The following is a 72,089-nucleotide window of genomic DNA, read 5'->3' on the forward strand; positions in this document are numbered from 1 at the left end:
ATACAGAGCATACTAGGTAACCATGCTGACACATGTCAATCACAGTTGCTACCTAGGACATACACCCATATATCAGTCTTCACATGTTTATCTGGAATTGCTGTAGGCATGTGTCAAGACAGAAGATTTGTGTGATACTCCCTATGTGCATCTTAAGTACATAGGGAGTGCAACACACTATGCCTACATTTCACCCAGACAATAATTTGGTGGTGCATTGTCTCATTTAATTCTTAGATCCTAACCATGGGTCTTATGTTTGGATAGTGATTATGCACCCAAAGCTGCTTCATTTGTCTGGCAACCCATAGCGCACTCCAGGCCCAATGTGTGTGTGACATAAGTGAGGTACAGCCCACCATGTGGCAGGGTTATGCCCAATGGCAGTGCCAGATCATAATCCCCTGGATACACAATGAAGGCTCTGCCCCTAACATTGGTTACAAACCCTGTACATTTACTCAAGGTCCATAGTTACCAATGATGTCACCCCCTTTTCACACATGTGCTGTGCATGCAAAGCAGCAATCACCCTGAGATACGACAGTGTTCAGTTCCTACATTACTTAAAAAACATTTGATCACAGCCCCTACCTTATGTATGCCCTTCTTGCATATATCGTGGTAGGTGTGATGATGATGTGGGTAAAGAGCTAGGAATTAGCACTTTGCCCACTTGACGGCACGTTATATGTCGTGGTGCATTGATCTAGGCCTTCAAGAGTCACATGCCCGTGAATTTTGTGCCACTGATATGTGAAATGGAGGCAGTAGACCCTCTTACATCACAAATGATGTTGCTACCATACATGTAACTATTGTGTTTCTTACCTGCTCTCTGAGGTTTGAGTTACATTCCAATCGTATATGTAGTGGAGAATGAGTAGACCAAGGAGATTCAGGTGCACAGTATTTTATTGGTGCTATTTGCAATGTGATGATGAAAGTACAGTCTCTATGTTTAAAAGTTCTGTACTATGTATAGTCTCCTGCGAACTCCTGCAGCAGTGTTCTGTTGTTCCCCCTCCAAATGTATTTGCTGCACCATTATCATCCTCCTCCTCGTTGGAGACTACAGCCTGTTCATCCCAGGGAACTTTTGTTCTTCTACATATGCTATGGAGGATTGCACATGCCAGTATGATTTTACATACCAGTGGTGGAGCATACAAAAAGGCTTCCCCCTGTCAGGGCCAGGCACCTGAACCTTGAATTCAGAAGCCCAAATGTCCTCTCAACCACATTGCGTGTTCTTCTGTGCCCTTCTTTATATGCACGCTCTTCCATCATTGTGGGATTGGAAAATGGAGTCATAACCCATGGCTGTATGCTGTAACCTTGATCGGCTGCAAAGGAATGAGAGAAGATGTGTTTGTAAGGCTTGATAGTGGTTTGGAATATAGCATGATAGCTGATAGTTGTAGGTGGAGTGGTGACTCAGACTTGCTTCTGATATAGTGCATGTCCCTGTTGTTGTGAAATGTTTTAATAGGTCTGTGTTGATGGAAGTGACAATCTTGGGTTGTGGCTCAGGAACCCGGGAATTGTCATATTAAATCTAAACTGATGGTTAAACCATTGCAAGACACTTTCAACACATGCACAGTGCAGGCTTTTGGAAGGGCAAACCTATTCTTCACATGGGTCTCTATGTATGGTGCTTGAAAGGTCTGGTATGTCCTCTATATTCCTACTGAGTCCTACTTTGGCATTCATGATTTTTACAGTTTTGCACAAACTCTGCAACATGGTGGACCGTTTCTTGAATACGGAACACACATGGTGGTGTTAGGGGGCACCAAGGGGCGCATGTGAGGTAGCACTGGAGTAGGTGCTGCACCATTTCTCATGACTCTGCCCCATGGTCTTTCATGGCAGGTTAATTTGATTTCCTATGTGTGCAACACAATGCAGCAGACAGGTGTATGTGCACACTACAGGTATGTCAGGTATGTGTATATGATATGTAGTTGGTAATGGCACCACTTGGGTGGCATTTGATATAGGTGCTGACAGAGGCTTGCACACCATGATTAATGTGGGGCTGTGTCTATGTGTGACTTTCATTACATGACCATGGTCTATGTCATTTACATAGCTGAGCGATTCTTTGTTTGGTGTAATGTGTGTGGGATCTGCATTTAGTTGTCAACCAGTGGACACTTGTAGTAATTTGTGGGCAGCTTTGGATGCAAATAGGCCAGTCAGGTTGTGGCTGTGTTATGTACATGTGGGTGTATGTGTGTGAGATGTTCAATGATTGCAGTGTAGTGTGGCATGTTGAATATGTGTTGTTGCCTATACATCTGTGTTCCCCTGCCCATGTGTGTTTAGTGTGGTGTATGTCTTGTTATCCTACATGGTTGGTGTGTTGTGTTTGTACTGATTGGTATGGTGGCTTATCTATGAGTATCCCATTGCCATATTGCCCATCCTGGAACCGCTTGTTGATAGTGGAATGGCGGAATATGTAGGCATCATGGACGCTGCCAGGATATTTTGCTAGGATGTTAGTGAAGAGCCCACAGAGGTCCAAAATGGCCTGCACATTGATTGGATGGATAAGCTTGCTGTTCCTATATAGATTTTTGGTTGCTGCAGGTGGCACCAGTTGGACATGGGTGCAGTCCATTGCACCCAACACATGGGGAAACCCAGCAATTTGGTAGAAACCTTGCTTGGTCTCCTGCTGCAGTTGCTGGGTGTTTGGGAAGCAGATGTGCTGGGGTGTGAGGCGTATGATTGCGTCCAGAACCTTAGATAGGTAGACCGAGAAGGATGGCTGGGACATAGCAGCCACTTATGCGCCCGTTATTTGAAAAGATCCAGATGCCAGCATATGAAGGGCAGTGAGGAGTTTTGCCATGGGTGGAATAGTTGTAGGAGTTTCCACCCTTGCTGTGATATGTGGCACAATGTGGTGCAGCAGGCATACAATTAACTCCTGGTTCAGTCGGTACATCCTGATGACACCTTGTTCCCTGAGTCCAAGGATAGTTATCTGCTGTCTGAAGATCCTCTCCCACCTTCTGCGCTGCCTTTGTGGCTGCTGTGGTGGTGTTTGGGCTTGCTGTGGTGGAGGCACCTGCTGTCTTCGTTGACGTCTGTGGCGTGTGACAAGCTGGTACAGTACCATTTCCATGTTGTCCTGGAGGTTCCAAGTGCTCCTTCTGTGTGTTTTCCTTAAGTAGTGGTGCGTAGGCCTCTTTTTAACACCTGGTCTGACCAGGCATTACATTCTGACAGTAATCGGTCTTAGTGTCATTTTTTAGGTCTGCTTCCTTGGTGTGCGTCGTCTTTGCATTAGGAGGTAAATATGGCGCTAGAGGGCAAGCGTCCTTTTTTGCAAGGGAACACCTACCTTGCATTTCATTGTCGCAATGAGATGCAAGGTGGGTTGGCGCTTCCAGAAAATGATGCTAACTCATAAATTTTTACGATAGACTGGTCTAGCATCAAAATATACATATAGAGTTAAGTTAGCGCTGCTTTAGCGTAAAAACTAATTATGCTAAGGCAGCACTAACTTTCTATAAATATGGGCCAAAGTGTTCATCTTTACTGCACAGAGAAGTGAAAAAGAAACTAGGAAAAGGCAGAAGAGTGGTAGGTCGCTCCCCCTGCCGCTGCAGCTCCTCCAAGTTCCCGAGTTCCTGTGTTCCAAGTTCCCGAGTTCCTGTGTTCCTGAGACCCACCTAACTGTAAGTACCCCCCTCCTCCCAGCCCCTCGCCCTGCCCCGCGCCACTCACCTTCTCTCCTGCTCCTGCTTCTTTTCCTCCTCTCTGTCTCTTCCTCCTCGCCCCCCCTCTGCAATCTTCTTCTGTGTTCTTCTGTTCTTCTCTTCTGTTCTTCCCTTCTGTTCTTCTGTGTTCTTCCGGTCTTCTGTGTTCTTCTTCTCTGTTCTTCTCGGTGCTTCTGTGTTCTTCTTCTCGGTTCTTCTGTGTTCTTCTCTGTTCTTTTCTGTTCTTCTCTGTTCTTCTGCTCTTCCGATCTTCTGTGCTTCTGTTCTTCTGTTCTTCTGTTCTTCTGTTCTTCTGTTCTTCTGTTCTTCTGTTCTTCTGTTTTTCTGTCTTCTGCTCTTCCGGTCTTCTGTTCTTCTGTCTTCTGTTCTTCTGTCTTCTGTTCTCCTGTCTTCGGCTCTTCTACCTCCTCCGTCTTCTTCCCCCGAGCCTGCCCTCCTGCTCCTTCCTCATCCCCCTCCCTCACTCGCCTCCCCCTCTCTCACCCCTAGCTAACCCGTTCGCTATCTACCTCCCTCACTCCTCCTATCTTCCTATCTCTCTAGCTCCCTATCTCACTATCTAACTCCCCCACTCTCCACCTCCTCCCACCTACCTATCTGTCTATCTATCTATTTCCCTATCTATCGACTTCTCTATCTATTTTCTCTATCTATTTCTCTATCTCTCCCCCCCTCCCCGCCACCCCCTCTACTACCTATCTCCCTATCCTCTCACTCTACCTCTCTCCCTCACCCACCTCTACAACCCCCCCTCCCCTATCTTCACAACCCTTCTCCTATCTCTCTCCCTAATCTCCAAACCTCCTAACACTCACCCTCCTCCACCCTAAACCCCCTCCCCCAGCTCCTCTCACTCTACCTGTCCCCCCCCCTCCCTCGCGCTTTCCCGCCGCGACCTCCTGCACGCCCCCGCCCCCCAGCTCCCATTCGCCCCCAGCTGACCCCTCCCCCCCCTCCTACCTCTTATGGCGGCCGCTGCGCGACAGTGGTAGCGACCCTTGACCCAAGGGTAGGTCGCTCCCCCTGCCGCTGCAGCTCCTCCAAGTTCCCGAGTTCCTGTGTTCCTGAGACCCACCTAACTGTAAGTACCCCCCTCCTCCCAGCCCCTCGCCCTGCCCCGCGCCACTCACCTTCTCTCCTGCTCCTGCTTCTTTTCCTCCTCTCTGTCTCTTCCTCCTCGCCCCCCCTCTGCAATCTTCTTCTGTGTTCTTCTGTTCTTCTCTTCTGTTCTTCTGTTCTTCCCTTCTGTTCTTCTGTGTTCTTCCGGTCTTCTGTGTTCTTCTTCTCTGTTCTTCTCGGTGCTTCTGTGTTCTTCTTCTCGGTTCTTCTGTGTTCTTCTGTGTTCTTCTCTGTTCTTCTCTGTTCTTCTGCTCTTCCGATCTTCTGTGCTTCTGTCTTCTGTTCTTCTGTTCTTCTGTTCTTCTGTTTTTCTGTCTTCTGCTCTTCCGGTCTTCTGTTCTTCTGTCTTCTGTTCTTCTGTCTTCTGTTCTCCTGTCTTCGGCTCTTCTACCTCCTCTGTCTTCTTCCCCCGAGCCTGCCCTCCTGCTCCTTCCTCATCCCCCTCCCTCACTCGCCTCCCCCTCTCTCACCCCTAGCTAACCCGTTCGCTATCTACCTCCCTCACTCCTCCTATCTTCCTATCTCTCTAGCTCCCTATCTCATTATCTAACTCCCCCACTCTCCACCTCCTCCCACCTACCTATCTGTCTATCTATCTATTTCCCTATCTATCGACTTCTCTATCTATTTTCTCTATCTATTTCTCTATCTCTCCCCCCCTCCCCGCCACCCCCTCTACTACCTATCTCCCTATCCTCTCACTCTACCTCTCTCCCTCACCCACCTCTACAACCCCCCCTCCCCTATCTTCACAACCCTACTCCTATCTCTCTCCCTAATCTCCAAACCTCCTAACACTCACCCTCCTCCACCCTAAACCCCCTCCCCCAGCTCCTCTCACTCTACCTGTCCCCCCCCTCCCTCGCGCTTTCCCGCCGCGACCTCCTGCACGCCCCCGCCCCCCAGCTCCCATTCGCCCCCAGCTGACCCCTCCCCCCCCCTCCTACCTCTTATGGCGGCCGCTGCGCGACAGTGGTAGCGACCCTTGACCCAAGGGTAGGTCGCTCCCCCTGCCGCTGCAGCTCCTCCAAGTTCCCGAGTTCCTGTGTTCCTGAGACCCACCTAACTGTAAGTACCCCCCTCCTCCCAGCCCCTCGCCCTGCCCCGCGCCACTCACCTTCTCTCCTGCTCCTGCTTCTTTTCCTCCTCTCTGTCTCTTCCTCCTCGCCCCCCCTCTGCAATCTTCTTCTGTGTTCTTCTGTTCTTCTCTTCTGTTCTTCTGTTCTTCCCTTCTGTTCTTCTGTGTTCTTCCGGTCTTCTGTGTTCTTCTTCTCTGTTCTTCTCGGTGCTTCTGTGTTCTTCTTCTCGGTTCTTCTGTGTTCTTCTCTGTTCTTCTCTGTTCTTCTCTGTTCTTCTGCTCTTCCGATCTTCTGTGCTTCTGTCTTCTGTTCTTCTGTTCTTCTATTTTTCTGTCTTCTGCTCTTCCGGTCTTCTGTTCTTCTGTCTTCTGTTCTTCTGTCTTCTGTTCTCCTGTCTTCGGCTCTTCTACCTCCTCCGTCTTCTTCCCCCGAGCCTGCCCTCCTGCTCCTTCCTCATCCCCCTCCCTCACTCGCCTCCCCCTCTCTCACCCCTAGCTAACCCGTTCGCTATCTACCTCCCTCACTCCTCCTATCTTCCTATCTCTCTAGCTCCCTATCTCACTATCTAACTCCCCCACTCTCCACCTCCTCCCACCTACCTATCTGTCTATCTATCTATTTCCCTATCTATCGACTTCTCTATCTATTTTCTCTATCTATTTCTCTATCTCTCCCCCCCTCCCCGCCACCCCCTCTACTACCTATCTCCCTATCCTCTCACTCTACCTCTCTCCCTCACCCACCTCTACAACCCCCCCTCCCCTATCTTCACAACCCTACTCCTATCTCTCTCCCTAATCTCCAAACCTCCTAACACTCACCCTCCTCCACCCTAAACCCCCTCCCCCAGCTCCTCTCACTCTACCTGTCCCCCCCCTCCCTCGCGCTTTCCCGCCGCGACCTCCTGCACGCCCCCGCCCCCCAGCTCCCATTCGCCCCCAGCTGACCCCTCCCCCCCCTCATATGGCGGCCAGAGGCGCGCCAGAGGCAAGCCCGTCTGCGCCCGTCCGCGCCTGGCCCGCGCCCAGCGCCACGACCCCTGGTCCCCAGCTCCCCCAAGCCCCGCTGATCCGCTACGACCCCACCACCCTCCACGCCCTCAACCCAGGGCGCTCCAAAACCTGCTTCCTAGCTCACCCCAAACGCACCCATGGACCCTTCGCCTGCAACTCCTGCAAACGCATCTTCCACCACGCAACTACCACGACCACAAGCCCACGCGCCATCAACCACCTCAAGTGCATCCTGATCAACGCTCGTTCCGTCCACAAGCACGCCGTTGAACTTTGGGACCTCCTGGACTCCACAGCCCCGGACGTCGCCTTCATCACGGAGACATGGATGAACGCCTCCTCTGCTCCAGACATCGCTACCGCCATCCCCGAAGGCTACAAGATCTCCAGAAAAGACCGCACCAACCAAGTAGGAGGAGGTGTCGCCATCATCTTCAAAGACTCCATCAGCGTCACCACCTCCACCGAAGACCCCCCCCTCGCCGCTGAACACCTGCATTTTCAGATTCGCACCGACCCAAGGACCACCCTCAGAGGATCCCTCGTCTACCGTCCTCCCGGACCTCGCACCTCTTTCAGCGACGCCATCGCCGACTTCATCTCCCCGCACGCCCTCGCCTCACCGGACTACATCCTCCTAGGCGACCTCAACTTCCATCTGGAACAAAACAACGACCCCAACACCACCACCCTGCTCGACAACCTCGCCAACCTCGGCCTCAAACAACTGGTGAACACCGCCACCCACATCGCCGGACACACGCTCGACCCTATCTTCTCCGCCAGCAAACACGTCTTCTTCAGCCACACCTCTGCCCTACACTGGACCGACCACAGCTGCGTCCACTTCACATTCCGACGCGAGACCTCCCACCTCCGCACTCAACCCATCCCTCATCGACAGTGGAACAAGATCCCTGAAGAGCAACTCTTCTCCGCTCTCGCCGCCAACCAACCCACCCTCACCACCGACCCCAACGACGCAGCTCTCAACCTCACAAACTGGATCTCCAACTGCGCTGACAACCTTGCTCCCCTCAAACGCACGCATCGACAGACCAACACCAAAAAACCTCTCTGGTTCTCTGACACCCTCAAAGAATCAAAGAAAACTTGTCGTGCCCTTGAGAAGGCCTGGCGCAAGGACCACACCGCTGACAACATGACCGCCCTCAAGAACGCTACACGCGAACACCACCACCTGATCCGCACTGCCAAAAGGAACTTTTTCACCGACAGACTAGACAAAAACAGCCACAACAGCAGAGAACTCTTCAGCATCGTCAAAGAGTTCTCCAACCCCAGCGCCAGCGCCAACGCCGTCACGCCCTCACAGGATTTGTGCGAATCCCTCGCCACTTTCTTCCATCGCAAGATCAGCGACCTCCACGACAGCTTCGGACACCAGACCCAACCATACACCACTGAACCCGCTTCCCCGGACATCACCCTCAACAACTGGACCCACATCAACACGGAAGAAACCAAATCCATCATGAACTCTATCCACTCCGGCGCCCCTTCGGACCCCTGCCCGCACTTCATCTTTAACAAAGCCGACGACATCATCGCCCCGCACCTCCAGACCGTCATCAACTCTTCTTTTTCTTCTGCTACCTTCCCCGAATGCTGGAAGCACGCTGAAGTCAACGCCCTACTAAAGAAACCTACGGCTGACCCAAGCGACCTGAAAAACTTCCGCCCCATCTCTCTTCTACCTTTCCCAGCCAAGGTAATAGAAAAGACCGTCAACAAACAGCTGACCACCTTCCTGGAAGACAACAACCTGCTCGACCCTTCACAAACCGGATTCCGAACCAACCACAGCACGGAAACCGCCCTCATCTCAGTCACAGACGACATCAGAACCCTGATGGACAACGGTGAAACAGTCGCCCTCATTCTCCTCGACCTCTCGGCTGCCTTTGACACCGTCTGTCACCGCACCCTAATCACCCGCCTACGCTCCACCGGGATCCAAGGCCAGGCCCTGGACTGGATCGCCTCCTTCCTCGCTAACCGCTCCCAAAGAGTTTACCTCCCTCCGTTTCGCTCAGAACCCACCAAGATCATCTGCGGCGTACCTCAAGGCTCATCGCTCAGCCCGACACTCTTCAATGTCTACATGAGCCCCCTCGCCGACATCGTACGCAAGCACGACATCATCATCACCTCCTACGCCGACGACACCCAACTTGTACTCTCCCTCACCAAGGACCCCGCCAGCGCCAAGACCAACCTACAAGAGGGTATGAAGGACGTCGCAGATTGGATGAGGCTCAGCCGCCTAAAGCTGAACTCTGAAAAAACAGAAGTCCTCATCCTCGGCAACACCCCGTCCGCCTGGGACGACTCCTGGTGGCCCACGGCCCTCGGCACCGCACCGACCCCCGCAGACCACGCCCGCAACCTCGGCTTCATCTTGGACCCTCTTCTCACCATGACCAAGCAAGTCAACGCCGTGTCCTCCGCCTGCTTCCTCACTCTCCGCATGCTCCGTAAGATCTTCCGCTGGATCCCCGCCGACACCAGAAAAACCGTGACCCACGCCCTCGTCACGAGCCGCCTGGACTACGGCAACACCCTCTACGCCGGGACCACAGCCAAACTCCAAAACCGCCTGCAACGCATCCAAAATGCCTCGGCCCGCCTCATCCTCGACGTACCCCGCAACAGCCACATCTCCGCACACCTGAGACACCTGCATTGGCTCCCAGTCAGCAAAAGGATCACCTTCCGTCTTCTCACCCACGCACACAAAGCCCTCCACAACAAGGGACCGGAATACCTCAACAGACGCCTCAGCTTCTACGTCCCCACCCGCCCCCTCCGCTCCGCTGACCTCGCACTTGCTGCCGTCCCTCGCACCCGCCGCTCCACGGCGGGTGGGAGATCTTTCTCCTTCCTGGCGGCCAAGACCTGGAACTCCCTCCCCACCAGCCTCAGGACCACCCAGGACCACTCCGCTTTCCGGAGACTCCTAAAGACTTGGCTGTTCGAGCAGCGATAACCCCCCCTTCCCCCCCTAGCGCCTTGAGACCCGCACGGGTGAGTAGCGCGCTTTATAAATGTTAATGATTTGATTTGATTTGAAGAGTAGAGCAGTGCAAGTGGGACAGGGAGAGAACGAGAGTCGTCAAGCAGCCTACCACCTTGGGGGTAGAAAGATACAGAGATACCTCACCCCTCCTGTTTCTTGGCACTGTTTGCACACACCTCTTAGACTCAGGAAAAGTGTGAGAGGGAAGTCATGACAGAATACATTGGATTTAGACAGGGAGATTAGTAGGCAGTTTCCACAGTGTAGTGTAGGTAGAAATTTATGCATCCCATAGCCAAAGTTCAGCTAACACGAACCGTTAATCATATTGTGGCTTGGTCCTGGGCAGAATCGTCACCATAATATAGAAAGTACCATTTTGGGAGCACTCCTATCGCCCAACACAGACTAGCACTCCATTTGAGAACAACATCGAAAGCAAGTACAGCATTGGCTCTTAACTTTTAGTTTGTGACCCCTGACTGTCCATGACACTTACTTAGGGGGTCCATGACTGCTTAGAAAATTTTATCATTTCATAAAATTAATAAACTATACATATACAAAGTGTAAAATTGAAGGTGCTAAAATGCTCTGAAAACGTAAAGAAGTTTGGAATTGGAGGCTAAAAATGTAGTTAGTGTCCTTAGCTTGATTCACTGAGGTAACACAAGAACAACAAAGATAATCTGGTGTGGATGCTGAATTCAGCTCTGAGGAAGCACCAAAAAAGAAAGAATGCAGTGGGAGAAAAAATACAAAGTGATTTCCTAGAGTCTACTATGCTGCTGCGTCTTTTAGTGCTATGGTCCTGCCTTTCTAGTAAAATGAAAATTCCGATCTTTCTATAAATTTTCATTTATAAATCAAATAAAATGTGTCATAGTTTGTCTATTTATTTGAGGTATACTTGTATGTGTTTTTTGTGTACTGTTTGGAGGTTCAAACTAGAAATTGCCTAGGCATCGATCCACAGTTTCCATCAGTCATTCAGTGGAGGTTTGTAGTGTCCTGCTGGACACATTCTAGTGTTTATACCAGCCACTCGGCTGAGGGCTGGTCTCACATGCACACCCCACACCCACCCAACATAGGCGTCACCAGTCAGGTGACCCTGCCAATAAAAAGGGCCGGCGCACGTGCCTGTGGCCAGTTCTAACGACCATGCTACTGTGTCTGCGTCTCCTTATTTCAGTAGCATGAGGGTCTAGGGCCCCCAACACTACAATGGCGACGGGTGTGTCTGATCCCATATTAGTGCAAGTCGCAACTTTGACGTTGTGCTAGGAGGACGAGGAAGGCCGTTGCAGCCCCAGCCCCGGCAGAGCATGGGGAAGTGGTAGGTGCTGGCGAACTACCACAGGCTACAGAGCGGCCCGCAGCACTGCCAATACGGTTGCAGTCGCCGCAAAGAAGAAAGCGCTACAGCGGCCGCGAAAGCAGAAGCGCTATGGTGCAGACACACATTAAGAGTAACAGTGAGGCGCATGGCAGCCACAGCACTGCTTGGACAGCTGCGGTTGCCACAAAGATAAAGGTGGATGGTGCTGCACATGCACCAAACAATCAGAAACACAGTGCCCAGGGCCGCCCCCCCCCCTTCCAAATGATCAGGCCAGAAGCGCGGGCCGCAGCGTGAATGAAGGTGGCTGCAGCAGCGGGAGGAAAGGGTGCTGTCATGCACCGTACAGTGCTGGAAAATAAGAGCAACCAAACAATGGCCGGGGCCAGCCGACCCTGCCCCTATCCCCCAAGAAGGTAATGCAGCCGGCAGCGTGAGAAATGCTGCTGCTGCCGTGCATAAAAAAGTGCGGCTGTGCAGAGAGGTGCACGCCTGCACCAGAGCCAAGGAAGAAATGCCCAGGGCAGCTCCCCCCACCCCAGAAATGCCGGACACCGGCCAGCAGCATCAGGGAAGGCTGCTGCGGCTCCAAGAGAGGAGGAAAGTGGGAGGGTGCAGACACGCACCGAAGAATCACGAGAAAATTGCCCAGGGCTGCCCCCCCTTCCAAATGAGAAGCCAAAGAGCCCAGGGCCACCCCCTCTGTACAAGCGACCGGCCTGGAGATTAGCCCATGTGACTGCCGACCCACCGCACACCATGGTGCCTGCCTCTTCCCACAAGGCTGTGTGTGTTTGTGAAAAAATAGAGATCTAGTGTCCAAGGGGCCATAGGAAGGGGAGCAATAACAGTTCAAAGTGGGCAAGGTGACACAGTGGAACACAAGGGTGGCATTCAGGAGGGGCTAATTTCCCTGTGGTGGTCTTGGCAACTGTCTCGGGTGTCTGTCTGGGTCGCAAGATATGCTTGCGGGTGGTTCACCTTCTGCAGGGGGAGGGGTGCTAGTGGCCTGTGGGTCCTGTGGCAGGGCTTCCTGTCCACTAGCTGCAGCAGATGTGGAGGGCTGGTCAGTTGACTGGCTAGTGAAAGGGGCCCACTGGTGCGATGTGTACTCCCTCATGATGTTGGCCATATCACCCAGCACCCCTGCTATGGAGACCATGGTGGTGTTGAGAGCCTGTAATTCTTTCCTGATCTCCTGGTGGTGTTCCTCCTGCAGCTGCTGGTTCTGCTGCATGATGTCTATCACCTGACCCATCTTGTCCTGGGATTGTTGGTAAGCCCCCAGAACATCAGTGAGTGCCTCCTGGACAGTCGGTTCCATGGGCCTGTCCTCCCCTTGGCACACAGCTGTCCACTGAATGTCCCTGGCCCCGTGTGCCTGGGTCCCCTGAATGGTGTGCCCACTCCCACTGATCCCAGGACCCTCATTGTCTTACCTGTGAGGTGTTGACTGTGGTCTCTGTACAGGTGGGCACACTGCTGATTGGCATGTTCTGGGGACAGAGGTCTGGGGACTTTGGGTGACTGCGGTGGTGTTGGATACTGAGGAGGGAGGCTCTGTGGTGGACTGGGTGTGGGCTGGGGTAGCCGACTGACCAGTGGTCCCTGATGGGCCAGGGAGTTCATGCAGATCCAGAACTCCAGAGTTGCTGCCGTCACTGGGGGCATCTTCTGGTGGGGGACTGGGTAGCCGTTGCACCTCCTTGCTGCTGAGATTGGTTAGGGCACCCACAGGGATGTAAGAGGTGTGTTATGCTACGTCTGTGACATATTCTGCATCCCCAGCTTCCCCTATATTGTTGCTGTTGCCCTGCCACCTTTGTGTGTGTATGGTGATATATTGTGGGATTGTTAGTTCTCCATGCTGTGCAGGCATTGTTGGTAGGTGTACATGCAGGGCTGGAAGGGATGTGCATGCAGTGGGTATGGCATGCAGGGATTGGCATTTTGAATTGTTAATTGTGGTGGTGCACAGTGTGGGATGGAGTGGAGTGATGGGTGTCAGGGTGAGGGGTGGTGGGTGCATGCAGGTATGGGGGGATGATAGGTAGTAAATGTTGACTCACCAGTGTCCAGTCCTCTGGGTACTCCACTGAGTCCCTCAGGATGCAGTATTCCCAAGACTTGCTCCTCCCATGCTGTCAGCTGTGGGGAAGGAGGTGGGGGTCCACCGCCAGTCCTCTGGATAGCGAGTTGGTGCCATGCTGCTATGGAACACACCTTCCCCCGTAGGTCGATCCACCTCTCCCTGATGTCGTCCCTTGTTCATGGATGCTGTCCCACGGCGTTCATCCTGTCAACAATCCTCCGCCATAGCTCCATCTTCCTGGCAATGGATATCTGCTGCATCTTTGCTCCAAACAGCTATGGCCCTACCCTGACTATTTTCTGAACCATGAACTGCAACTCCTCATCAGTGAAACGGGGGTGCCTTTGTGAGGACATGTGTGTTGTGTGGTGTGAGTGTTGTGCAGAGAGTGTTGAGTAGTGTGGTGAGGTGTGGGGTGTGTGATGTGTGACGGATAAATGGGTGGTTGTGGTCTGTGTTTGAAGTTGTCTCTGTGATTTGCGTGGCTAGCTATTGCGGTCTTTTAGTGTTAGTAAAGGATTGTGAGTGATGTGTGTGTGTGTGTTCTATAGTGCTGTTGGTGGGTGTGTGGGTGGGTGTAATCGTATCAGGTGTGGGTTTTTGGTTCTGGCCAATGGTGTCTTGTTTTGTCTTTGGGAGACCTTATTCGCCGCTGCGGTGTTCACCACCATTGGTTTACCATGGTTGAATGTCCACTCTGGTGATTAGTGGGTCATTATTTGGAGGGCGTAGTATTGGTGGCATTACAGTTTGGGTGGTAGTACCAACTGTTTATCAGGTTTAGTGGGTCTGGCGGATTTGTGGTTGTGGCTGTTTTCTGTCAATTTTGTATGTATTTGTCATAATGTGGCAGACGGATTTCCGCCTTTGCGGCGGTATGCTGGCAGCACTCAACACGGCGGTATTTGGTATTTACCGCTAAGGTCATAAGGAGGGCCATAGTTTGGTTTCTCTGTAGAAACTGAATTAAACTTTGCTATTTCTCCTCTAAACTTATCAGTACTAATATTTGTGTTTTGTCCCTCTACGCTTAAACATACCAACTCCTCATTTTGCCCAGATTGCCCTTCAGGTCCAAAAAAAGGTAAATAAAAGTCTTCACAAACATTTTTAACCTCTGATACTGTACCATACAGAACTGCTTTGTTCATTTCTCCTAAACACAATACAGGACTCTTTACCAAGTAAATTTCATATTTTTGAATGATGGAAAGTCATCATTTGAAAATTATGAAAGGTGCCTGTGCACTCTTTCCTGGATAGATACGCCAGTGCGAGCTATCACAAATTAGAATATTTCCTGACTTTGCATGGATCTAACGCTTGAAACATTGCAAATTTCCGCTTCACACTTCTATCTGGAATTTGATGTAGAACATTTCTTAATATATCAATTGATTCCTGGCTAATACTACAAATACTACTGCAGCCCATTTACACACAGGTGCTTGTCTCTGCTTTACTTCTACCTCTTCACCTAGCTTTTTCTCTACATTTCTTTTATCTCATGGCGTCAGCAAGTTGTTGGAACTGCATGCACTATGAGTTCAATTGTAAGTAGCTTTGTTCATTAAAAAAAGCCTCAGTACTGGACATATGCTTCCATCCCCCTTGGAATATTTCGCAAAAATTACTTTAAGTAATAAGCCTTCTTTAACTTTTTTCTTAATAGACAACACTGTTTTTTTTAGTGTTCTCATTCTGTTTAGTATCAAAATAAATAATTTGTGCTGCAGGACAAACATTTTATTTACACATGCTCAAAATACTGCCCTCTTCCTCTTATATTGCTTCATGTTTCATACCAAATTCTGCGTTACCCTACTTTTGTTTGCCTCTTTGTCAAAGTAGGTGTTTTCTTATAAGAGTTTTCACTTTCAGTCTGACTTACTCCTTCTCCTTCGTGAGTTCATTTTAAATCTCGCCTTTAAAAAAAAACTTTTTCCACATTTTGAATTCTTCTACATATTGCTTCAACACAAACCTTAGCTCTCTAGCCAGCAGTTTTTTTTCTGCTGTGACTGGGTTTGTAAGTGGTTGAGTCCATATGAGAATGATTGAATCAATGCCCCTGCAGGTGTGTCACTGGATTTGTAAGTACTTGTGTAGGTGTGTGACTGGGTATGTTAGTGACTGAATAACTGAATAGGTGTCTAAATGGGTATGAAAGTGGCTGTATGGATTGATAACCGGTGTGTTAGTTGGTGTTTGTGTGTGTAAATGTATGCAAATGGCTCTGTTAGTAGTTGATACATATGTGCTTTGTAGGTGTGTTAGTGGATGTGTAGGTGCCTTTGTTGCTGGATGACTGGGTGTGTGAGTGGGTCTATGGTATTGTAAATATATTTGTGAATGGCTGCATGGATGGGTGACTGGGTGTCTAACTAGGTGTAGGCGTGTGTAAATGCATGTGTAACTGAGTGCTGGTGGGGTGGATGTAATTTTAATTCCACCAACGTAATTGGAGGAATTTAATAATTCTTCATTACTCATGTAATGCGTAATTACTAACAAAGTCCACCTTCTCTGCCAGCAGAATTAATTAATCAGCACTAATGATTAATGCCATACCCTGCCATCTGAGTTTGTAATCTTGTCACTTACTTTCATGTATTTTTCATGTTCATAGGTAATGGAGCTCCACAACTTTGAAAATCAGAACTGGCTCACTTCTGGTTACTCTCCTATGTTAAAAGCATGTGTGCTGCTGCAGCAGTCTGTTGGTCGGTTCACAAAATGAAAACTGCGCCTTAAAGTGCAGCACTTTTAGAATGTGCTGTATCATAAAAAATCATCAAAGAATGTATGGTACAAAATTGTCCCTTTTGGTGTCCTGTCGCCTGGAGGGTTTATGCAACAGATGCAGCCTCATGTAAGCTGATCAATGTCTCTGCTCTCCCCAGAGGCTTCTGTGTGGTTGAACAAGCGGGCACCTCCCTTCTCTCTGTAATTTGTTTGCTGTTCAAGATGATAGTTTCTTCCACCAGATTTCGCTTTCCTCTGGGAGCCATGAAAGTGCCACTTGCAATTACTCCCCGTTTATTCATCACTGGGCCATTGATGTTGCAAGCATTATTTTGACATTCAGCAGCCTGAAAACTGAAGGCTTTATTTGGAAACAAAAATCACACAACCAGATGCACAAGAGGAAAGACCTTTCTAACATTCACAGATTTTGGAGAAAAAAAATGTGAAGCTAAACAAATTAAAGACATTGGGCACTTAAAGTATTTTATTGAAGATTGCTTTGGTATGTAGCCTTTTAAATGGTTACATAAAGGGGGTAAGCATCTTTGCTTTTAATATCTGGGTATGCCATTATTGCCTTTGAGGGAAGTAGATAGATACATTTTGTCAACATTGATGGATAGGGTTCATAAAAATAAAATAATGACAAGGATTACACATATATGTAGGTTTTTTTTTCTTTTGAAATTTACAGACATTGAATGCAAAAATAGTACTTGAAAGCCTGTCAGAAAAGGTGGAGAGGGTATTGTCCTTTTTAGGTTGAGTGAAAGAGTACAGCCTCTTGTATACTTTTAATATACTTCTTCCGTGGGCTTAAAGCCATTTCATTCTTTTCAGTGTCATATAAAATCCTTGCTTGGGAGTGGTCAGTCATGCCTCTTTGTCCCTCCTTTTTCTTTTTGGGAGCAGGGGCCAACTACTTTATAATTATGCTTTGTCATTTTCATCTGTTCTTTGGGGGACTTTTTTTTCTTTGCTTCCTACTCATGTTAGACGAAGGTTCCCTTTTTATTTGTGGAGCATTCTTGCTCTGAACTTAGCTTCGCTACAATGCTGTTTCAGGAAACTGCTATAAATCAGCCTGTTATCTTGGTCACATTTGCTTGGCCATCTCTGGACATCTGTTGCCTCCACCCCATACCCCCGGCCGCCAGTCACTGCTGCCATCCTTTCTGTGTTGTTGCTTGTTTTCACTGCAGCTTGTGGTAACAGCAGCGTGTGTGCCCCTCCTTTCCTTCTTCAGGATGTCCTGAAAAGCTGGCATAGTTTAGGCCAGGAGAAGTGGCATAGAGAGCCTCTTACCAGGGGTAGTTTTGTTGTATGATCTAACGTCCATCCTTTAAAGGTGGCAGGGACCAACCAGCTTCTCTCCAGCCCCACAGCTAGAAATCCTAATGAAGGATACCTTTGCTAAATTAATGTCACCTTTCCCATACTGCCTTGCTGTTTTTAAACATTTGCTGAAGAGAGAAGTGGCAGGGGTCAGCTCCTAACCAGAGGCACCTTGTTTATTTGAGAGGAGTGGATGGTTCTACTGAGGTGGCACACACTTGGCTCCTTCGTGTGTGCAGCATGAACAGCACCAGAAAGCAATTTCATAGCAGGTCATTTATAGCTGAGAAAGGCAGCACAGCCCATTTTTTTCAGTTCCATCCGTAAGTGAACAGAGAACACAAGCTTACAGTGGCTTTCTGTTGTGCGAATGCTCGCCTATTGTGAATAAAAGGGAACAATAGTGGTCTGTGGATTTGGAAGCCGCTCCTGCACTTAAGAGTTTCACTGTTTCTGAAGACCACCTGCCTGTGTGCTATGTATTTGCATCTCGTTATACAAGCCATTGCTTTATTCTATTCACTGCAGAGGGTGCTAAACCCCACTGTGCTATCTCATGGCTCACAGGATGACTAAGTCAGAAATAAGCTCATTCTTGATAAGACTGCCTTCAACTAGTTGCAGTATGTAGCAATCCAGGTGGATGCTCAGGTGACTAAACATGGTCTGCACATTATATAAAACACACAGTTTGGAAAAATGCAAGATACTACCTTGTCCAAGATGTGCATTTGTTTGCAGCAATGATCAGACCTTTTATATTTAGTAAGTTACATAGGTAAGAAGATCTACTGCCGGGGGAGGCTTCATTTCCATTTTATGACCAGCACGCCACCCGCTTGAGGTGCTTCTCCCTCCTTGTTTCCTTTTCCTATGATCTGCAAAGTGCTTCAGTTCTTTGTGGAAAGTCTTTACATACATTCATGTTATCTGGTTCTCCAGCGCGGCAAGATCATACAAATAGCAATATCGCTATGCAAGTATCAGCATTCCATTGCATAGTAAAAAAAAGGTTTTAAAAATGCTTTTTTCAACACCAATACCTCTAATTTTCGCAAATGTGAGTCCTAATGCATTTCAAATGCATGTTCTATTACTATTGTGTATTGTGTGATGCTGTTTCAATCTGGTTGCTGCTTTTAGGGATAACAGTAGGGAACAACCATGTTGCGGGTCAGAGGGGTGGTTAAAATAAACATCATGAGATGTGGAAAAACAAGCTTGCAGTCATTTTAAAATGACACTTGTGCAGTGATGTCAAAGAAATGAATTTATCACGGAAGTTATAGTGTACTGCTCTAGAATCACACTTACCCTACCTGGTCTGTTCCATTACACTATAATATCAGTCAGGGTGCACTGTTCCACACTAGTGAAAGAATATATAAGGCAACCTATGTTTGTACTGAGTATTCTCAGGAGAGCCCTCAAGCACCCACTTGGGTGACTGATATCATCATCGGGCTTACTCCTCGCCAGACTGGTGCTGCAATGCCTGGCGGGCAACCCAGCAATCTGGGTAGCACTCAACCATAGTGAAGTTATTAACAACACGGGTCTGAAAAAACTGAATAAAGTAAGGAGAGTGTAGAAAACAAGACAGAGTACTTAAAATTAGCTCTGACCCTAAGCTATTATTTTTAATGCGATAGAGGAAGGGTTCAGGCCAAGATTAAAAACAAAGATTTCAGAATGTTAACTGGAAATAATGTACCAGAACATTCTATAATAAGGGAAGGTAGTTTACCTCATCCTACATGGTCAACATGTTTCGCGTCTATGGTTGGTCACAAAGTGATCCCGTGACGCTTCTTCAGGACCCACGAAAAAACAGTCTTTAATCATTAAACTACTTCTCCTATGTGTCAGAAATTAATTAAGTGCATTTATAGTCACTTACAGAGTAGGAGACAAAGTATGTCTATATCAGTTGGTCAGTACAGTCGCCCATCCCTTATTAGTGATTGGGCTCCTTAGGTCTGCGCTAGCATCAACCAAGGAGGGTCAATTTTGAAACTCCCTTGGCTTGTCCGGGGACCTACCCCTGCCGCGCGCCTGTAGACGGCTATTGACCCTCCTTGGTTGATGCTAGCGCAGACCTAAGGAGCCCAATCACTAATAAGGGATGGGCGACTGTACTGACCAACTGATATAGACATACTTTGTCTCCTACTCTGTAAGTGACTATAAATGCACTTAATTAATTTCTGACACATAGGAGAAGTAGTTTAATTATTAAAGACTGTTTTTTCGTGGGTCCTGAAGAAGCGTCACGGGATCACTTTGTGACCAACCATAGACGCGAAACATGTTGACCATGTAGGATGAGGTAAGCTACCTTCCCTTATTATAGAATGTTCTGGTACATTATTTCCAGTTAACATTCTGAAATCTTTGTTTTTAATCTTGGCCTGAACCCTTCCTCTATCGCATTAAAAATAATAGCTTAGGGTCAGAGCTAATTTTAAGTACTCTGTCTTGTTTTCTACACTCTCCTTACTTTATTCAGTTTTTTCAGACCCGTGTTGTTAATAACTTCACTATGGTTGAGTGCTACCCAGATTGCTGGGTTGCCCGCCAGGCATTGCAGCACCAGTCTGGCGAGGAGTAAGCCCGATGATGATATCAGTCACCCAAGTGGGTGCTTGAGGGCTCTCCTGAGAATACTCAGTACAAACATAGGTTGCCTTATATATTCTTTCACTAGTGTGGAACAGTGCACCCTGACTGATATTATAGGTTTATCCTAGGGAGACCGTGCACTGGACCAGATAATCTCCCAGTCCCTACTTCATTTATACTGTTCCATTACACACCTCTCCCCTCCAGGGCATTAGTGGCACTTACCTAGCAAGCAACCAGCTTGCGTCTTGTGCCCAGCAATGGGAGGGAGCAGGCACTGAATGCAGCTAAGTTTTCCACACAACTTTCTCACCAATGGGAGCAACGGAAGAGTAGTGAGCAGAACTGTGATCTGGAGAACCCAACGATACCCTCTCCAATGAACGTGTCCTAGAAGTGGACACTGGGGTGTGTACCCTATAACAGTACTTTGATTTTGGTGAATTTCTAATGCATCACTTTATAGAGAGCTGGGAGGAGTTTATTCCAAGGAATCTCATGGAATTTTAATGTAATTTCACAGAATTCCGCAGAATAAAACTCCACCCATCCGTCACGCTGGGTACATGAATGGATACATTGGTGTGTGAGTGGGTGTGTCAGGGCCTGTATGGGAGTGTGAATGACAATATAAGTGATTAGGTGAGTAAATGGAGGTGTGAATGCTTTTATGGGTGGTTTTATGGTCATGACTGAGTGTGTTAGTCACTGTCTCGCTATAAATGTGGTGGGAACATATCCATATTTAAGTGCTTTTGTGGAAGTGTAAATGGATGTGTAATTACCTGCATGACTGTCAGTGGATACAAATTACATATTATTAAATTACATACTACAAGCAAGCACCCACATCTAATTTCAAACACATTCATACTGGCTTAATATTTTCAGTATAGCAATGCATCTTCCTTCTTTGCTGCTAACTATATTTTTAGTTAATGATCTCATCTATCCTCCCTTCTATTTTGCCTTTTACTATAGTGTCTAGATTCTACGCATATTCCTTCAGCTTATATACACTTGTAGGTTTTTAAATATACTTTGTATACTACAACCAAATTAACATACCCCTAAAATCTCTTTGCTCTTTTATTTTAATATATGTTAATATTGTTTTTCCACTGCAGATCTCAAGTCAGAAATATGACAAATCTCCACTCTCAGTACAAAAGTACCAATAATGGCTGCCCTTCGCAATGTAATTTCGCCCATACTACTGTACTTAGCAAAGCCCTGACTTCCTTTAACCTTTTATTTTTCTTATAACACTTCTAAACGGTCACTATTTTTTAACCCTTTCTATGTTTCCTGTAAAGAAGCCTGATTTTATAGGTTTTTTTTGCAGATCCGCGATCCACCATGAGCTCAATGCTTTCCTTAAAAGCAATCAAGAATCTGCTTTCAATGCTTTTCATTTATATTTTATATTGTAAATTATTGTCAATTACATGACATACCCTCCCTACTGAGCAATTTTTGTTCGCCAATATGCTTTTATGTTTCACACTGAAGTCTCTTGTGTTCCCTTTCCACCACACTCTTTGAGCTCCCTTTCCATGAAAACCATGTTTTCAATAGTCTCTGACTACCAGTAGGCCAAAAGTTCACACATTTTTCTCTCAATAGCATAGTAGCTTCCCATTAACTGTAGCAGATGTGGTTGAGTGTTTGCAGTTCCAAGCATATCCAAAACAACATAACTTGTTTTTTATTTTTCCAAAGCCAATCACAGAGATAGTTACTTATTTAAAGTCACTATCTAATTTTAGTTCCCTATACAGCTCCACCACCCAATCAAATATGTTATTTTCTATTCTACTTACTGTCCTCCATTTTAACTGACTTCCACCTTTAAAACTGCCTCATTCTGCTGTAGCTTTTTCCTGTGTGCTACTCTTGCTTGTCTCCAAAATGGTCAGAGTCTGAGAGAGCGCTACAAAGAGTGGCATTGACAGAGACCTAGGTTTACCTAGTGCAGACATTACTTGGGTTGGGCCGTGAGTGTTCAAGTGGAATCAATTGCTGTCTTTGGTAAAAGCATTACGTCTTGCCAGCATCCAGACCTCATACCGTGGTGGCAATGACCTAGCCACAATTACTCGGGTAGGACTAGAAATCGTAATGAAGGATACCTTTGCTAAATTAATGTCACTTTTCCCATACTGCCTTGCTGTTTTCAAACATTTGCTGAAGACAGAAGTGGCAGGGGTCAGCACAATTTTGTGCACAGATAAAAAAGGTCCAGGAAACATGTTAATAAAGCTGTTTGTGCATTTCTTCAAGTCCAGAACATGTGCTGTATTTATCATGACAACTAACACTTTGACATGGACAGAATATATAAAAAGAAAAAGAGCCCATTTCACAGACGCTGGCAACAGGGTGTTCCTTAACAACTGAAAAGACTGCATCCTGTTCTATGTGTAATTATCATCTACACATCAGAAAAACAGGGGCTATTTGTAGAGCAAGTCCTTTTCCGAAACACTGGTTCCTTTTGTTTAAAAAATGTTTTTTTGATTTATCATTCAGATCTACGGATCCGCTGTGGTTCCCAGGACAAATAAGGGTTCTGACTGTTGTATTGTGGGAGGATCCACAAAGGATCTGCAAATCTGTTCCCAACTAAAAGCACACATTCAGTACAAAACAACAACACATTTAATACAAACATATCCTATTGCAATTTACAAACTGTGCCACTGCTTGTGTGTTTGCAGCTGTGTCAGTAACCATGTGGGTGTGTGAGTAGCTGTCTAGTGCCTGTGTGGGTATGCACATGATTTTATTGATCTGTGAGTGGGTGTGTAAGTGGCTACATAAATGTGGAGTTTGTGTCTAAGTAATTGTGTGGATATGTAAGTGTTCTTTGAGTCTGTGAGTGAGTGTGTGAAAAGTTCTCTGGGTTTGTAAGTGGGTATGTGAGTGTCTGTATGGATGTGTGAATTGGGTGTCCAAGTGGGTTTCTGGATGCCTGCGTGTGTGTGACTGATTGTGTGGGTGTGTGAGTGACTGTGTAAGTTGGTGTGTGAGTGTGCAAGTGGGTGTCTGAGTGCCTGTGTGGGTCTGTGAGTGGGTGTGTGGGTGGTTCTCTGTTTCTCTGAATTAATGTATCATAGACTGTATAGGTGTGTGAGTCATTGGTTTTCTGGGTCTCTGAGTGGGTGTATGAGTGGTTGTGTGGGTCTTTAAGTGGATCTGTGAGTGTGCAGTGGGGGTTTAAGTGGCTGTTTCGGTCTGTGAGAGGTGTGTCAATGGCTGCATGAGTGTGTAAGTGTCAGGAATCCCAAGGTGCCTCCTGGGTTTTCTGTCAGCATCCCCAGGGATTAGGGTTAAATCATATCTCTGTCTTGGTTAAACCTTCATGTTTCTAAGTAAACATAATGTGCTGTGTTACACAATTGTTTTTATCAATGCTTGTTTTACCAATGCTTGTTTGCTAATGTGAGCAGGTGCAGACATGTGCTTCTAATTGGGTGTTGTAGACATGTGCTTATAATTAGGTGTGGTGACTCAGCCACATGTGGAAACTCAACTGCTTTCCTGATTGACTAGAAATAGGAGAGTAAAGCATGCCTTTCTGCTTGGCTTTGTTTTGCTCACTGATCTCAGCATCTGACTTGGCAGTCCAGCTCCTGCTGTCATCCTCGTATTCAGGACTTTTGAGGCAATTCTTTTCTTCGTTCCTGTACCAGCTGACACCAGGCATTCCTCCAGCACTCCGGAAAAAGACTGCAGCTAAGTGACTAGTATTCTCTAGGGAGTTTGTTCTTTGAGCGCCATGCTTTCCTAGAACAGCTGGTGTAGTTCAGACCTCGTATGTTTGGCAGAGTGCTTATCTTGAAGAGATAAATGCATTTCTGAACATTTTACATTATTATTGTAGTTACTTGCCTAAATGTGCTTCAGGAAATATGCTTGAGCTCAAGTACTACAAAAAGTGACAGTGCAATTCTAAAAGAGCATTTACGTGACTTTTCTTTCTCTAATAGCATAGCTCTTGGATTTAAATTGTGTCATTCATGCCTGTGTTTTAGGTTTGAGGAATTTGCTTTTTGAAGGGTTTTTCACACACACAGTGAAACCAAACCAAACTGTGCCACCCTAACTGTGTGAACCCAGAGTGGACATTTGTATTTTTTGGATTGTTTTTGTTCCTTTTAGTTTAACCTATGCATGCATATTTGCGTGAAGAGAAACAGATGAAAACTCTGCTTTCTGCAAGCAGGAGCTGTTTGACAGCTTCCGCTTGCAGAAAGCAGAGTTATGTTTGCTTTTGCTTGGTGGGAGCTATCATCTGGTGATGGTCCCTGTGGCTATGGGTGGGGAGGGGGGCAGTGCATCCCTCGCACACAATTTAATATTTGCCCCAGGGAGGTGGTGGTCCCCGGGGCTCTGGGAGAGGCTATCGGGCCTCCCCCACATTAAATCATTGTTTTGCCTTGGGAAGGTGATGGTCTCCAGTGCGCGGGGTCAGGAGATATGTAAGCCCTGTATAAGAAATATAACTGCACCGCATGAAGCCTCGCAGACACCGCCAATGTTCTAGGCGCCATCAGCGCTTCCACCCAGTCAGTCTCTTCAATTGGTCCCAACCACTCTTCCCACTTGTTCCTAATTTGGTTTAAGTTGCCCGGGGAATTGTTAATTAACATTTTATAAATTTAGGATACACCTTTTTTCCCCAAATTCCGCATGAACAGCTTACCCTCTAGTGGGCTGAATTCCGGTATTGAGTCGGTGCGGGCTAAGTGCACGCTCAGGGCATGCCGGAGTTGGAGACATCTAAAGAACTTCGTACAGGACAGTTGAAAGTCAGCCTGTAACTCCTGAAAGTATTTCATAGCATCCCCCCTCCATATATCTCCAATGTGTGAAATGCCCATGAGGTCCCATTCCGTGAACCCCGCTAGTGCCGCTGACTCACTCAGCCATCTGGCGTGCCACAGTGGGGTCTGCTGGGTGATAACAGTGTTACATCGGGTATACCGCAGTGGCGCTTGCCAAGCGAGGAAGACCACTCTAGTTACCGGCTCCATGTCTCAGGTGTGCGGTGAGCCATAAAGAAAGTCCAGAATACGAGGAAATCTCAGTGACTCTGACTCTATCTGATAGGCTGGGTCTGCCCATCCCCCGTTAAACCAATCATGCACAACCAGAAGTTGGGTCGCCAAGTAGTACAGATATGGATTAGCGATACCCAGTCCTCTGTCATAAACCCCCCTCTGACAGTATTGTACGGCCACCCGGTGTCTCGCTCCACACCAAAGGAGTGAGGTGGTGGCTCTCTCCAGTGCCTGGAACCAGGGACGTGGGATCAAAAAAGGAAAGTTTCGGAGCACATTATAATAGTCATGGCAGTACCCTCATTTTGTATAGGGCTACACTGCCCAGGACATTCAACTGCAGTGTTTGCCATCTTTGCAGATCCGCCTTGGTTCGGGATGGTAGTGGGGCCAGGTTTAGGGCCCATGTGAGTTCCGGAAGATGAGCTACCCATATACCAAGGTACTTAAAACTCAGCCGGCGTATGGGCACCACTTCTTGCTAGTCAAAACAGTCTTGTGACATCACTAGGGGCACCAACACTGATTTGGCGGGATTCATTTTGAGCCCTGATGCCTCTTCATAGCAGCGCAGAAGATGAAAGCTCCTTGCACCAGTCATGCTGGGTTGTTCCATATGAAGCAGAACATCATCAGCATATAGGGCCACTCGGTCCTCAGAGGAGGGCCCCTAATTCCAATCGCGATATAGCGGATCTATCCTGATCAGTTGCGCCAAAGGATTGATGGCCAGGGCAAAAAGAAGAGGGGCCAGGGGGCAGCCCTGGCGTGTTCCCTGGTGGATAGAAAAAGCAGAGGACAAAGTACCATTGACCTGCACGCGGGCCGTGGGGTTGCATACTAGGCCTGGACCAGTCAGCGAAATCTCATCCCAAAGCCTGCACGCTGGAGCACCAGTAAGAGAAACCACCAGCTAACAGTGTTGAAGGCCTTTTCAAAGTCAATAAATAGGAGGGCAAGATTCCGGGGCAACTGGTGGCGTTTAGCGAGGGCCACGGACAGCCAACATATACAGTGTCACGTGCTTCGGTTGGCCATGAATCCACATTGGTCTGGGTATATCAGCAGTGGTAGCACCCTCTTATGACGGGAGGCAAGAATCGTGGCATAAATATTCACTTCGATATTAATCAGATTTATTGGCCTGTAATCAGCAACATTGCTGCAACAGGGGCTGGGTTTTGAGGAGCACCAAAATAGTGGCTACATCCAGCCCCTCTGGGAAGGAGCTCTGACGGTCCACCTCCGCATGCAAAGCCGAGAGGTCGTCCCGGAACACCTTATAGCACTCTGGGAAAACCCATCGGGCCCAGGAGTCCTACCCGTCCTCAGTGCAGAGATGGCCTCTCTGATCTCCTCCTCTGTGAGAGGTTCATCAAGCATTTGTACCTCCATCGGAGGCAAATCTGGGAGGGGAATGTCAGACAAGAACTGACGGGCATGACCCGGATCAATCGTTGCTGATGCTTGGTATAGTACTTTGTAGTATGGTGCAAATGTGTCTGCCACTTCTTGGAGCTTGGAGACAGGGTCCCCCTGAGCGTTAAACATTTCGGGAATGATTCTATAGGCTTGCTGATGGGAAGCCAGCCAGTATAGCAGTTTCTCAGTTTTGTCCCCTTAGCCATACACCCTAGCATTAGTTGCTCACCAAAGGTGCTTAGCCGCTTCCAGCGAGTGGTCGCGGACCTCCTCTTGGATCAGTAGGAGTTGTCTAGCCACACTCTCATAGGGTTGTGCACTCTGTTCCACCTACAACCGCAAGGCCCACTCCTCCAGCTGAACAATGTGGGATGTCTAGGAATGCTCCTGGGAGCGGACAAGGCTCCTGGCGGTCCCTCTTAGTACCGCCTTACCCGTGGCCCATAGGACCCAGTACGATGTCACTGAATCCCTGTTGAGGGTGAAGTACTCTCAAAGCGCCTGTTGCAACTGTTTAACATAAGGCTTGTTCTGCAGGTAACATGCATTCAGTCACCACATAGGACGGGTCAACACCTGAGCGGGTCCCATAATTAGACGGCGGGGCGCATGGTCAGAGATCCCACGCGGCACAATTTCAATTTGTGTGAGGTGGCAGCAATTTGTGGCCGGTAGGAACACAAGGTCAATTCTAGATTGTGCACGGTGGGCCGCCGAGGTGTGCATAAAGTGTCGACGGTGTGGGTGCCATACCCACCAAGCATCGCATAGCCCCACGGATACCAGCCACCCAGATAGTCCAGCGACCATTGCCTGTCTATGGGCCGATGGCGACCCAGTTGCTCCCAGCCCAGGGTCAGGAACTGCATTGAAGTCTCCCGCAACATCGGGATTCCCAGAGACAGGTCCAGAAGCAAGTTGGTCAGATCATTAAGAGTCCCACGTAAAGCTGGGGTGTGGCGTAGACACTAACAACATTGATCGTGAGGCCCTCCATTTTCCCGGTGATAGCTACATATCGCCCCTGTTGATCTCTTCACACTTGGATAACCGCCATGGGAAATGAGCGGTGGAGCAGTATCGCTACACCCCATGAGCCACGCACAAACCCCACATGATATACTCTGTCAATATCCTTGCAGGCCCGAAAGGGGCAACTGTCCCCTAGGAGATGAGTTTCTTGCAGCAGAAGCACGTCAGGTCGGTTTCGGTGGACATATGCAAGTACAGCTGCGTGCTTGAACTTATCTAGAAGACCATTAATGTTCCATGAAATAATCTGTGTTGGTTCCATCTGTTTGTCGGCGTATGTCCACCACAGCTCTGTTTCCTAAGTCTACCTGGGTACCCCCTGGATCCTCCCCCCTTGGTGTAGGTGTAGTGCCTTGGTGAGTAGCATACTCTCTGCCCTGTAGCATCATTGACCCGCATTCCTGTGCAGTCGCAAATAACAGCAAACAAACAATGAATTTGAATAACAGTAACAAGTGCCTTCTTACAAGGTCTGAACACTCATATCCCCTGTAGGAAAATGGCTCCCTATTGCAGTTACCCCCCCACTTTTTGCCTGATATTGATGCTGACTTGACTGAGAAGTGTGCTGGGACGCTGCTAACCAGGCCCCAGCACCAATGTTCTTTCACTTACAAATGTACAATTTTTCCACAATTGGCACATCCCTGGTGTAGGAGGCTGGACTGGCTTGTAGTGAGTACCAAGGGGTACTTGCACCTTGCACCAGGCCCAGTTATCCCTTATTAGTGTATAGGGTGTCTAGCAGCTTAGGCTGATAGATAATGGTAGCTTAGCAAAGCAGCTCAGGCTGAACTAGGAGACGTGTGAAGCTACTACAGTACCACTTAGTGTCATATGCACAATATCATAAGAAAACACAATACACAGTTATACTAAAAATAAAGGTACTTTATTTTTATGACAATATGCCAAAGTATCTTAGAGTGTACCCTCAGTGAGAGGATAGGAAATATACACAAGATATATATACACAATAGCAAAAATATGCAGTATAGTCTTAGAAAACAGTGCAAACAATGTATAGTTACAATAGGATGCAATGGGGAAACATAGGGATAGGGGCAACACAAACCATATACTCCAGAAGTGGAATGCGAACCACGAATGGACCCCAAACCTATGTGACCTTGTAGAGGGTCGCTGGGACTATTAGAAAATAGTGAGAGTTAGAACAATAACCCTCCCCAAGACCCTGAAAAGTGAGTGCAAAGTGCACCAAAGTTCCCCTAAGGACAAAATAGTCGTGTTAGAGGGAGAATGCAAGGAAAACACAAATCAGCAATGCAACAACGATGGATTCCTGTCTGAGGGTACCTGTGGAACAAGGGGACCAAGTCCAAAAGTCACAAGCAGCTCGGAGAGGGGCAGATGCCCAAGAAATGCCAGCGGTTGGTGCAAAGAAGCTCTTACTAGGCTGAAGAACTGTGAATACTGCAGGAACGACAAGGGCTAGAGACTTCCCCTTTGGAGGATGGATCCCCCACGCCTTGGAGAGTCGTGCAGAAGTGTTTTCCCGCCGAATGGACGCCAACAAGCCTTGCTACACGCAAATCGTGCGTTTAGCGTTTTTGGACGCTGCTGGGGCCCAGGAGGGACCAGGAGGTCGCAAATTGGACCTGCAGAGAGAGGGGACGTCGAGCAAGACAAAGAGCCCTCACTGAAGCAGGTAGCACCCGGAGAAGTGCCAGAAACAGGCACTACGAGGATGCGTGAAACGGTGCTCGCCGAAGTTGCACAAAGGAGTCCCACGTCGCCGGAGACCAACTTAGAAAGTCGTGCAATGCAGGTTAGAGTGCCGTGGACCCAGGCTTGGCTGTGCACGAAGGATTTCCGCCGGAAGTGCACAGGGGCTGGAGTAGCTTGCAAAGTCGCGGTTCCCAGCAATGCAGCCCAGCGAGGTGAGGCAAGGACTTACCTCCACCAAACTCGGGCTGAAGAGTCACTGGACTGTGGGAGTCACTTGGACGGTGTCGCTGGATTCGAGGGACCTCGCTCGTCGTGCTGAGAGGAGACCCAAGGGACCGGAGATGCAGCTTTTTGGTGCCTGCGGTTGCAGGGGGAAGATTCCGTCGACCCACGGGAGATTTCTTCGGAGCTTCTGGTGCAGAGAGGAGGCAGACTACCCCCACAGCATGCACAAGCAGGAAAACAGTCGAGAAGGCGGCAGGATCAGCGTTACAGAGTTGCAGTAGTCGTCTTGGCTACTATGTTGCAGGTTTGCAGGCTTCCAGCGCGGTCAGCGGTCGATTCCTTATCAGAAGGTGAAGAGGGAGATGCAGAGGAACTCGGCTGAGCTCATGCATTCGTTATCTGAAGTTTCCCCAGAGACAGAGACCCTAAATAGCCAGAAAAGAGGGTTTGGCTACCTAGGAGAGAGGAAAGGCTACTAACACCTGAAGGAGCCTATCACAAGGAGTCTCTGACGTCACCTGGTGGCACTGGCCACTCAGAGCAGTCCAGTGTGCCAGCAGCACCTCTGTTTCCAAGATGGCAGAGGTCTGGAGCACACTGGAGGAGCTCTGGACACCTCCCAGGGGAGGTGCAGGTCAGGGGAGTGGTCACTCCCCTTTCCTTTGTCCAGTTTCGCGCCAGAGCAGGGGCTAAGGGGTCCCTGAACCGGTGTAGACTGGCTTATGCAGAATTGGGCACATCTGTGCCCAACAAAGCATTTCCAGAGGCTGGGGGAGGCTACTCCTCCCCTGCCTTCACACCATTTTCCAAAGGGAGAGGGTGTCACACCCTCTCTCAGAGGAAGTTCTTTGTTCTGCCATCCTGGGCCAGGCCTGGCTGGACCCCAGGAGGGCAGCTGCCTGTCTGAGGGGTTGGCAGCAGCAGCAGCTGCAGAGAAACCCCAGGAAGGGCAGTCTGGCAGTACCAGGGTCTGTGCTACAGACCACTGGGATCATGGAATTGTACCAATAATGCCAGGATGGCATAGAGGGGGCAATTCCATGATCATAGACATGTTACATGGCCATATTCGGAGTTACCATGGTGAAGCTACATATAGGTAGTGACCTATATGTAGTGCACGCGTGTAATGGTGTCCCCGCACTCACAAAGTTCAGTGAATTGGCTCTGAACAATGTGGGGGCACCTTGGCTAGTGCCAGGGTGCCCTCACACTAAGTAACTTTGCACCTAACCTTTACCAGGTAAAGGTTAGACATATAGGTGACTTATAAGTTACTTAAGTGCAGTGTAAAATGGCTGTGAAATAACGTGGACGTTATTTCACTCAGGCTGCAGTGGCAGGCCTGTGTAAGAATTGTCAGAGCTCCCTATGGGTGGCAAAAGAAATGCTGCAGCCCATAGGGATCTCCTGGAACCCCAATACCCTGGGTACCTCAGTACCATATACTAGGGAATTATAAGGGTGTTCCAGTAAGCCAATGTAAATTGGTAAAAATGGTCACTAGCCTGTCAGTGACAATTTGGAAAGAAATGAGAGAGCATAACCACTGAGGTTCTGATTAGCAGAGCCTCAGTGAGACAGTTAGTCACTACACAGGTAACACATTCAGGCACACTTATGAGCACTGGGGCCCTGGGTTACCAGGGTCCCAGTGACACATACAACTAAAACAACATATATACAGTGAAAAATGGGGGTAACATGCCAGGCAAGATGGTACTTTCCTACACAACCCCCCCCCAAACGAAGGACAATAAGACTAGCCATTACCTGATGAGACTTCATTGTCTAAGTGGAAATATCTGGAGAGTCCATCTGCATTGGAGTGGCTACTCCCAGGTCTATGTTCCACTGTATAGTCCATTCCCTGTAGGGATATGGACCACCTCAACAATTTAGGATTTTCACCTTTCATTTGTTTTAGCCAAAGTAGAGGTTTGTGGTCTGTCTGAACAATGAAGTGAGTGCCAAACAGGTATGGCCTCAACTTCTTCAGAGCCCAGACCACAGCAAAGGCCTCCCTCTCAATGGCAGACCAACGCTTTTCTCTAGGGGTCAACCTTCTACTAATAAAAGCAACAGGTTGATCCTGGCCCTCAGAATTAAGTTGTGATAGGACTGCCCCTACTCCTAATTCAGATGCATCAGTTTGGACATAGAATTTTTTAGAGTAACAAGGGCTTTTCAGGACAGGTGCAGAGCACATGGCCTGCTTCAGCTCCTCAAAAGCTTTCTGACAGTTTGCTGTCCATAATACCTTTTTAGGCATTTTCTTGGATGTGAGGTCATTAAGAGGGGCTGCAATGGAGCCATAGTTCTTAATGAACCTCCTGTAATACCCAGTGAGGCCTAGGAAGGCTCTCACCTGAGTCTGAGTGGTAGGGGGAACCCAATCAATAATAGTTTGGATTTTCCCCTGAAGTGGTGCAATCTGTTCCCCACCAACAAGGTGTCCCAGATAAACCACCTTACCCTGCCCTATCTGGCACTTTGGAGCCTTGATAGTGAGGCCTGCCTTTTGCAGGGCCTCCAAAACTTTCCATAGGTGGACCAGGTGATCATCCCAGCTGGAGCTAAAGACAGCTATATCATCCAAATATGCTGCACTGAAAGCTTCCAGCCCTTGCAGGACTGTGTTCACCAACCTCTGAAAAGTGGCAGGTGCATTTTTCAAACCAAAAGGCATTACAGTAAACTGGTAATGTCCTCCAATGGTAGAAAATGCAGTCTTAGGTTTAGCATCTTCTGACATTTTGATCTGCCAATACCCTGCAGTCAAATCAAAAGTGCTTAGATACTTGGCAGATGCCAGTGTATCTATTAGCTCATCTGCCCTGGGTATAGGGTGAGCATCAGTTTTGGTTACCAAGTTGAGACCTCTATAGTCGACACAAAACCTCATTTCCTTCTTTCCATCTTTAGAATTGGGTTTTGGTACCAGTACCACAGGAGAAGCCCATGGACTGTCAGAGTGCTCAACCACTCCTAGTTCCAACATCTTCTGAACTTCTTGCTTTATGCAGTCCCTGACATGGTCAGGCTGCCTATAGATCTTACTTTTGACAGGTAAACTGTCTCCAGTATCTATAGTGTGCTCACACCAAGAAGTGGTGCCTGGCACAATGGAGAAGAGTTCTGAAAATTGTCCTAGGAGATTTATGCAATTATCTTTCTGCTCAGCAGTAAGACAATCAGCCAAAACTACACCTTCCACAAGAGCATCTTGTTCTGTGGAAGAGAAGAGATCAGGTAGAGGATCACTGTCTTCTTCCTGTCCCTCATCTGTTGCCATGAGCAGGGTGAGATCAGCCCTGTCATAGTAGGGTTTCAGGCGGTTGACATGGAGCACCCTAAGGGGACTCCTGGCAGTGCCTAAGTCAACCAAGTAGGTGACTTCACCCTTCTTTTCAACAATTGTGTGGGGTCCACTCCATTTATCTTGGAGTGCTCTTGGGGCCACAGGCTCCAAGACCCACACTTTCTGCCCTGGTTGGTACTGAACCAAAACAGCCTTCTGATCATGCCATTGCTTCTGTAGCTCTTGGCTGGCCTGAAGGTTTTTACTGGCCTTTTTCATGTACTCAGCCATCCTTGATCAGAGGCCAAGTACATAATCCACAATATCCTGCTTAGGAGCTTTTAAAGGTTGTTCCCAACCCTCCTTTACAAGTGTGAGTGGACCCCTAACAGGGTGTCCAAAAAGAAGTTCAAAGGGGCTGAAGCCCACTCCTTTCTGGGGTACCTCCCTGTAGGCAAAAAGGAGGCATGGTAGAAGGATATCCCATCTCCTGCGGAGTTTTTCAGGGAGTCCCATAATCATGCCTTTGAGAGTTTTATTAAATCTCTCCACCAGTCCATTTGTTTGTGGATGATAGGGTGTTGTGAACTTGTAAGTTACACCACACTCCTTCCACATGGCCTTTAAGTATGCAGACATGAAATTGCTTCCCCTGTCTGATACTACTTCCTTTGGGAAGCCCACCCTGGAAAATATTCCCAGGAGGGCCTTTGCCACTGCAGGAGCTGTAGTGGTCCTTAAAGGAATAGCTTCAGGATATCTTGTGGCATGGTCCACTACCACCAAGATAAACCTATTGCCTGAAGCAGTAGGAGGGTCAAGGGGGCCAACTATGTCAACCCCTACCCTTTCAAAGGGAACCCCAACCACAGGCAGTGGGATAAGGGGTGCCTTTGGAGTGCCACCTGTCTTGCCACTGGCTTGACAGGTTTCACAGGACTTACAAAATTCTTTTGTGTCCTCAGACATCCTAGGCCAATGAAACAGTGGTACCAATCTGTCCCAAGTTTTCATTTGACCCAGGTGCCCAGCTAAGGGAATGTCATGTGCCAGTGTTAGGAGGAACTTTCTGTACTCCTGAGGAATCACTAATCTCCTGGCAGCTCCAGGTTTAGGATCCCTATGCTCAGTGTACAAGAGGTTGTCCTCCCAGTAAACTCTGTGTGAGTCACTGACATCCCCATTAGCCTGTTTGACAGCTTGCTGTCTGAGACCCTCTAATGTGGGACAGGTTTGCTGTGCCACACTCAGCTCCTCTCTGGCAGGCCCCCCTTCACCCAAAAGCTCAGCAGTGTCTGCTTCCAGCTCCTCTGGTGTAGGTTCTGCACAGGGAGGGAATTCTTCTTCCTCAGAAGTAGAATCCACTGTAGAGGGAGGGATAGTAGGAAGTGGTTTGCTTCTACTAGCCCTAGCTTTAGGGAGCACTTGGTCCATTCTTCCAGGATCCAAGCTTCCCTGTCCTTTTTGCTTTTTGGCCTGAGCCCTTGTCAAAGCAAAAATATGCCCTGGGATGCCCAGCATTGCTGCATGGGCCTCCAACTCCACATCTGACCAAGCTGATGTCTCCAAATCATTCCCTAATAGACAGTCTACAGGTAAATCTGAAGCTACCACAACTTTCTTTGGACCAGATACCCCCCCCCAGTTGAGATTTACAACAGCCATGGGGTGGCTTTGTGTTATGTTGTGAGCATCGGTTACTTGGTACTGGTGTCCAAGTATGTGTTGTTCAGGGTGCACCAGCTTCTCAATCACCATTGTGACACTGGCACCTGTGTCCCTGTAGGCCTGGACCTCAAGACCATTTATTAGGGTTAGTTGCTTGTACTTCTCCAAGTTATGGGGGCAAGCAACCAAAGTGGCTAAGTCAATAGCCCCTTCAGAGACTAAAGTAGCCTCTGTGGTCTCCCTAATTAGACCAACCCCAACTAAATTACCAAAAGTGAGCCCAGCTACTCCCTTGGATTGGCTATTAGTAGGTTTGCTCCCACCACCACTGCTATTAGTAGGGACACTAGGTGTAGCAGTAGGGGTTGTAGTGGTAGGAGCTGTGGTGCCTTTCTTTGGACAACTGGGATCTGTTGTCCAATGGCCTTTTATCTTACATAAATAGCACCATGGTTTCTTTTCCTTGTTCTGATTAAAGGAGGATTTGGGCCCACCACCCCCACCAGAGTGTTTTTGTGGGCCTGATGAAGACTCATTTTTAGATTTATCCCCACCCTTGTCAGAAGACTTACCATCCTTCTTTTTGTTGCCATCTTTGTCACCCCCTGTATGAACTTTTCTGTTCACTCTTGTTCTGACCCATTTGTCTGCCTTCTTTCCCAATTCTTGGGGAGAGGTCAGATCAGAGTCCACCAAGTACTGGTGCAACAAATCAGACACACAATTATTAAGAATATGCTCTCTCAGGATCAAGTTATACAGGCTGTCATAATCAGTAACTTTACTGCCATGTAACCACCCCTCCAAGGCCTTCCCTGCCTGGTCAATGAAATCAACCCAGTCTTGTGAAGACTCCTTTTTGGTATCTCTGAACTTTATCCTGTACTGTTCAGTGGTTAAGCCATAACCATCCAGGAGTGCATTCTTAAGAACTTGGAAATTGTTAGCATCATTTTATTTTACAGTAAGGAGCCTATCCCTACCTTTTCCAGTAAATGATAGCCATAGGATAGCAGCCCACTGCTTTTGAGGGACATCCTGTACAGCACAGGCCCTCTCAAGTGCAGCAAACCACTTGTTAATGTCATCCCCCTCCTTGTAAGGGGGAACTATCTTATGCAGATTCCTGGAATCATGCTCTTTTGCAGGATGACTATGGGGAATACTGCTGCTGGCACCATGGGTATCTAAACCCATCTTCTGTCTTTCCCTCTCTATTTCTAAAGACTGTCTATCCAAATCCAGCTGTTGCTTCTTGAGCTTCAGTCTGGTTTGCTCCACTCTCAATCTATTGAGCTCCCTTTCCAACAATCTGTCATCAGGGTGGGTGGGAGGGACATTTCTAGATACAGAGGTATGATGGGAATGAACAGAAGGAGACCTGTCCCTTACAGAGGGCACCCTAACAGCTTGGCTACCAGTATAATGTGAGAGCACATCATCAGTATGATGTGATTCAACCTCTGTACCAACTATGCTAGACTGTCTAGTAATGGGCAGGCTGAGAAGTTTCTTTCCTGAACCTTTTCCTGGGGGAGTCCCTGGATCAGATTGAGAACCATTAGCTACTTTTTCTACAGATTGGGCACTTATGGCCTTATCCTGTACTCTAAGCATATTAATTAACAGTTCTAAAGAAGGATTCTTCCCTACACTCAAACCTCTCTCTATGCAGAGACTCCTTGCTCCTTTCCAGCTAAGGTGATCATATGCAAGTTTGGACAGTTCAACTTTTTGGTCTGTGCCAGACATTTTTTAGAGAGAGTTAAAGTGATAGACAAAGAGAAAAAAGTTTTTAGAACTTTTTGGAAAGACAGAGAAAACTTTTTAAACTTTTAAGAACTTTTTGAAAGTTTAGAAGTACTTTTCAGCACTTAGAAAAGAGTGAAAAGAGGAAATGCAAAACTTTTTGGCTATGTGTATATACACTGACCTTGTTTTGTATATTTTTCTCTTATGAAAAGTACAATGACAAGAGTGGTAAGTAGTCTCAAAGCACTTATCCCACCGCTGCACAACCAATGTAGGAGGCTGGACTGGCTTGTAGTGAGTACCAAGGGGTACTTGCACCTTGCACCAGGCCCAGTTATCCCTTATTAGTGTATAGGGTGTCTAGCAGCTTAGGCTGATAGATAATGGTAGCTTAGCAAAGCAGCTCAGGCTGAACTAGGAGACGTGTGAAGCTACTACAGTACCACTTAGTGTCATATGCACAATATCATAAGAAAACACAATACACAGTTATACTAAAAATAAAGGTACTTTATTTTTATGACAATATGCCAAAGTATCTTAGAGTGTACCCTCAGTGAGAGGATAGGAAATATACACAAGATATATATACACAATAGCAAAAATATGCAGTATAGTCTTAGAAAACAGTGCAAACAATGTATAGTTACAATAGGATGCAATGGGGAAACATAGGGATAGGGGCAACACAAACCATATACTCCAGAAGTGGAATGCGAACCACGAATGGACCCCAAACCTATGTGACCTTGTAGAGGGTCGCTGGGACTATTAGAAAATAGTGAGAGTTAGAACAATAACCCTCCCCAAGACCCTGAAAAGTGAGTGCAAAGTGCACCAAAGTTCCCCTAAGGACAAAATAGTCGTGTTAGAGGGAGAATGCAAGGAAAACACAAATCAGCAATGCAACAACGATGGATTCCTGTCTGAGGGTACCTGTGGAACAAGGGGACCAAGTCCAAAAGTCACAAGCAGCTCGGAGAGGGGCAGATGCCCAAGAAATGCCAGCGGTTGGTGCAAAGAAGCTCTTACTAGGCTGAAGAACTGTGAATACTGCAGGAACGACAAGGGCTAGAGACTTCCCCTTTGGAGGATGGATCCCTCACGCCTTGGAGAGTCGTGCAGAAGTGTTTTCCCACCGAATGGACGCCAACAAGCCTTGCTACACGCAAATAGTGCGTTTGGCGTTTTTGGACGCTGCTGGGGCCCAGGAGGGACCAGGAGGTCGCAAATTGGACCTGCAGAGAGAGGGGACGTCGAGCAAGACAAAGAGCCCTCACTGAAGCAGGTAGCACCCGGAGAAGTGCCAGAAACAGGCACTACGAGGATGCGTGAAACGGTGCTCGCCGAAGTTGCACAAAGGAGTCCCACGTCGCCGGAGACCAACTTAGAAAGTCGTGCAATGCAGGTTAGAGTGCCGTGGACCCAGGCTTGGCTGTGCACGAAGGATTTCCGCCGGAAGTGCACAGGGGCCGGAGTAGCTTGCAAAGTCGCGGTTCCCAGCAATGCAGCCCAGCGAGGTGAGGCAAGGACTTACCTCCACCAAACTCGGGCTGAAGAGTCACTGGACTGTGGGAGTCACTTGGACGGTGTCGCTGGATTCGAGGGACCTCGCTCGTCGTGCTGAGAGGAGACCCAAGGGACCGGAGATGCAGCTTTTTGGTGCCTGCGGTTGCAGGGGGAAGATTCCGTCGACCCACGGGAGATTTCTTCGGAGCTTCTGGTGCAGAGAGGAGGCAGACTACCCCCACAGCATGCACAAGCAGGAAAACAGTCGAGAAGGCGGCAGGATCAGCGTTACAGAGTTGCAGTAGTCGTCTTGGCTACTATGTTGCAGGTTTGCAGGCTTCCAGCGCGGTCAGCGGTCGATTCCTTATCAGAAGGTGAAGAGGGAGATGCAGAGGAACTCGGCTGAGCTCATGCATTCGTTATCTGAAGTTTCCCCAGAGACAGAGACCCTAAATAGCCAGAAAAGAGGGTTTGGCTACCTAGGAGAGAGGAAAGGCTACTAACACCTGAAGGAGCCTATCACAAGGAGTCTCTGACGTCACCTGGTGGCACTGGCCACTCAGAGCAGTCCAGTGTGCCAGCAGCACCTCTGTTTCCAAGATGGCAGAGGTCTGGAGCACACTGGAGGAGCTCTGGACACCTCCCAGGGGAGGTGCAGGTCAGGGGAGTGGTCACTCCCCTTTCCTTTGTCCAGTTTCGCGCCAGAGCAGGGGCTAAGGGGTCCCTGAACCGGTGTAGACTGGCTTATGCAGAATTGGGCACATCTGTGCCCAACAAAGCATTTCCAGAGGCTGGGGGAGGCTACTCCTCCCCTGCCTTCACACCATTTTCCAAAGGGAGAGGGTGTCACACCCTCTCTCAGAGGAAGTTCTTTGTTCTGCCATCCTGGGCCAGGCCTGGCTGGACCCCAGGAGGGCAGCTGCCTGTCTGAGGGGTTGGCAGCAGCAGCAGCTGCAGAGAAACCCCAGGAAGGGCAGTCTGGCAGTACCAGGGTCTGTGCTACAGACCACTGGGATCATGGAATTGTACCAATAATGCCAGGATGGCATAGAGGGGGCAATTCCATGATCATAGACATGTTACATGGCCATATTCGGAGTTACCATGGTGAAGCTACATATAGGTAGTGACCTATATGTAGTGCACGCGTGTAATGGTGTCCCCGCACTCACAAAGTTCAGTGAATTGGCTCTGAACAATGTGGGGGCACCTTGGCTAGTGCCAGGGTGCCCTCACACTAAGTAACTTTGCACCTAACCTTTACCAGGTAAAGGTTAGACATATAGGTGACTTATAAGTTACTTAAGTGCAGTGTAAAATGGCTGTGAAATAACGTGGACGTTATTTCACTCAGGCTGCAGTGGCAGGCCTGTGTAAGAATTGTCAGAGCTCCCTATGGGTGGCAAAAGAAATGCTGCAGCCCATAGGGATCTCCTGGAACCCCAATACCCTGGGTACCTCAGTACCATATACTAGGGAATTATAAGGGTGTTCCAGTAAGCCAATGTAAATTGGTAAAAATGGTCACTAGCCTGTCAGTGACAATTTGGAAAGAAATGAGAGAGCATAACCACTGAGGTTCTGATTAGCAGAGCCTCAGTGAGACAGTTAGTCACTACACAGGTAACACATTCAGGCACACTTATGAGCACTGGGGCCCTGGGTTACCAGGGTCCCAGTGACACATACAACTAAAACAACATATATACAGTGAAAAATGGGGGTAACATGCCAGGCAAGATGGTACTTTCCTACACCTGGCACACAGATGAGTCCCTTGTAAAAGGTACCAGTGGTACCAACGGTCCTGTGACCAGGGAAGGTCCCTAAGGGCTCCAGCATGTGTTGGGCCACCCTAAGAGACCTCTCACCTAACACATTGCAGATTGTGTGTATTGGTGGGGAGAAAAAGGCAAAGTCGCTATGGCATCCCCCTCAGGATATCATACCCACAAAATACTGCCTGTGGCATAGGTAAGTCACCCCTCTAGCCGGCCTTACAGTCCTAAGGCAGGGTGCACCATACCACAGGTGAGGGCATAGCTGCATGAGCAATATGCCCCTACAGTGTCTAAGTCTATTCTTAGACATTGTAAGTACAGTGTGGCCATATTAAGTATATGGTATTGGAGTTTGTTAAAACAAACTCCACAGCTCCATAATGGCTACACTGAATACTGGGAAGTTTGGTATCAAACTTCTCAGAATAATAAACCCACACTGATACCAGTGTTGGATTTATTACAAAATGCACACAGAGGGCATCTTAGAAGATGCCCCCTGTATTTTACCCAATCCTTCAGTGCAGGACTGACTGGTCTGTGCCAGCCTGCCACTGAGACGAGTTTCTGCCCCCCTGGGGTGAGAGCCTTTGTGCTCTCTGAGGACAGAAACAAAGCCTGCACTGGGTGGAGGTGTTTCTCACCTGCCCCTGCAGGAACTGTAACACCTGGTGGTGAGCCTCAAAGGCTCATGCCTTTTGTTACAGCACCCCAGGGCATCCCAGCTAGTGGAGATGCCCACTCCTCTGGCCACTGCCCCCACTTTTAGGAGAGGTAATGAGAAAAACAAGGAGGAGTCACCCACCAGTCAGGACAGCCCCTAAGGTTTCTTGAGTTGAGGTGACCCCTGCCTTTAGAAATCCTCCATGTTGAGATTGGAGGATTCCTCCAATAGGATTAGGAATGTGCCCCCCCCTCCCCTCAGGGAGGAGGCCAAAGAGGGTGTAGCCAGCCTCCAGGACAGTAACCATTGGCTACTGCCCTCCTGACCTAAACACACCCCTAAACTTAGTATTTAGCGACACCCCAGAACCCAGGAAATCAGATTCCTGCAACGTGAAACAAGAAGACTGCCGACCTGAAAGAGACGACGGAGACAACAACTACTTTGGCCCCAGCCGTACCGGCCTGTCTGGAGACTCTAAGAAAACTGCACAGCAACGCATCTGACAGGGACCAGTGTCCTCTGAAGCCTCAAACAACTGCCCTGAAATCCGAAGGACCAAGAAACTATTGAGAACAGAGGCACTGTTCACCTACAGCAACAACTTTGCAACTTTCTTGCAACTTTTAAAGGACTCACTCTTCCCGTCGGAAGCGTGAGACTTCACCCTCTGCACCCGACGCCCCCGGCTCAAGCTCCAGAGAACCAACACTACAGGGAGGACTCCCAGGCGACTGCGACCTCGTGAGTAACTTGAGACGACCCCCCTGGACCCCCACAGCGACGCATGCAGAAAGAATCCAGTGGCTCCCCCTGACCGTGACTGCCTGTAACAAGGAACCCGACGCCTGGACCAACCACTACACCCACAGCCCCCAGGACCAGAAGGAACCGAACTCCAGTGCAGGAGTGACTCTCAGGTGACCCTCTGCCTAGCCCAGTTGGTGGCTGGCCCGTGAAGCCCCCTTGTGCCCTGCCTGCACCGATAGAGTGACCCCCGGGTTCCTCCATTGATTTCCATTCAAAACACCGACGCCTGCTTTGCACACTACACCCGGCAGCCCCGTGCCGATTAGGGTGTTTTTTGTGTGCCTAGTTGTGTCCTCCCAGTGCTCTACAAACCCCCCCTGGTCTGCCCTCCAAAGACACAGGTACTTAACTGTTGGCAGACTGGAACCAGAGCACCCCTGTTCTCCATAGGCGCCTATGTGCTTTGGGCACCTCTTTGACCTCTGCACCCGACCGGCCTGTGCTGCTGGTGCAGTGACTTTGGGGTTGCCTTGAACCCCCAATGGTGGGCTGCCTATGCCCAGGAACTGAGACTTGTACGTGTCTTACTTACCTCACAATCTAACCAATACTTACCTCCCCCAGGATCTGTTGACTTATGCAGTATCTACTTTTAAAATAGCTTATTGCCATTTTAACAAACATTGTATATGTTATTGCTCTAATTCAAAGTTCCTAACTTACCTGTGTGGAGTACCTTGCATTTTATGTATTTACTTCAAATCTTGAACTTGTGGTTCTAAAAATAAATTAAGAAAATATAGTTTTCTATATAAAAACTATTGGCCTGGAGTTAAGTCTTTGAGTGTGTGTTCCTCGTTTATTGCCTGTGTGTGTACAACAAATGCTTAACATTACCCTCTGATAAGCCTGCTGCTTGACCACACTACCACAAAATAGAGCATTAGAATTATCTAATTTTGCCACTATCTTACCTCTAAGGGGAACCCTTGGACTCTGTGCACACTATCTCTTACTTTGAGATAATATACACAGAGCCAACTTCCTACATTGGGGGAACAGCGGTGGGATCTAAGACTTTGCATTTGCTGGACTGCTCAGCCAATACCTGATCACACAACTAAATTCCAAACATTTTAGCTTTTTTCTAAATTTTTGAAAGTCCTGCTAGGGCCTTGTGTAAGTCCCTGTTAGCATTTGTTTTTGGAGTTTAAAAGTTTGTAAAAGTTTGGATTTAAGTTCTAGAAGTAGTTTTTAGATTCTTAAAACGTTATCCCAATTTTTAGAGACATAGGGGGTCATTCCTACCCTGGCGGTCCGAGACCGCCAGGGTAGGGGACGGAGGAAGCACCGCCAACAGGCGGTAAAGCCGCGGTCAGAAAAGGGAAGCCGGCGGTTTCCCGCCGGCTTCCCGCTGCCCCTGTGAATCCTCCACAGCGGCGCTGCAATGGGATTCCGACCCCCTTCCCGCCAGCCTGGTTCTGGCGGTTTTCACCGCAGAACCTGGCTGGCGGGAACGGGTGTCGTGGGGCCCCTGGGGGCCCCTGCAGTGCCCATGCCACTGGAGTCTTGAATAATGGCCCAACCTTCCAAGAGAAAAGGAAAGAAGACTGGGGAACCAGCTTCAACACAGCACAACAAACAGAACCTCTCTTCCCAGGATGAAGTTCTATCCTCTGAGGGAACTGAGTCCATGGAGCTAAGACCTTATTAGGTTGAGCTCTTGGGTCCAGGGGGACCCTCAAGGGAACAGCTGTGTAAGGGGCAAACTCTTGTCCCTTTCTTGAAGGCCTAAGACAGCAAGCAGCTGCACAAGAAAAGGTAACTGTCAGTGGAACACACAGGGTCTATTGGGAAGATGGACTCATTTACACTGAGGCAAGAGATCCCAAACCTGGTGCCACTAGGAGAGTGGTAGTGCCTCAGGAGTTTAGGGAGTTCATTCTGACCTTAGCCCATGACATTCCCCTTGCTGGGCATTTGGGACAAACCAAGACATGGGAGAGGTTAGTCAACCAATTCTATTGGCCCAATATTTCCCAGAAGGTAAAGGAGTTTTGCACCTCCTGTGTCACCTGTCAAGCCAGTGGTAAGACAGGTGGCCATCCAAAGGCCCCCCGCATTCCACTTCCAGTGGTGAGGGTACCGTTTGAAAGAGTGGGAGTGGATATAGTGGGTCCACTTGAACCCCCCACAGCATGAGGGAATCAGTGTATCCTAGTAGTAGTGGATCATGCTACTAGGTACCCAGAAGTAATTCCCCTTAGGTCCACTACTGCCCCTGTGGGATTTCCTAAGGAGGTGGTTTCTGACAGAGATACCAACTTCATGTCAGCTTACTTGAAACATATGTGGAATGAGTGTGGGGTGACTTACAAATTCACCACACCATACCATCCACAAACCAATGGTCTTGTTGAGATATTTAACAAGATATTAAAGGGCATGATAATGGGGGTCCATGAAAAACTCAAAAGGAGATGGTATGTCCTCCTGTCATGCCTGCTTTTCGCCTCCAGAGAGGTGCCTCAGAAGGTAGTAGGGTTTTACCCCTTTGAACTTCTGTTTGGCCATCCTGTTAGGGGACAACTAGCTCTTGTAAAAGAAGGCTGGGAGAGACCTCGCAATGAGCCTAAACAAGATGTGGTGGACTATGTAATAGGCCTACGTTCAGGGATGTCAGAGTACATAGAAAAGGCAAGCAAAAACCTTGAGGCCAGCCAACAACTCCAGAAGATGTGGTATGACCAAAAGGCGGCTATTGTTGAGTTTCAGCCAGGGCAGAAAGTCTGGGATCTGGAACCTGTGGCTCCCAGGGCACTTCAGGACAAATGGAGTGGCCCTTACCCAGTGCTAGAAAAGAAGAGTCAGGTCACCTACCTGGTGGACATAGGCACTAGCAGGACCCCCAAGAGGGTGATCCAAGTTAACTGCCTCAAACTCCATCATAGGGCAGATGTAAACATGTTGATGGTTACAGATGAGGACCAGGAAGCAGAGAGTGAACCTCTCCCTGATCTCCTCTCCACTGACCCTAAAGATGGCTCAGTAGATGGAGAGATCTATTCCGACACCCTCTCTGGTCAACAGCAGGCTGACTGCAGGGAAGTCCTCTAGCAATTTGCTGAGCTCTTTTCTCTAACCCCTAGTCAGACACACCTGCGTACCCATGATGTGGACACAGGAGACAGCATGCCTGTCAAAAAACAAAATATTTAGACAGTCTGACCAAGTTAAAGAAAGCATCAAAGTGGAAGTCCACAAGATGCAGAAGTTGGGAGTGATTGAGCACCCTGACAGTCCCTGGGCTAGCCCACTGGTCTTGGTCCCCAAACCTCACACCAAAGATGGCAAGAGAGAGATGAGGTTCTGTGTGGACTACAGAGGGCTTAAGTCTGTCACCAAGACAGATGCTCACCCCATTCTAAGGGCAGATGAGCTAACAGACAAATTGGGTGCTGCCAAATAATTAAGGGGGTGATTCTCACCCTGGCGGGCGGCGGAGGCCGCCCGCCAGAGTTCCCCCTTCCAAAATACCGCTCCGCGGTCGCAAGACCGCTGAGGGTATTTTGGGTTTTGCACTGGGCTGGCGGGCGACCGCCAAAAGGCCGCCCGCCAGCCCAGTGCAAAACGGCCTTCCCACTAGGACGCCGGCTCAGAATTGAGCCGGCGGAGTGGGAAGGTGCGACGGGTGCAGTGGCACCCGTCGCGTATTTCAGTGTCTGCATAGCAGACACTGAAATACAAAGTGGGGCCCTCTTACGGGGGCCCCTGCAGTGCCCATGCCATTGGCATGGGCACTGCAGGGGCCCCCAGGGGCCCCGCGGCACCCCCTACCGCCATCCTGTTCCTGGAGGATGGCGGTAGGGGGTGTCAGAATCCCCATGGCGGCGGAGCATGCTCCGCCGCCATGGAGGATTCACAAGGGCAGCGGAAAACCGGCGGGAGACCGCCGGTTTTCCACATCTGACCGTGGCCGAAGCGCCGCGGTCAGAATGCCCTGCGGGGCACCGCTGGCCTGTCGGCAGTGCTCCCGCCGACCCTGGCCCCGGCGGTCTCTGACCGCCGGGGTCAGAATGACCCCCTAAGTACCTTTGACTTAACAGCAGGCTACTGGCAAATAAGAATGGCACCAGGAGCAAAAGAGAAAACTGGTATGGGCACTACCAGTTAACTGTGATGCCCTTTGGCTTAAAGAATGCCCCTGCCACCTTCCAAACGTTGGTGAATCAAGTCCTTGCTGGCTTGGAGTCCTTTAGTGCAGCTTATCTTGACGATCTTGCTGTCTTTAGCTCCAAATGGCAGGATCACCTGGTCCACCTGAAGAAGGTTTTGCAGGCCCTGCAAACAGCAGGCCTCTCTATCAAGGCATCTAAATGTCAGATAGGGCAGAGTACTGTGGTTTACTTGGGACACCTTGTAGGTGGAGGCCAAGTTCAGCCACTCCAACCCAAGATCCAGACTATTCTGGACTGGGTAGTTCCAAAAACCCAGACTCAAGTCAGGGCATTCCTTGGCTTGACCGGGTACTATAGGAGGCTTGTGAAGGAATATGGATCAATAGTGACCCCCCTCACAGAACTTACCTCCAAGAAAATGCCCAAGAAAGTGAACTGGACCGTGGATTGTCAAAAGGCCTTTGACACCCTGAAGAAAGCAATGTGTACAGCACCAGTTTTAAAAGCTCCAGATTACTACAAGCAGTTAATTGTGCAGATAGATGCCTCTGAACGTGGGATAGGAGCAGTCCTATCCCAGACAAATGATGATGGCCTTGACCAACCTGTTGCTTTTATTAGCAGTAGGTTACTCCCCAGGGAGCAGCGTTGGAGTGCCATTGAGAGGGAGGCCTTTGCTGTGGTCTGGTCCCTGAAGAAGTTGAGACCATATCTTTTTGGTGGTGCTTACTTCATTGTTCAAACTGACCACAGACCTCTCAGATGGCTAATGCAAATGAAAGGAGAAACCCCTAAACTGTTGAGGTGGTCCATATCCCTACAGGGATACAGGGAATGGACTTTGTAGTGGAACACAGACCTGGGACTGCCCATGCCAATGCTGATGGCCTTTCCAGGTTCTTCCACTTTGAAAATGAAGACTCTCTTGGGAAAGGTTAGTCTCATCCTGTTTGGGGGGGGGGGGTTGTGTAAGGAAATGCCTCCTTGACATGGTTACCCCCTGACCTTTTGCCTTTGCTGATGCTAAGTTTTCATTGAAAGTGTACTGGGACCCTGCTAACCAGGCCCCAGCACCAGTGTTCTTTCCCTAAACTGTACCTTTGCTTCCACAATTGGCACAGCTCTGGCACTCAGATAAGTCCCTTGTAACTGGTACCCCTGGTACCAAGGGCCCTGATGCCAGGGGAGGTCTCTAAGGGCTGCAGCATGACTTATGCCACCCTGGGGACCCCTCACTCAGCACATGCATACTGCCTCACAGCTTGTGTGTGCTAGTGGGGAGAAAATTACTAAGTCAACATGGCACTCCCCTCAAAGTGCCATGCCAACCTCACACTGCCTGTGGCATAGGTAAGTCATCCCTCTAGCAGGCCTTACAGCCCTAAGGCAGGGTGCACTATACCACAGGTATGTGAGACATTGTAAGTGCAGGGTAGCCATAAGAGTATATGGTCTGGGAGTTTGTCAAACACGAACTCCACAGTTCCATAATGGCTACAATGAAATCTGGGAAGTTTGGTATCAAACTTCTCAGCACATTAAATGCCCCCTGATGCCAATCCAACTTGTAGTGTGGGGCTGACCAATTTCTGCCAGCCTGCCACAACCAGACGAGTTGCTGGCCACATGGGGAGAGTGCCTTTGTCACTCTGTGGCCAGGAACAAAGCCTGCACTGGGTGGAGGTGCTTCACACCTCCCCCTGCAGGAACTGTAACACCTGACTGTGAGCCTCAAAGTCTCACCCCCTTTGTTACAGCGCCCCAGGGCTTCCAAGCTAGTGGAGATGCCCACCCCTCCGTCCACTGACCCCACTTTTGGTGGCAAGGCTGGAGGAGATAATTAGGAAAACAAGGAGGAGTCACCCACCAGTCAGGACAGCCCCTAAGGTGCCCTGAGCTGAGGTGACCCCTGCCTTTAGAAAGCCTCCATGTTAGTTTTGGAGGATTCCCCTGCTAGGATTAGGGATGTGCCCCTCTCCCCACAGGGAGGAGGCACAAAGAGGCTACTGCCCTCCCAGACCTAAACACACCCCTAAATCTAGTATTTAGGGGCACCCCAGAACCCAGGAAATCAGATTCCTGCAACCTGAACTACAAACAAGGTCTGCAGACCTAGAAGCCTGCAGAGAAGATGGACGACAACTGCTTTGGCCCCAGCCCTAACGGCCTGTCTCCAGAGTCGAAAACCTGCAACCAGCGATGCATCCAACAGGAGCCAGCGACCTCTGAAGTCTCAGAGGACTGCCCTGACCCCCAGGACCAAGAAACTCCAGTAAGCAGCAGCTCTGCTCAAAAACAGTAACAACTTTGCTACAAAGAAGCAACTTTCAAAGAACTCACTCTTCCCACCGGAAGCGTGAGACTTCACACTCTGCACCCGATGCCCCGGCTCGAGATCCAGAGAACCAACACCACAGGGAGGACTCCCCAGCGACTGCGACCCCATGAGTAGCCCGAGACGACCCCTCTGGGCCCCCACAGCGACACCTGCAGAGAGAATCCAGAGGATCCCCCTGACCGTGCTCTGCCTGTAACAAGGGACCCGACGCCTGGACCAAGCACTGCACCCGTAGCCCCCAGGACCTGAAGGAACCGAACCTCAGTGCAAGAGTGCCCCCCAGGCGACCCTCTGCCTAGCCCACATGGTGGCTGGCCCGAGAAGCCCCCCCTGTGCCTGCCTGCACCACTATAGCGACCCCGGGTCCCTCCATTGTTTGCTATCCAAAACCCGACGCCTGCTTCGCACACTTCAACCGGCCGCCCCTGTGCCGCTGAGGGTGTGTTTTTTGTACCTACTTGTGTCCCCCAAGTGCTCTACAAAATTCCCTTGGTCTGCCCCTGAGGACGCAGGTACTTACCTGCTGGCAGACTGGAACCGGAGCACCCCTGTTCTCCATAGGCGCCTATGTGTTTTGGGCACCTCTTTGACCTCTGCACCTGACCGTCCCTGAGCTGCAGGTGTGGTAACTTTGGGGTTGCCTTGAACCCCCACCAGTGGACTACCTATGCCCAGGAACTAAGACTTGTAAGTGCCTTACTTACCTTACAAACCAACCATTGTTTACCCCCCCCCTCCCCAGGAACTGTTGATTTTTGCACTTTTAAAATAGCTTATTGCCATTTTAACAAAAACTGTATATGTTATTGCTCTAATTCAAAGTTCCTAACTTACCTGTGTGGAGTACCTTGCATTTTATGTATTTCCTGAAAATCTTAAACTTGTGGTTCTTAAAATAAAATAAGAAAATATATTTTTCCATATAAAAACCTATTGGCCTCGAGTAAGTCTTTGAGTGTGTGTTCCTCATTTCTTGCCTGTGTGTGTACAACAAATGCTTCACACTACCCTCTGATAATCCTACTGCTCGACTACACTACCACAAAATAAAGCATCAGAATTATCTAATTGTGCCACTATCTTACCTCTAAGGGGAACCCTTGGACTCTGTGCACACTATTTCTTACTTTGAAATAGTATATATAGAGCCAACTTCCTACACCCTCCATGCATCGCATAGCCCCACGGATGCCAGCCACCCGGATAGTCCAGCGGCCTGTGACTGTCTATGGGCCGATGGCGACCCAGTTGCATTCAGCCCAGGGTCAGGAACTGCATTGAAGTCTCCCCCCAACATCGTGATTCCCGGAGGCAGGTCCAGAAGCAAGTTGGTCTGATCATTAAGAGTCCCACGTACCCCTGGGGCATGTCATAGACACTAACAACATTGACTGTAAGGCTCTCCACTTTCCCGGTGATCGCTACAGATCGCCCCTACTGATCCAATCACACGTGGAAAACCACCATGGGAAATGAGCGGTGGACCAGTATCGCTACACTCCATGAGCTACGCACAAACCCCGCAAGATATACTCTGCCAAAACCCCTGCATGCCAGAAAGGGGCAACGGTCCCTTAGGAGATGAGTTTCTTGCAGCATAAGCCAGTCAGGTTGGTGTTGGTCGACGTATTCAAGAACAGCTGCGCTTGATCTTATCTAGAAGACCATTAACGTTCCATGAAATAATCTGTGTCGGTCCCATCTGTTTGTGGGCATATATCCTCCACAACTCTGTTTCCTAAGTCCACACAGGTGCCCCCTGGGTCCTCCCTCCTTCGTGTAGGTATAGTGCCTTGGTGTGTAGCGTACTCTCTGCTCTGTAGCATCATTGACACACCACCCTGTGAAGTCGCAAATAACAGCAAACAAACAATGAATTCAAATAACAGTAACAAGTGCCTTCTTACAAGGTCTGAACTCCCATACCCCCCAACTCCCACCCCACCCCATACTTCCCCCAGAAGCATCTGTTGCCCTTATAGAACATCTTACCCCCTAACACAGTGAGTTTTAAACTCCAATTGGTTGAGCTGTGGTGGGTGGGCTTTACTTGCCCCTCCCTCCCCCTCTCCACATGCAGGTCTAAAGCACCGTGCTTCGGGACAGATCAGTCGTCCGCCGCCTCCAGGTGTACAGGTGCTGGCCCTTCCGTCTGTGGCATCCCTTCGCCTCTCCCCTGGCCTTTGTTTGTGATTGCTCTGACAGCTTCTCTGATGGGGGCTCCACTGGGAGCGTTGTGCTCTGTGCCTCCCGGAGCGTGTTTTTTGGCAGGGGCCTGATGGCCGATTCTGCCGATTGTCTGTTGGTATTCTGTCTCAAGCTTGCCATGGGCCTCCACCGTGGGTCCTAATGGGGCCTCTGCGGTTATCCATGTCCACGCCAATACTGGGTTCTCAAAGAAATGAGCCTTATTGTTGTGTACCACTCGGAGCTTCGCAGGAAAGAGAAGGAGGTAGGGTATGTCCATCGCTGTCAGTTTCTGTTTCACATCTGTAAAGGAGCTGTGCTGCAACTGCACGTCTCTCATGTAGTCTGGGATTACAAGGACCTTTGCTCCGTTACAGTATAGATCCCCTTGGAGCGCGCCTACTGCATCACAGCATCCCTGTCTTTAAAATTGAAGAGGGGGAGTATTGCCGGCCTTGGTGGGGAGCCTGGAGGTGGTCTGGCCTGCAGAGCTCTGTTGGCTCACTCTATAGCGAACCATGTTTTGAGGCGGTCTCCAGGCATCCAGGAGCGGAACCAATCTTCAAAGAAGGAGGCCAAAGAGGAGGCCGCAGTATTCTCCGGAAGACCCACGATACGAAGATTTTTGCGCCTTGAAATATTTTCAGCATCTTCTGCTCTACAATATATTTCTGATGTGCGAGCCGATAGCATGGACACTTGTGTTTTCAAGGCAGTCAGGTCATCTTCCACAGTGGATATTTTCGATTCCGCCTCTGTGATCCGGGCAGTTACGTTGCGGACGTCCTGGCGCACTAGTGCCACACCCACCCTTACCTCTCTGATCTTGGCCTCTACCACTGTCTGGGACGCCTGGATAGCTTGAAGGATAGTTGCCAGGTCACCGGCAGCCTCAAATTTCCCGCCGCCGCTGCCTGGCGCCAGATCTCTGGTATGAGTCGTGCCGCAGCCCGTAGTGAATTGGTCTATGTGTGTTTGTGACGTGGAAGGTTGTGTCGGTTTGTCCTTACCCATTGCGGCCATCGCAGTCACAGATATTGTCTGACTCACTCCTGGACTGTGTTTTCACAGAGTGATCAGATGGAATCTTTGTTGTTGGATCTCAGGTCCCGCAGAGCAGCTGCCCGAGGACCAAGTCTTGCTCACAAGGGGGCTCGTGTCCAAGTACTACCTCAACCCTGGGTAGCAGTGACTACTGCACGATTCATAGACCCACCGCCTGTTCCGTGGCCTCAGCATTCTCCAATCTGCCTCGACCTGCCATCAGTGCCCGGAGGTCCATCTGTCTTCAGTCTCAAGGCCTAGTTCCCCTCTTCAGCTAGGTTTTTCCCAGTCACTTCTGACCTGCATGCCACAGTCTCTCCGGTCCTCTAGGCATCACGCCGCTTCCACTTTGCTCCTCAATGCCGCCGGGCATCGGGGCCACTCCAAAGAAAGAAGGGGGGGAGGAGGAAAGACTCAGTCCACTGCGGCACCTTTCACCACCTCTCAGCCACACCGCCTCCTCACCTTTGTCTTCTGCTGCTCAGCCCCTGTCCCTGCCACTCGGTCCCAGCATCATTTCAGTTGCCAGAGGTGGGAAAAATAGCCCAACATACTCTGTTTTGCTGGATGGCTCTTCTCCTCCCGGTGCCGCCACCGACCAGCTGCAACCACACCCTGAAGGGTGGGCCCCCAGGGGAGGCCCAGGTCGCACTCCCGGGGATTGATGTGCCACCCCCTCTCGTCTGTTGCATGCACCCACCGTTGCTCAGATCTCCTTTACCAGCTGGCGGGGGAGGCCGCACACTCTGCTGCCTCCCAAGCTTCCAGGAGCATTCCAAGCAGGGCCAGATGTCCTTGCAGTCGCCCTCACTTCTCCTGGCCCATGACACTTCTCGGGCCCTCTGCCCCGCCACCACCTGCCGACGCTCCTCACCGTCCAAGACACCTCCTCACCCCTCCCTCGCGCAGTCGCTGGCTGTGGAGGTTGCTCCTCCTCTCATGTCCACTGGGGCTGCGGGCCCAGTCTGGTTGCCGGTTGCATCCCCAGTCAGTGGAGCCTGTCCACCATTTTGAGAGTGGACTGCTCCGGGCACTCTCACCGCTCACCCAATCTATGGGGCTCCAATTTACCGCCCAACCACCCCAGGGGCATCAGACAAACCCCTGGATCACGTCCTGCCACCAGGGTGAGCAGAGGACAGACGCTGCCTAAGGTGGATGACAGAGGGGTCGGGAGCACTACGAAAGTGCAACCGCCATCTTGATGCTTTGGCCACGGCCCCGGTGGCCATCTTGAAGTCAGGCCAATACTACAGACGTTAATGGGAAAATAGTGTGACGGCCAATTTTATGTCAGGCACATTTTTTAAAATTCATCAAATATCTTAAAAAATCATTGGAAACACTGAAATATAATTTAACAATATTGAGAAAAATAAAATATTACGCTAGCAAGAAAAGAAAAAAATGCTAGAAGAAGGCGAAAGTTCCAGAACTACAACAGCTAACTCACAAATGGAAGACATGTATATGTACTCATGATGAAGAGAATATTTCAAGCATAACTTTCATTAGAGTTTTACCTTTTGATGACTGATCAACAAACATTTGCTCAAAGATTGGAAAAGGAGATTTTGGCACTTTCTGAAAGCAAAGTGTAAAAAACACTCTTATGACCAAGTCAAGATTTGTTACTTAACTTGATGGTGATGAAATTGAGGATCTAATTGTTACATTTACAGATACAGATAAAACATATATGAAGGACTTAGGAAGTGCATAAATGGGAAGTTTGATACACAAATGCATTGACATTTTGAAACATACAATTTCAACATATATTGTCAACAAGACAATGAAACCCTTGATGAGTTTGTAAGCAAACTAAGGAAATAGGTTATGTTTTGCTAATTTGACAGGTTTATTTATAAAGAAGTGCTTAAACTAAGAATTATGCATGGATTTAATTCAGTAGAATTTTGAAAAAAAACACTAGAAAAGACACATGGCTTACAAACAATTCTTCGTATGGCACAAATGGAAGCTCAAGCTAAAAAACATGCCACTAATACAGAACATGGGAGGATACAAGCCATGGAGCAAGTTAGACAAGTGATCAAAAAGGATAATAAAACTGATGGAATCAAAAAAGATATGAAAACTGATGGAATAAATATCTTGCGAAAAGACAAAAAACAAGTTACAGATGTGGACAACATTTCCCACATACAAATACATGTCTAGGATTAGGGAAAAAGGAAAGAATGTGGAAAATTAGACCATTTCACAAGTGTCTGCAGACTTAAAAGGAGAGATAGTGAAAAATCATGGAGAAGGCAAATCAAAGTGTCCCTTTATGATAATTTACTACCCATCAGGACTCGTTTTAGGCCAATGAATCTTTCGGCCCAGTTGAGAGACACCTTAGGACGAGATAGCTAATCAATATGTCAATCAATACGTCAATATCATCATCAATATTTATCACAACAATACATTTTACTTTAGTCAAAGTCATTAATTAATTCAAGACACTACCATGACATTGCAGTCATGAATAACCACACCAGTTTAGTAGAATTTTATGAAGTTTATTCCCTATTGATTTCAATTCTAAGAGCATATGTGTTAATTTTATTAGCAAAACACTCAATAACATTGTCATAATTTGTCAACTCGAATAAGACTTGAACAACGCGAGGAACGCAATTATTAGAACATAACCCAGCGTCAACATAAGTCAATTTTAGCAGAGTGTCATCAATGCGTCAGTTCAACAAAGCATAGATTTGGTTGTTTGTCTATTTGTGTCACATAGTGAATTCCTGTCCTAACCACTGATTAGCATTGGCATGTTGGGCTTCATGCAAAACAATTTAGAACACCAATTTGGAAAACATCTAGCTATGGTCTCTGTCAAAAGTAAGCAGTTGGTACCTAGAAAGAAAAAGCAAACAGACAAATCACAATCGTATTGTCATAGTTACCCTCCGAGGTTTAGATCAGCACTCAGGTTCAGTCTTCGTCTTCAGGACATCAGTCTAATCGCCATCAGTCAGGATTCAGCTCCAGGGCAAAAGGGGCACTTCCCTCATAAGGAGGTAAAGTGTAAAATGGGCAATCTAAGGATGAGGATGGTTCTCAGCAAACCAATAAGTCACCAAACAGAGTGACAAAGTTTCTGGATAAAATCAATAGCATTCCCTAACCCACCTAAACGGCTCCCCGTGTCATGGGTTTTTTATCCCTTTTTCATTGTACATTTCCCTAAAATTCTATTGGATCTTGTTTATACCCCACTATCTTTATCCAATTAGAAAATGCATAGGGTCATTAATCTTTCACCCCATATTATTTTACAGACACTTCATTGGTCCACATGATTGACGTCTTCAGTGGTAGAACATCCGGCATGATTTCATCCTTCTGTAATTCTCTGCACATCTTTTGGTCAGTAGCTCCATTGTCTTCACCGGTTTGAACGACCTTGTACATTACATTAATCTACACTGTTGCATTTTGTCTAATATTTCTACAAGCAATGTGCATTTTCATGAGAACGGATCTACTATGGTTACATTCAGCTTCTAGTTTGAAGGAAAACAAGGGGTCATGTCCTTTTGCGAGTCAGCACACTGCAAGACAGGAAAAATACGTTTAATATGAGAGCCAAGCAGCTAAGCTTCGGCTCATGCTAACTTAAGGCCTACAAGGATTTCAGCACAAATTCAATAACGTAATTATTAATAATCAGTATAAAACTTATTCAGTATAACAATTTATAAACATTTTAGTCATCATTATTAGTCCACGTATACATTGACGGCCACTCCCCGTGGTCACATTTTAGGTGCACGTTTAAAATACATTAATACAATTACTTAAGCAGCATTATTACACACTAGTTCATATGCATTTCATGTTAATATAGATTATATAAGCTACGCTCTCTCAGTCCCTCCTCTGATGACGTTCGTCATCACACAAATCTTTCCCTTTCGACCTTACACTTTTAATTTTTCACCTTGCGCATAATGCGCATTTCAACATCTTGTCCCTTGTGTGAACTTTCCCAAATTTCATTAAACATTTTCTCCCTTTCACTTTCTTCATTCCTCTTATTTCTTTGTCCAATTTCTTTTAATTTTGTCATTAATTTTGCATGCTCCCCATAAACCTAATAAAAAGACCAGAACAATTAATAGACCCCCTAGTATTTTTGCAAGAACCCCATTCCAAATGTTGCTAAACAAGCTCCTCACTCTGGCAATTCCTTTTCCCACTTTCTCCCACACTCCAGGTTCCTTCAGTTCCTTCAAATCTGCACTATCTCTAGTTAGATTAGTAAGCATACCTCTAATCTTTTCACTGTTATCCGGTATAAATGAGCAACAATGACGCTCGTTGAGCATCTTGCAGACTCCGCCGCTCTTTGCTAAAAGAATATCTAAAGCAAGCCGATTTTGAAGAGCCATAGCTCTCTCCCAGCAAGTTCAGTATCCATCAGGAGTATAGCCCCTGTGAAATTTGTCAGCATGTTATCCACTATAGGATACAACTTTCGAATCTTTATGGAGTTTAAGATAACCCCTACTGAAGGAATTATGGCTCCAAATATGTCACCAACGACAGCAGCTGCTGTCTCTCGTTTTTGTCTAGCATGTTGTATTTCAGACGCTTTAGGTATTTGTTTTAAGTCATCAATCTGGTATATCTTTGGGAAGACTATCTCCAAATAACATGTGCCATACCATCTCTTAGGGAGACAGTAATAAGCATTTAATCCGCAAATATAATACATCCCAGGGATCGCTGGATCCTGTCCATTTAACATGAATGTTCATTTACTCTGAAACAAAAACACATGCCTGCATTCACTTGTGCCCACAAATAAAGTGTCATGTTCAAATTTTGGCCTATATATACACAAAGACTTCCTACATGTAATGCATCTATAGCTAATTTGCCTTGTGTCTTTATTGCAGTGTAAGCACAATCATTTACATAGGTGCGTTTCTCTAGCCCTTTTTCTAATCTCTCTTTCAATGCTTTGCGTCTATCATCAGTGTGATCTAAGAAGCTCTTCTCTACAGGTGTTAATAAGCAAGTCAAATTGTTACGGTGTGCATAGGCTGTCCCAAATGTAAGTGTCGGTTCGCAGAAACCTCTAACTATTTTTATACTATGCTCGTTAGCTAACTTGTTCAAAAACTCAATTACTGGCACAAAAGAGAATACCACATCCAAATTTGAATAAAGATATTGCACATGCTCCTGATCATATAATCTTGTTAGTAGCAAGCTACAGCTTATCCCGTATGTTAATGGTAAGCTATGATAAGTAACCCCTTCTTGTACAGATGAAGGAATCTTTGTGCACACATAACAGTTTCTCGCATCTATGGTTTCAACATACTCATTCAGTAAGCGATAGAAGACGTTAGTGGAGAGCTACCCCTTTGAGTTAGTTCCCTCATGCAAGTGTTTTGTATTTTGCTCAAACCTTTTCCACTGTGTTAGTGTTGTAGTCTCAGGTTTTGAAGCACTGTTAGTCGCTTTCTTATCCAACCACGGCATTCCCACAATCACACCTACAATTATTATTGCACACACAATACATAATATAAGGCTTAACCAACCACACACTTTGCCCTTCTGGCTACTACCTCTATTATGAGCCATGGTCTCTAAAGAATCAGATAGCAGAATAACCCAAAACAAACAATCAACTTGAGGACAGTATAAAAGCTTTTTTTTTTCTTTTTCTTCTTGATGTAAAGTCTCTCTCTCTCTCTCTCTCTCTCTCTGCGTGTATTTACAGCGTTTCACTCACTCAGGACCCTTTTGTCAAATCAGGTTATCAGCTTGTCATAATCGGGTTTTCAAAGTCAATTCAGGTTATCAGTGTCACATCCAATAGTTTATAAGTCTCTTTCTCAGCTTTTCAGCTTTCAATTTTAATTTTAGTTTTAACACAGTCTCTTTCTCTGATTGATTTCAGGTACCGTAGTATTGGCCTGGTACTTCTCGATCAAAACAGAATGCTAAGAATTCTTGTTGCCATTCAGATGTTGTTGCATATACCCATTCAGGACCTGCGTACCTTCTATTTGCGGTTCTTTTTCTTTTCAACCTGCGTTCACTTTGCAACTCTCCTTTACTTAGATCCTGTACTCGGTTTGTATCGATTTCTTCCGCTATTGTTTTATCTGGCACAACCTTTTCTTTCACAGCCTGCTTCTCTTGCCAGTTATCACCTTTGTGCATCTTCTTCCTGCTTGGCCTTTCAGGACGCTGAACAGCACCCTCCTCTTGTGCTATGGGGTTTTCTCTTGACGGACCTGCAACTGGCTCAGGGGATGCTGGTGTGCTTTGACTTCTGTCTATTATTTGCCCTTCTTCTTCTTCTGGGTCTGTAACAGGTTCAAGCTCTAGCCCGCACCCGTCTACTTCTGGGAGAACCTCTCCTTGACTTAGTTCTCCTGTTGCCTCTACTGAGATAGGCTCACTGTCACCTCTCTCGAATTAATTTACTGTTTGAGGGACTAAGCCGTCCTCAGTGGGCTCTCCGGTAGTCTCAGTTTCCCCTTGGCTGTTTTCTGGCCCTGAGACTTCCCTCTCTGGAATTGCTGAGTTGGAGACTTCAAGTTCCTCATCAGTCGGACATGTTACCTTCTTTGTGTGACTGGCATGTATCCAGTTTGGAACACCTGCACATTTCACAGCAGTGGTTGTTGTCAGTATTACTTGATATGGCCCCTTCCAACGTGGCTCCAAAAACGACTTTCTCAGGTGCTTCTTGACAACCACCCAGTCACCGGTTTGCAGGGTGTGACCTGGGTCACTGATCGGTGGCAATGTGTTGGCTTCCACCTGGTGAGAAAAAGAGCGAACCACATCAGACAAACCTTTGCAGTAGTCCAACACCATATCATCCGTGATATTCACAAGAGCATTTGCGGGTACTGCGGGTAGCCTCATAGCTCGGCCCTTGAGGATCTCATGGGGTGATAGTCCTGTCTTCTTATCAGGGGTGTTCCTCATTGACATCAGCACTAAGGGCAATGCATCTGGCCATTTCATATTGGTAGCTGCGCACATTTTTGCCATTCTCGACTTCAAGGTACCATTCATCTGTTCTACTAGTCCTGATGCTTCAGGGTGGTAGCTACAATGCAGCTTCTGTTCAATGTCTAACGCAGCACACAAGAGCTTAATCACCTCATTGTCGAAGTGTCTGCCCCTATCTGATTCTAAAGAGACCGGAAAGCCGAACCTTGGTATTAATTCTCTGAGCAACAGCTTTGCGACTGTGAGACTGTCATTTCTACGTGTGGGGTAAGCTTCAATCCAGTGGTTGAAAACACACACAATCACCAACACGTATCTCAGTCCTCCACAAACAGGCATCTCAATGAAATCCATTTGCATCCTGCTAAATGGTCCGCCAGCTCTACCTATGTGGCTCAAAGTTACCACAGTCCCTTTTCCTGCATTCATCTGTTGACAGATGATGCACCTGTGACAAGTAACCTCTGCGGCTTGTCTGAATTTTGGGTTAAACCAGTCAATTTTGAATAACCTAATCATTGCATCTCTCCCAAGATGTGCCTGTCCATGATAAAGCCTTGCAAATTGTGACAAGAGACTGTTTGGTAAAACCAGTTTCCCCTCCTCTGAGACCCACAAGTCGTCAGCTCTTTGTACACATTGCATTCTCTGCCAAGAGCGTTTCTCCTCTCTGTTTGCACGACCCTTTAGTGATTTTAACTAATCTAAGGTATCCAATACTCTTAAGGCAAAGTTCACACATGTTTCATTTTCAGTCTGCGGTAACAGTTCCCACTAATCCTTGAACGATATACAGTTCAATGCGCAAAATCTTGCAACTTGATCTGTATAGCCGTTTCCCATTGACACAAAGGTGGTCATTACAACCCTGGCGGACGGTGTTAAAGCGGCGGTAAGACCGCCAACAGGCCGGCGGTAAAATAATTGCAATCATGACCGTGGCGGAAACTGCCAACAAAGACAGCCACTTTAACACTCAGACTGCCACGGCAGTACAAAATAACAGCCTGGCGGTCACCGCCAACAGACAGGCGGGAGACAATGTACCGCCCACACTATTATGACAGGGCAATACGCCACCTTTTCCGGGGTGGATTCACCGCGGATAAAAACACGGCGGAAACAGGAATTTCAAAGGGTAAGCGCTCATCTCTACACACTCCACAAAGAACGAGTACACCATGGAACCAGAACTCCAAATTCTCCCTGCGATAGCCTTCCTGCTCCTCTACCAGGAGCATGAATGCCTGCGGCGAAGACCATGGTGAGTACAGCACCTAAGACACAGAGGAGGGGGAGGCAAAAAATAGGGACACACACACGCAACACCCCCACCCTCACCCACCACAACACACACACTAATGCACATCAATACATCACAGTTACAACCCACCAACCCCCCCAGAAGAAAGCAAAGACCAAAGAAAATGAGTGTAGCCATCGGAATATATTAAAGACAAGTAGGCAGAAATATATATATACAAAATGTACAAAATAAATACCAGGCATAGTAGTCCAGGTACTGCACAAAGAAAGTCAGTGGAACACTGGAACCACACGGTATGGGACGAGGCCCACACAAGATCCCCGACCATGACGGAGAGAACACTGCAGGGGCATCAGACAGCAAGAAAACAGGCACCTCAGGGGGAGGGAAAGGGGGGCACCTCAGCCGCTTGAGTGCACAACGCCAAGTCCACGAGGGGGCCACATGCCCACTGTTCAATCCTGGGGAGTGCAAAGCCACAGTCTCTCAAGTCTCTACAGTGGGTGGCTTGCCCCCTGTTCAATCCTGGGGAGTGCAAAGCCACAGTCTCTCAAGTCTCTACAGTGGATGGCTTGCCTACTGTTCAATCCTGGGAGTGCAATCCACAGTCTCGCAAGTCTCTACAGTGGGTGGCTTGCCCACTGTTCAATCCTGGGGAGTGCAAAGCCACAGTCTCTCAAGTGGATGACAGTCTCCACTGGTTCTGGAGGGGGACTGGTGCCCAGAGTGCTTCATCCTGTTAAAGACAGAGGTAGTGGATTGATCTCTCCACTGGTTCTGGAGGGGGACTGGTGCCCAGAGTGCTTCATCTTGTTAAGGAGAGAGGTAGTGGATGACAGTCTCCACTGGTTCTGGAGGGGGACTGGTGCCCAGAGTGCTTCATCCTGTTAAGGACAGAGGTAGTGGATGACAGTCTCCACTGGTTCTGGAGAGGGACTGGTGCCCAGAGTGCTTCATCCTGTTGAGGACAGAGGTAGTGGATGGATCTCTCCACTAGTTCTGGAGGGGGACTGGTGCCCAGAGTGCTTCATCCTGTTAAGGACAGAGGTAGTGGATGACAGTCTCCACAGGTTCTGGAGGGGGACTGGTGCCCAGAGTGCTTCATCCTGTTGAGGACAGTGGTAGTGGATGGATCTCTCCACTGGTTTTGGAGGGGGACTGGTGCCCAGAGTGCATCACTCACCCCTTGACGGACCCAGTTGTGTCAGTGCCCCTGCCGCTCATGGGCTAGCGGTGCTTGAGATGGTGGTGCCCTGTGCAGCGGTGCTTGAGATGGTGTTGCCCTGTGCAGCGGTGCTTGAGATGGCGGTGCCCTGTGCAGCGGTGCTTCAGATGGCTGTGTCCTGTTCAGCAGTGCAGGCGGTGGCCTCCTGGGCAGCTGGGCTTGGGCTGGTGGTGGCCTCCTGGGCAGCTGGGCTGGGGCAGGCGGTGACCCCCTGGGCAGTGGGGATGATGGCGGTCTTCTCCGCCGTACTGCTCTTCCCAGACTTGCCGGGTTTCTTGTGGCCCTTCCCCACCTTGGAAGGTGTCACAGCTGACTCCACACTCCCAACGAGACCCCTGGGAGCCGCCTGGTGGTTGGAGTCTTCCCCCTCTCCCACCGGGCACTGGCCAACTTCTGATGCTTCACAGGTGGGGGACTGTCTGTGCTGTGGCTCCGTGCCACATTGGCTGTCCTGGTGGCCGGTGCACTCCACATACCGGTGACTACAGGCACCACTGGTCCCGGAGATGTTGTGGCTGAGGTGCTACTTCGGGACCTATGAGATGGACGGGGTGGTGGAGGTGTGGAAAAAAGGTCAAGGGTGGACAGGAAAAGTTTTTTGGACACACTGGGATGGGTAGCTGGAGGGGGTTTGGGAGTGGAGGAAGAGGTGGTGGTAGTAGGAGGTGTACGTTTGGTGACTTTGGGTGAAGGTGAATGCGCTGGAGGCTGTCGTGATGTGGATGGCTGTTGGGTGGGTGTGTGCCTGCATTTGTGTATCTTGGGAGGGGGCATCACAGACACACTGGGAGAGGACACAGGTGACGTGTGAATGGTAGTGGGGGTGGTGACTGCATGTGAGTGGGGTGTGCTGGTGGGTGTGCTGGTGAGGGACGTAGTGGCTGTAGAGGTAGTGCATGCAGGTGTGAGTGTAGATGAGACTGGGAGGGAGGAGGGAGACGACGAGGAGGGGGACACAGTGGAGGCAGTGGATGTTGGTGTGTCTGCATGTGTGTGTTGCTTGCGTGAGTGCCTGTGGGATGTGTGGTGCTTATGTTTGCCTGAGCTTCCCTTGTGTGTTGAGGTGTGTGCAGGATGGTCTGATGGTATGTTTGGGATAGGCAGAGATACAGGGGATTGGGTCGGGGTGGAGGAAGTTGGGGGGGGAGGCTAGAGACGGGGACAATGGCTGCCATCAGTGCTGAGGCCAGAGTCTGAAAAGCTCGGTGAAGGGCCGCCTGACCAGAATGAATGACCTCCAGGAATGCATTTGTTTGTTGCAACTGACTTTCTACACCCTGGATGGCATTCAAAATCGTAGACTGCCCAACAGTGAGGGACCTGAGGAGGTCAATGGCCTCCTCACTGAGGGAAGCAGGGGTGACTGGGGCAGGGCCTGAGGTGCCTGGGGCGAAGGTGATGCCCACCCTCCTGGGTGAGCGGGCACGGGGCAAAGCCTGAGGGGCTGGTGAGAGCGCGGTGCTGGTAGGGGGGTGGCAGCTGTACCTGTAGATGCGGGGGCACAGATGTTGCCGCCACCACAAGGGAGCTCCCATCAGAGGACGAGTCCGTGTCGCTGGTCTCAGCTCCTGTCCCCGCCATGGAGCTCCCCTCGCCCTCCGTCCCACTGGTGAATTCAGACTCCGTAGTGTCGCCCTCCATGGCCATGTGGGATGCAGCTCCCTCATGCTCCGATGCCACTGCTCCTCCGCCTGATGATGCTAATGCACACAAGAACAGGGAGACCACAAAAAGGGGGGGGGGGGACAGAAGAAAGACATGTTGAGTGCATGGATTACCACTACCGTTGGCGGACACAACAGACACAGAAGCCCCCTGCACTACGCCGTGCTCTTGGGCTCCACTGTTCAATTCCTGGGAAATGGCCTACAAGGCTATGGACAACATCTGCACAGATAGGTGACACAGGGACATGAATAGCTGTACTTGGCACTCTACAGAGGTGAGGTGGGGTGCCACATGGCCTGCCTTACGGAGAGGCCTTGCCTACAGAACTTGCCCTGGCCTAGGGAAACCCACAGCCCTCCTCCCCCACCCAGACACCTCCACTGCACGCAAAGTCAGCAGAATGAGAGTGTACTCGCCCCCTTGTGTCTGCTGTGATGCCCTCAAGCGCCCATCCAACGCCGGGTAGGCCACCGCCAGGATCCAGAACATCAGGGGGGTCATGGTGCGACGGGCACCCCTCTCTCGTTGGGAGGCCATCCCCAGCTGAGCCTCTGCCGTCTTCTTGCTCCAGTGGCGAATGTCCTCCCATCTTTTCCGGCAGTGGGTGCTCCATCTGTGGTAGACCCCCAGGGTCCGGACGTCCTTGGCGATGGCACGCCAAATATCTTTCTTCTGGTGGGCGCTGACCTACATGAAATGTACAGGGGATAAAGAGAAGTCATTACCAACTGCACCATCAAAGTGATTGGCCTCCATCGCTACCCTTGCCATGTGGCACATACATTCACCGTCTTTCATGCATGCAGCACTCTGCCCCCTTCCTTCTTACATCCAGCCCTCTCCACACAGGCATAACCCATACAACATGCTCTCTGTGTACTTACCTGTTTGTCTGGAGGACCGTAGAGTAGCTTGTACTGGGGGAGGACCCCGTCCACGAGTTTCTCCAACTCCTCCGATGTGAAGGCAGGGGCCCTTTCCCCAGACGCACAAGCCATTGTCTCTTCCAGACTGAGGTCACAGCAGCACTTGCAGTGTAGGTCCTCTCCTGTCGAAGATCAGGTATCGAGTGATTGAACAGATCGAAAATGGCGGTCACATCCGCGGCGGTGCGTACCGTCACCGCCGGCTTACATCGTCATTGGCTCCTGGGACCCATAGGGTCCAATGTTAACCAATGCAGCATTGCGCTGCTGTCTTCGACCGCCTACCGCGACGGTGTACAATGCCAGCGCAGTTACCTCACATCCCATTGTCCCATTTTAGAGGTCAGGCAGCCGCCATTTCAGGGGCCCACATGGCTTCATTTTCAACTGCGTCACACAGACCTAGGCCTAGACTCAACACACATAAGGGCCACCTTTTGTGTATGGATGGTGTTCTGTGTAAACTACGGGTAAGTACCTCTGAATTGGTTGACTCTGTGCTCGCTGTTGTCCTTCATAGGCACCGTCCGCTGGGACATGTGAGGAGATGGCGGCATCCTCTGGTGTACCAACCGTTGGTGGACCTGTCGACAATGGAGGAGCGACATTTGATTATCACCTACAGGCCTGACCGTGCCACAATCCAGGAACTGTTTACCCAGTTGAAGCCAGACCTGATGTCAGCAATCCGCCATCCCACAGGAATCCCCCCTCAAGTGCAGGTGCTGTCAGTGGTCCATTTCCTTGCAAGTGGCTCATTTCAAACAACTGTGGCCATGGCATCAGGGATGTCCCAGCCCATGTTTTCCAACGTATTGTCCAGAGTGTTGTCTGCCCTTCTGAAACACATGCGGAGCTACATCGTTTTCCCTCAGGTGGAGGATTTGTCTACAGTGAAAGGTGATTTCTATGCCCTGGGACATATCCCCAACATCATAGGTGCCATTGATGGGACCCATGTGGCTTTAGTCCCCCCCCCCCCCCACAGGAGTGAACAGGTGTACAGAAACCGGAAGAGTTATCATTCTATGAATGTACACATGGTATGTTTGGCAGACCAGTACATCTCCCATGTGAATGCCATGTTCCCTGGCTCAGTGCATGACGCCTACATCCTGCGGAATAGCAGCATCCCTTATGTGATGGGTCAACTCCAGAGGCACCGTGTGTGGCTATTAGGTGAGCACCTGGAAGCAAGTCATTGGGAATGGTTGTCTGGGGTTATCCCTACAGGTTAGTGTGTGTCCAACAGTTGTCCTTCGCCATTTGCAGGTGACTCTGGTTACCCCAACCGGTCATGGCTACTGACCCCAGTGAGGAATCCCAGGACAAGGGCAGAGGAATGCTACAATGAGGCCCATGGGCGAACTAGGAGGGTGATCGAGCGGACCTTCGGCCTCCTGAAGGCCAGGTTCAGGTGCCTCCATATGACAGGTGGAGCCCTATTCTACTCACCAAAGAAGGTGTGCCAGATCATCGTGGCCTGCTGTATGCTTCACAACTTGGCTTTGCAACGACAGGTGCCTTTTCTGCAGGAGGATGGTCCAGATGGCGGTGTTGTGGCAGCTGTGGAACCTGTGGACAGTGATGAGGAGGAAGCAGAGGAAGAAGACATGCACAACAGGGACTCAGTGATCCTGCAATATTTCCAGTGAGACACAGGTAAGTATACAAACCTGCCTACTTCATGTACTTTAACACTACTACCTCTCTACTGTCTGTCACCCAGTGTATGGTCACTGAGTTGTCACTTTCCCTTACGATTTCACAGATGTGGGTCCCACTGTGTGACATCTGCTTAGATTCCTCATGCACTAAAGCTGTGTGACATAGGTATGTTGACATTACTATTTAAAAAACATTTTAGCACTGTAATTGCTAATATACTATTTCGAAATCACAGACAGACTCCCGATCGTTTTGTGCTTTAGGTGTGTTTATTTAAATGCTCAATATTGGAGGGGGTAGTGAAATGGTGAGGGGTGATGGCGGAGGAGTGTTCATGGCAGAGTCCAGTCTATTAGTCTCACAGATGCACTGCCCATATGGGCATAGGAAGTGGAGCTGGGGCAGTTTAATTATGGACAGGGTGACAAAGTGGGACAGTAGGATGACAATCAGGGTGGTCTCATTTCTTGGCGGGGGTCTTGGCATCATGCTCTGTCTTTGTCCTGGATCTCAGGGACCGTTTGCGGGGTGGTTCTCCCTCTGCAGGGGGTGGGGTGCTGGTGTGGTGGTCCTATGGTGGGGCATCCTGTCCACTAGCGCCGGCGGAGGTGGTGGGCAGTTTATTGTCCATGCTAGTGTCAGGGGCCCCTTGTAGTGCCACAGTGTCCCTCCTGGTGTTGAGTAGTTCCTTCAGCACCCCTATGATGGTGCCCAGGGTGGAGCTGATGGTTCTGAGTTCCTCCCTGAAGCCCATATACTGTTCCTCCTGCATGCGCTGGGTCTCCTGAAACTTGGCCAGTACTGTTGCCATCGTCTCTTGGGAGTGGTGGTAGGCTCCCATAATGGAGAAGAGGGCCTCGTGGAGAGTGGGTTCCCTTGGCCTGTCCGCCCCCTGTAGCACCTCTTCCTGATGTCCTCACGATTTCTTGGGTGCTGTCCCACTGCATTGACCCTGTCCACTATTCTTCGCCATAGCTCCATCTTCCTTGCAATTGAGGTGTGCTGCACCTGTGAATCGAATAGCTGTAGCTCTCCCCGGACGATTTCCTCCAGCATGACCCTGAGCTCCTCCTCCAAGAACCTGGGGTGTCTTTGCCGTGCCATGGGGTGGTGTAGGTGATGTGTGGGGTGGAGTGTGTGGTGATAAGTGTGGTGACATGTAGTGGTGTGTTGTGTGAGATGCGTGGAAGTTGTGTAGGTGATGGTGTTGTGTGCCTGTGGATGCTGTTGTTCTTGCTGGTAGTGTCTCTCTCTGGCCTTCTTTTGGAATTTTTTGTCGTGGGGGTTTGTGGGTGATGTGGGTGTGTGTTTTATATTGTTATGGGTGTGTGGGAGTGGTGTGTGTATGTGTATCAGGTGTGTGTATTTTGAATTGTCCAATGTTGTTGTGTTTTGTAAGAGTGTGTGTATTTTGAGCGCAGCAGTGTGTACCGCCAATGAAATACCGCAGTTGAAAGACCGCCACATGGATTCGTGTGTCGTGATAGAGTGGGCGTATTTCTGTTGGCGTGACGGTGGAGGTTTTGTTTTTGCCAGTTTATCACTGACCTTTGGTGTGGCGGACTTGTGTGGGTGTCTGACTTTTGGCGGATTCCGAAATGTGGGTCATAATAGCTGTGGTGGATTTCCGCGGCCCCGGCGGTGTGTTGGCGGTCTTCTGCACGGCGGTAAGTGGCTTTTTCCGCCAATGTTGTAATGACCGCCAAAGTCTTGTGATTTAACGTGAGCATTGCATTTCACCACGGCAATTTCAGGAGCTAACTGAATCGCATGTAACAAATCCTTAATCTGTTGACCATTTTTCACTGGAGAACCAGAAGCGGTCATGAAACCTCTCTATGACCACAATTGGCCAAAATCGTGTACAATGCCAAATCCATATCTGCTGTCAGTATAGATAGTGACTTTCAGGTTCTCAGCTGCGTGGCATGCCTTAGTAAGGGCAATTAATTCTGCCACTTGTGCGGAATACACTCTCTCGAGCCAGGAAGCTTCAATAATACCAGCTATTCAGCTATTGTACATACAGCATAACCGGCTCTCAGTATTCCGACTGAACCTCTCAAACAGGATCCATCAACAAACATAATGCAGTCATTTTCCTTTAACTGCGTATCTTGAATGTCAGGTCGGGCTTGGTACATAGTTCTGTTACCTCAAGACAGTCATGCTCCACTTCCTCTTCATTTTTAATCTCAGTACTTTCAACAGGAAGTAGAGTTGCCGGGTTCAATACAGTACACCGCTTCAAAGAGACATTTGGTGACCCCAAAATATTTGTCTCATATGGGGTAAGTCGGGCATTTGTCATGTGCTGGGTTTTAGTTCGAGTCAACAACATTTCAACTGAATGTGGAACTATTATTGTTAAGGGATGTCCCATCACTATGCCTTCACACTGCGTGAGGCTATGACCAACTGCTGCAACTGCGTGCAAACAGCCCGGTAAGGCTGCTGCGACTGGGTCCAAGGTAGCTGAAAAATATGCTACTGGGCGGTTTGCACCTCCATGGACCTGTGTCAAGACAGACAAAGAGCAAGCATCACGTTCATGATAAAACAATAGAAAAGGCTTCGTATAATCAGGCATACCTAAAGCTGGTGCCCTGCACATGCACTCCCTCAATTGCATGAATGACTCAAACTCTTCTTTGGACAAAGTTATGGTATACGGTTCATCCTTAGTTTCCTTGCCTGTCAGCTTTATCAATGGTTTAGAGATAATCGAAAAGTTGGGTATCCACTGGCGACAGTAGCCCACCATTCCCAAAAACATCCTGACATCTCTCTTTGTTGTCGGGGGGTTCATCTGTAGTATGGCTGTCACCCTCTCCTTTGATATTCTCCTGGACCCCTTTTCAATCAAGTGCCCTAAGTATTTCACTTCTTTCTGACAGTACTGTAGCTTCTTTGGGGACACTTTATGTCCGTTCTTTCCCAAATGGTTCAGTAAGGCAATTGTGTCATACCTACAGTCGTCTTTTGTTCTGGACGCAATCAGCAAGTCATCAATGTATTGCACTAGAGTCAAACTGAAAGGAAGTTCTAATGACTCCAAATCCTTTTTCAATATCTGATTGAAGATGGACGGTGACTCAGAAAAACCTTGAAGAATTCTGCACCAACTGTACACCTTGTCCAGGAATTTGAAACTGAAGAGAAATTGGCTGTCCTCATGAAGAGGCACCGAAAAGAAAGCTTGTGACAAGTCTACAACTGTGAACCACTCTGCATCACATGGAACCTGAAACATAATCACTGCTGGATTTGGCACTATGGGGCAACATTTTACCACAATCTTGTTTATTTTTCTCAAATCCTGCACGATTCAAACCTTTCCACAAGGCTTTTTCAGACCCATTATTGGTGAATTATATGGGCTGCTCAATACCTCCTTCAGAACTCCTTGCTTTACAAAGTCTGCAATTATCTGCAACACCTGTATAAGGACATCTTGTGCCATGTGATACTGTGGCACCTGGGGAAACACTGCATTCAGCTTCACCTGTACTTTAACCGGTTCTACTCCTTTTATCAGTCCCACTTCCTTTCCTGTTAAATTCCACACTTTCTCTGTTACTGTTCCCTGTAACTCAGCTGGTAAGTCAGCCACTGTAAGCATCGGGAATAAGGTTATCAAAGGGTAATCCTCATTTGCAGTCTCTGTCTCTAATTCTGAGAACTGACCATCATCCCCTTCATCATCACTGTTTGTCTGCACCTCAATTCCATCGTTGGAACAGGTAATCGAACATTTAGTTTTACATAGTAAGTCTCTTCCCAGTAGGGGCACAGGACTTGAATCGCAGACTACAAACTTATGCAGTCCCTGAAAGTTTCCAATCTCAACTTGAACCGGATCTGTGATCGGGTTTGTCAGGTACTGGTTTGCCACACCTACCACTCTTATTGTACGCCCTGAAAGTGGCAACTTCAGAACATCTGCACTCCTGACTGTAGACCGTGTAGCTCCGGTGTCAACCAAGAATGAAACCTTGTGACCCATCACTTTCCCTTCTACATTGGGTCCTCTCTGGTCTACTACTAAGGACGCTGCAAGCCTGCACTCTTCACTGTCTGAACTCTCATCCGACCATTGATCATTCATTCCATCTTCCCCACGTAATGGGAATTGATGTACTGTATTATTCTGACTCACTACTTGACCTGTGACCAGCTGAGGAAGCATCACCTGTTGCTGTCCCATTGCAGCTGATGGTAATTGCATTTGCTGTCTAGGTACCACCGGAACCTGCTGTTGTACCTGCTGCATTTGTGCTGGTTGAACACGCGGCATTTGCATTTGCTGCATGAGCTGTAATCCCTGCATCTGAACCATGTTATTCTGGAAGTTTTGATGTTGACCTCTCAGTTTTGGACCCCTTATGTTTTGAAATGTACCGACATCAGTGCTTTGTTGAACAATACCGTCATGCACCGCATTTGGACATTCCCACTTCCAATGCCCCACGCCCCCGCACGTGTGACATGGTGACATCTTTTTCATCCCTTGTACGTCATTTTGAACCCCAACAGTATTTAGGTCTGGACTGCGATTCACAAAACCTCGACCTCGGCCTCTCGGTGGCGCCTGAAACACGCCAATCCCTTGCGGTTGTTGCTGTACCATCTGCTGGATTCCTTTCCCTTGCATACCTGCCTGTGCTGCCCTTATCTGCATCACCATCACCTTCTCCTTCAGTTTTCTCTGCTTCAGCTCAATCTCGTCACTACAGTATTTTGCGTACTGCAACACTTCATCAATCGGCTTCGCTTGCCAACAGATCAAAAGATTCTTAATCATCTGGCTAACCTCTGGTCTCAGCCCTTCAACAAACCTAAATACAAGGTGGTTCATGTCTTTCGGCTCAATAGTCTCAGTGCCACTGTAATGTTTGAATGCTTTCAATAACCTCTCATAGTAAGCGTGGATTGACTCTTTAACCTCCTGTGAGGTCCGGTCGATTTTCTGCCAATCAGTCACTTTTGGCGACACCTTTTGCTTCAAAAATGTAATCACTTTATGATAGTACTTCATCACCTCCTCAGATGGTGCTCCAGTCACTTTATCTCTTGCCGGCTCCTGTGTCGGGCAACCTACACCTCTCTTGCACTCAAGCCATAAGTCGGGTGGAACAATAATCTCAAACAAAGTATTCAAGTCTTCCCAGAGACACTTCGCAAGTTTCACAAACCTATCTGTCTTCTGATACCATTCTATTGGCTTCTCCCTCAACCTGGGATAATCATTTGTAAAAGACAGAATGTCTCCTCTAGTCCACGGTACATGGACTAGAACCCCTCCAGCTGTTTCTCTCATCGGTAATATTTTTACTGTTCCGGTATCTGGTGAAGCTTTAGTTGGACTTGATCCCGGACTGTCACCCTTTTCCTTATCTCTCTTCTTTGCCCATCTGCCTTCCCATTTCTCTAAAGCTCCCCAGATCTGCACACTTTGCAATATTTCTTTAAGATGCGCTTTTGTTCCAGCTGACCTCATGTGATCAAAGTCTTTAAAGTCGAAGTCTAATTTGTAACTTCTTTTCAAGTGCTTAGTATTCTCGATGTCAATATTGTATTTGTCTGCCAGGTTCGCTAACCTCTGATGCACCTTGCCCACTTCTTTAGTAATCCTGGGGCACACATACCTTAACTCTGCTTCTGTATACAACTCTAATCTGTTTACCCCTATTGTCCCTTCCACTAGTTCAGAATCTTCCACGCCCAGTCTTACAAAATTCAGGTACTCATCTTTTTCCGAACTTTCTGGCTTCTCAGCAGTTACTGCAGTCTTTTGTGAAACATAAGTCTTTTCTAACCACTCATTTAACTGTTGTACCGTAAAACCTTGCAGTGAAATATTCCCTGCATGCATCATTGGCGACTGTGAAGCATTCGTACTTATTGTCTGTGGGGTTAGCACATCTAGCCCTGCCTGTCTCATTGCCTCCAACGGGGCTTCAACCGGGCTAAGGTCTAACAAAGACCTTGGTCTTTCGACTGATTGCTCTCCCGGGGCCATGAACTGGGGAGTTCCTATGGCCCCTCCTCTTATTGCATCTTGGGTCATTACTCCGTGATCACACATACTAGGCTTGCCTTGCACATACAATGGCACCGGTGGACCGACAGTAATTGGCAATGATATGGCACCTGGTGTCTGGCCTGGTCCGAAACACTGCGGAGCAGCAACTCCAAAAGTTTGATTCTCTGAAGCCGGGGCAGGTACTAATGGAGGTCCTGCTGCTGGATTATCCCCTGGTATCAGCTGTTGCTGCTGCTGGGTCAGCAATTGTGGAGTTGGCTCAAGCTGTACTAACCTCGATTTTGTATAAATCGGGTCAGGTGGCACTATCAGATTTGTAGTAGTCTCTAGTACTGGGACGTCTGGATAAATTCTCTGTATCTGTGGTGGAGGTTGCAACTGTATCTGAATGTCTGGCGCAGTGGGTACACTGACACCATTCTGTATCAAACCCGTATCACTAGTCTGTACTGTATCGGTAACTCCCTTCTCCTGCGTCTGGTTCCCAGGACCTGCACTAGTGCTCAGGACACTGTCGCTTACCGCATAAGGTGGCGGGCGATCATGCAATATCTGATTTAGGAATTCTTCATCGTCTGAATCATCTTCTTCTATCCAAGATATCTTAGTCTCTTTAGGCTTATTAGAGTCCTTGTCTGTCTTACATGTGGCTTTCTTCCCCTGCATCTCGTTTCCCTGTGCTATTGCTGGAAACAATTTGAGTCCGTCAACTATTCCCCATCTCCACATTTTGCTCTCATTGTCCCACCTAGCTTCAGCTAAAGTTTTTTCGGACCTTTTTATTCTCCTCTCGAATTTCTGTTGTCTTTGCTTAATAGCCATTAAATCCCAGACTGCTAAAGCCTCGTACTGAGCTGGCCTCGGAGGTGGCTTTTGTACACTTAACATCCACCTCAAATTCTCTAGAATTCTTGTATTGAACGTTCCATGCTCCGGAAATGCCAAGCATCCCTCCTTCTCTGTCAATTTGCGCCATTGTTTCATCCATAAGCAAGACGCGACACCCTTTTACTCCATGACTATATAAGCTGGAGTACCTTCAGGCAGTGTAGGCTCCCCCTCACTCGCCATAATATATGCGTCTCCGTTCAGAGCGCTCCTAAAAGCCTTAATATAGTTTATCTTGTGTCTTTTCTTTTGTTTGTTTTAACCAGAAAGTGACTTTAATTCCCAGGACACTCTTCACCCACCTTTCTCAACCTATTGCCTCTCACGGACGGCAGCCATTCCGTGCGCGACCCCTCTCGGCAACTGACCTCTCTCAGCGCGGCACCACTGACGTCACACTCACACACACTGTAGCTGACAAAGTCTTGTGGCTTGTCCGCCCCTCACCAAATTCACGCCAAACTAATGCAATATATTGCGAGCACCTTTAACAAATAACAACAACTCAAATTTGCTGGTTTACTACAGGAAGGGTACACAATCGCTTCAGAACTTTACAGAGATTTCACTTGAAGCCTCTGCCGCTACTCTCTCCTTCTCAGTTCCCGCATACGCAAGCAGAATTCGACCCGCAAATCCTACTCTCGACTT

This window comes from Pleurodeles waltl, chromosome 6 (genome assembly GCF_031143425.1).
Source record: "Pleurodeles waltl isolate 20211129_DDA chromosome 6, aPleWal1.hap1.20221129, whole genome shotgun sequence".
In the NCBI taxonomy this organism is placed as follows: Eukaryota; Metazoa; Chordata; class Amphibia; order Caudata; family Salamandridae; genus Pleurodeles; species Pleurodeles waltl.